Below are 69,534 nucleotides of genomic sequence, written 5' to 3'. Positions count from 1 at the left end.
GAACATGGAAAGTCTGCTCGCGGAAACTGATTCGAAATGCTGGTACACAGCTAACCCTGGCAAGCGGTTAAGGGACATTTAACTGTAGACAAAGCCAAGTTGGCTAACCTAGGTTACGTAGTTTACGCCAGAGGGCCATTCTCTGTGTGTAGACAGGGTCACAAAATACCAACAAACCAAATACAACGCTCAGGTTGACTCTGTTGTCTTGAAGTATACGTGCAGCCGGTAAGCCAGGAGTATGTATGTGTGTGTGTCATCATTCCCCTGAACTTCTGGCCTGTGTTTTCATTTATTATTATTGTGGCTGGACTGTTTAGGCCGTTGGTGAGCTGTTACAACAGTCTTATTCCGAGCAAAGATTCAGTAAATACTACTTTGTCATAGCTGAAGCCATTTAAAAAGACTTTAGAAATACATTGAATACATTTTTTGTCTATTTTAGGTTTTGCAACTCGTTGAGCTGACGAGCGGAAAAGCGAGGCATCCATCAATGCTGATGACAGGAACTTGCCCGACGCATCACTCAGGCTACACTGCCGCTTATCCCTGTGGTTAAGGAGACTTGATTTTTTTTAGTTTATTTATTTGTTATTTTATCTCTCTTTAATAATTAATTAAAACATTGTCAAAAATGTCGGGTGGAAACTTAGTGGCACGGGTGAGGTCCATGTTCAGAAAGGAGCAGGCGGACTGGGACCTGAGTGATACAGCCCAGTTTGATTTCTCAAACGACCTTGCGGAAGATGAAACGCCCAAATTCAACAAACTCAAAGTTGTCGTTTCTGGAGAAATGGAGGACTATTCTTCAGCCGCCCCAAACGGAGCACTGGTCAATACGCTCGTCGTGGATGATGATGACTCACTTTTGGGATCCTCCACAAGTTTGGGAAGTCCAGGCCTTAATGTGGACTCCTGTGAGAACTGTACAAAGAGAAAAGAGCGTTTCAAGCAGAGGAAGGTCATGAAGAGACTGGGGTGCGCTGCTGCGTTATATTTCTTCTTCATGATCGGTGAATTAATAGGTAAGGTGCAGTGAAATATTTGTGAAGTCTTCTTAATCAGTTTGTCCTCTTGGCCTCTGTCATGGCCAAAAATGGAACATTTCTGTCATACAGTTGGTTTACAGTCACACAGATCTTCCCAATGTTTTGTTTCACACACAAACAACTTTAACCAATCTTGTCTCCCGATTGGAAGGCGGTTATTTGGCTAACAGTCTGGCGATCATGACGGACGCTCTCCACATGCTAACGGACCTCGTTGGTATCTTTGTGTCCCTCCTCGCTCTGTGGTTGTCTGCCAAGCCTCCAACGAAAACATTTACCTTCGGATTGCATCGCCTTGGTACGTTCCCTACACATCTGGTCTGACCGCATGTTTCACGTCTTCACATGTGTATAATCTGTAGATTTAAAGATTGCCTCGCTTCTCTACTACCAAATGTCGTAGTTAACACGTAAAACGGTTGTTGAATTCGGGTTGGGTAACCTTTTTAAAGCAGTAACACAAAATGTTTTACCAGTTTACGTAAGACCTTCTGTACTGTTAATTTAACCCATTTATTTATTAAGTGCATGACTGTGTTTCTATGACATTTTTTCTCACGTATCAAAGAGTATATTTTTCTCCATATTTGTCCCAATGTATTAGAAACACTTTGAAAACTGAGACGTAAAAAAGTTGTTTGAATATTTAATTAATAAGTAAATATTCAATATTCAATAATCTGAATAATTTCATATTAAATTAAAAATTAAAATGAAAAACCCGAGTTCCTGGTGCTAATGTTGAGAGAGTAACACTGCTTCTCAAGAGGTGCTAGAGTAGGAAAAAAATACTACAATATTTATGATGAATTATTTTATGTGAGTAAAGTACAAGAACTGTAAAGCTGCTGTTCGTTTTTTTTTATGTTCAGTAGCTTTCCGCCCCTGTTTAAATCCAGTGTGTTTGTTTTGGGTACAAAGTCAAACTCTCTGTTCCTTTGAAATGTGTGGACACAGTCTGCATTCATACACAAATCAGACACTCATCCAAATCACTACATGGCATTGTATCTATTCTGACATCCACAACTCAGCATGGACAGGACTTTGCCTGAACCACTTATGATATTTTAAATAGTTGATCTTAAGTTATGGCGTTTGTCTGCACGCCACATCTTGCGTGGTAAAATTGTTGTGACAGAAGTTGGAAGTTATTTCTGTAAAAATGTTGAGGTCTGTTTTTAGGGCTGTATTTAGAATGGACAGGGTGACAGCAGAAACCTCAGAGAACAATCTGAGTTTATTCTCAATATGACGGTTGAGCTGTAAGTTTTTGTGAGGCCTCTGGACTCTTTCAGTTGCGTTACTTGTATCTCATGGTTTGTGACCTGTTGTCTGTTGTTGGCGCGCAGAGGTGGTGTCAGCAGGAATCAGCGTGTTGCTGATTTATGTGCTGACAGGAGTGCTACTCAACGAAGCCATCCAGAGAACCATCCACCCAGATTTCGACATCGATGGAGATGTTATGCTCATTACCGCGGCGGTCGGTGTCGCCGTTAACCTGATGTGAGTGGCATGCCCAGACTCGTGTTGTTAGTTTGTTAATCCACAGATTACTGCACACAGCAGTTAGACCTGTCGTAAACTCACTGCTATGATGATGCTCGCTGTCATAAACTCACCGCTGTACGATCCAAAGTCCTTCACGTTTCTCTCCAAGTCAATCAACAACATCCTCAGTTCTCATTTAAACCCAGTGACCAGATATAAACCTTAGGAATCCTCCACAGGACTGTCAAATATTATGAAAAACCAGTGAAGTAGTAACAAGATCTAGGGAAACTGGTGAACTACAGTGAACACAATACTGTAGCACTGGAGATGTCACAGTGCTGTCTGACCAGGACAGAACGGTGCAGTTTCACATGTTAACGATGTGTTTCCTTCCCCCTGAGCAGAATGGGCTTCCTGCTAAACCAGTCAGGTCATGTTCACTCCCACTCTCACTCTCACGGCCCAGCACAGCAGCTCCACGGCCCCCAGCGGGGCCACGGCAGCCTGGCTGTGAGGGCCGCGTTTATCCACGCGCTGGGAGACCTGGTGCAGAGCGTGGGGGTCCTCATCGCGGCCTACGTCGTCCGATTCAAGGTGCGTGTTCTGCCCCCAGAGTGCCACTGAGCGCGGGGCCTACGGCGAGAGCCTGTGTTCAGAACAGTAACTGAGCACAGAGCTGATACCAGCCTGTGTCGGGCTTTTTCACTCTCACACACACCATGTACATTTCACCAAACAGGATTTGGTAGAAGAAGAGTTTCCCTCGTGATTTACACGTGACATTTTGATTCCTCCGCAGCCCGAGTACAAGCTGGCGGATCCCATCTGTACATATGTGTTCTCCCTGCTGGTCCTTTTCACCACCCTCAGAATCATCAGAGACACTGGAGTCATCCTCCTGGAGGGTGAGACCTGTTTGCCTGTCCACACTCTCCGTGTTCAGGGTTTTTTGCCACACTCTGTGTTCAGGGTATTTTAGGACTGAGAGACAGCTGCTGAGAACTGAAAGTTCCTGTTTTTAAACTCAGGGGTTCCGAGACATTTGGACGTGACGCGGATCAGGGAGGACCTGCTGAAACTTGAAGATGTCCAATCAGTGGAGGATCTGAACGTGTGGGCGCTGACGTCGGATAAGACGGCTGCCCTGGCACACCTGCAGCTCTGTGAGTCTGTCCTCTTCTCCTTCTCTTTACTCTGATGGATCTGCTCACGTCTCCCTCTCACGTCGTGGGTCTGGCTGATGGATGAGGTGTCATCACTGGGTGCCTGTCACTCTGTCAGTATCAGCCAGTCTCCAACGCAAGTGCAACAAAACGCAACAGAGCACCTGTGGCCTTGTGTGGACACTTCATCACAAAAGTGCTTCTGCTGACGTTCGGGGGGGGGGGGGGGGGCGTGAGTGTTTGTGACGAAACTGATGTGGCTGCAGTGTGAAGAGTATGAAACATCTGAAAATGACCGAAACAATTACCAAAGACAATTATAAACCCACATGCGCCAATCAGAAAAGGTGCAGATGAACTGGTATTGTTGAACTGGTACAGTGAGGATTGTTTTCGTATTATTGGCAAAGTGAGGTCATCTTTTCACTTAGGAGTTTTGAAATCTGTCTATGTAAAAGCCAAAAAAACAGTGCTATGCAAACAGAAAGAGTTCATTTTCTCACTTGGACTTTGTGGTTGGTATGGTTGGCATAGTGGCTAGCGCTGTCGCCTCACAGCGAGATGGTCCCGGGTTCAAATCCCAGTCGGGCGGCTTTCCTTTCTGTGTGGAGTTTGCAAGTTTTCCCCATTTGCATGGGTTTCCTCTCACAGCCCAAAGACAGGTTAGGCGAATTGGAGACACTAAATTGTCCCTGGGTATGAATGTGTGTGTGAGTGTGTTTGTCTGCGTGTCTGCCCTGTGATGGACTGGCGACCTGTCCAGGGTGTTTCCCTGCCTTTCGCCCTATGAGCGCTGGGATAGGCTCCAGCACCCCCCCGTGACCCTAATTAGGATAAGTGGCTTTGATAGTCAGTGTGTGTGATTGGTGTTCTAAAACACAATACCAATAAATCTTTTCTGACTGCCGTATTTCGATCCGACGGGTTTATAATTTGTATTTCGTATCGTATTTCGATCCAATGGATTTTTAATTTTCTTTGGTAATTGTTTCAGTCACTCTCTGACCATTATTTCCGCAATTTTAATTACTCTGTAGAATGAATATGTTCCTGTTCTCTGCATTTGGATCATGCCTGTGGTTGACTCCTGCTGTGTGTGATTTCACGCAGTGCCAACCAGTGCCCAGAACTGGGAGGAAGTCCAGGCCAAGGCGAGGCACCTCCTCCAGCACACGTACGGGATCTCCAGATGCACCGTGCAGCTGCAGTGTGTCCGCCAGACAGTGCCAAACTCATGTACAAACTGCCTGAACCCCAGTGCCTGAGTGCAGCCCCACCCACACACACACACACACACACACACACACAGACACGCACGCACCCCGGTGCAGCTCACAGTCTCCACAGGGGACCTGTCTCAACGCCGCTGCTTACACAGGAGGAGCATGTGACGCTCAGATTTTCTTAACAGCAGTGCCAAAGGACAGTGGTCGCTTTTCCTTTAAAAAGAAGAAAAAGAGAGAGAGAGAGAGACAGAAACAGAGAGGGGATATATATTCTTCCATTGTTTTGACTTGTAACATGCTGAGCATTTGTAAAATAACATGTTAAACTTTCTTTTGGGATAAACATTTAGTACAAGCCTGTAGTGAATGAAAATGCACTTTTTACTTTACCTTTAGAGGAGGTATTGTGTAGAGTGATTGGTACAGTTAATTTTCACATATCTTTGTTATTTGATTGGTTCCTTTTATTGATGAGGGTGTATTTAAGGAAAAGGAGAGCAAATCTTCCAGTTCTTCACCTGTTCCTCTGACCCCACTCTTAACGCGCCGGACTCAGCCTGTGAAGTCGCGCCCGAGTCGTGTTAGGCCGCGCGGATGGTGTTCATACTATTAACTCTACTCTTTTCTCCTGACGCCTGCTTTCAGCTGTCTCTCTCTCTCTCTGTCTCTCTCTCTCTGAGACGTGCTGTACCTGTCTTCTCCTCAGGCGTCACGCTTTGAAAAAACCCTCTTCACTCAGCAGGTTTGGCCTGTTTCGCCAGAATCAGTGTTTTGTGGACGACGTCATTTCCCTTTTTATTTTATGATGAGGACTGGTGCATTGGTCCACTAAAGTGAATTGTTAGATACATGCAACTGACAATCAGATCTCTTCAGTATTGAGTCTATTTGAGCAGTATTCACGGTGAGAAGCATTCAGCCCGGCCTTCGCCTCCACACGTCTGTGGCTTTTCATATTTGCCTTGTGTTGGCCCACTGGTCTCTCTGTACCTGGACTTTACCCAGTGATCCAGCCCCTGTGCTTTTTAGGGCTCTGATGATGCCAAGGTCTCCAGAGATTTTCTCACTGACGTCAGGTGACTGTGAATGGAATGGGTGTGGTGTTGTAGAGCAGGTGGAGGTTAATGGGGTGGGTTTGGTGTAGAGCAGTGTGGCAGGGCTCTGTAAGGGCAGCGGTTGTAGGCTCAGCTGAACACCCACCTCGCTGTCAGTGCACCTGATGATCATCTGAGTAAACTACCTGACGGAGCTGTAGACGTCTGAGTACACTACCTCTCCACCTGACGGAGCTGTAGACGTCTGAGTACACTACCTCTCCACCTGATGGAGCTGTAGACATCTGAGTACACTACCTCTCCACCCGACGGAGCTGTAGACGTCTGAGTACACTACCTCTCCACCTGATGGAGCTGTAGATGTCTGAGTACACTACCTCTCCACCTGACGGAGCTGTAGACATCTGAGTACACTACCTCTCCACCTGATGGAGTCCTAGGCCCATGTTGTGTTCTAGGTGAAATTCATTGAGAAGTGGGTGGCCACGCAGGTATAAGGTCTTTACTCAAAGAAGCGTGGCCTTTCACAAGCTCATTTCTAAATGCCTTGATTTTCTCATCTGTTTTTATTTTAATTAGAGTTTATTTTGTGGCTTAGCGCTTCAGCTGTCGTAAGATATCTCATTTCAGATAAATTGCACATTCCAGTAACTTGAACAGTCAAGCTGTTTTTGTTTTTTTGTTTTTGTTTTTTCCAGTATTATTTTTGCCTGAGTGACATCTGAAGCTTCTGTGTAACTGGTTTAAAATGGAGGCACTGGCAATAGACACTGACACTGTATGTTTTGGCCGTTGTTGAACAGCAAAATAAACCTATTTTTAATACCTGTATATTATGTTTGTCTACTAAATACAAAAATAAACAATAAAATAAATTATTCAAAGATCAAGTACATCTTGAACCACTGGGAGGCGCCAAAGTATCGCCTTCCTGTTCATAGCCATTAAACCAATCAGAAAACAGGACACGAAAAATCCTAGGGTTTGTTTGTTTGTTTGTTTGTTTGTTTAGTTTTGTTTTAGTATGTCTTCAAGTGGAATAGTATTATTAACTTTTACCTCTCTGTAAAATCAGAGTGGATTTACAGTGGCCATCTCCTTCAGTGCTTCTGTCTGGGCTTCATCTTAACTTTCACTTTCTGTTTGCTTCTAGATCTTTCTAAATGTAGATGAGGGTCTGAGTCAAGTTAGATCTGTGTATAAGCACAAGGCATCCATGTGATCTAGCCAATGAGTAACAGATAAGAGACACAGATTCATGATGATGGCGTGTTTGTTTTATGGGCTTGTCTCAGTCCAGCCCTACACATTGTTTTCACTGCGCTAATCAAACTCTGTACTAAGCGAACAGAGAAGCAGACACCCATTCACTTTATATTTGGAGCACAGTCTGGTTCACATGTTAGGGGGTACACTGTTTTACTGTACCAGAACACTAAGGTACACTGCACTCATGTGTCTCTATGTGATGGTTACTATGGAGTTTAATGCACCGTGACATCAGCCTCTGTTTACATTTCTTTTATGCCAGACATTTACAACATGAAGCCTGTCGTAACTCCAGTATGTACGACAGACACTGTTTACTGCACTTTCCAGCCATTTATCAATCTTATGCTCGATAACAGTGAACGTACCAAAGCATTAAGATATTTACTATTTTTAGTTAGAATCCAACGTTGACTGAAATAGATTCATTTCCAAAGGAAGTATAAAGCACAGTAGCTTCCAAAGCTTTCAAATCAATGATCTTGATTCGATTACAATACAGTCTCCATAAAGTGGACAGTAAATCTTGTGCTCTTGATTGATTCCTCTACATTTCAGTGATCAAAAATACACTGTCACCTTAATGCTGTTGGGCCTATAGTAACACCGTTGACATTCACGGTTTTGGATGTTAGTTAGAAGCCTATTGGCTGTTACAGTAAGTCCTGTGTGAAATTCTGTATCCTATAATTCTAGACAAACACTTGCAGAGTTTTGAAGTGGGTTTCAAAGTGTGTTGAAATGAACAGCTTTGATTCAGAAGGTTTGAGGCACTGGAATGAACAGCTTTGATTCAGAAGATTCGAGGCACTGGAATGAACAGCTTTGATTCAGAAGGTTTGAGGCACTGGAATGAACAGCTTTGATTCAGAAGATTCGAGGCACTGGAATGAACAGCTTTGATTCAGAAGATTTGAGGCACTGGAATGAACAGCTTTGATTCAGAAGGTTTGAGGCACTGGAATGAACAGCTTTGATTCAGAAGATTCGAGGCACTGGAATGAACAGCTTTGATTCAGAAGATTCGAGGCACTGGGGTTGTGGCAGTGGATGCTGGGAAGAGGATGAAAGCTCAAAAGAGAAGAGAAACACAGAGGTGAGGAGGCACATTTATTGATGATACTGCAGGCATATCATCACAGACCGTCACAATAATGACAAAATTAAATCAAATTAAACCATGTTAACAATGTCACAGAGCAATGGACAGAGGAGGGAAGTAACACAGTACAAATACTTCGTCACTGTACTTAAGTCGAGTTTTCAGGTACCTGTACTTTACTTGAGTACAACTTTTTACTTTTACCCCCCAACACTTCAACACAAATATCTGTACTTTCTACTCCTTACATTTACAAAACAGGCTCATTACTTTAGTGTTAATGCGTTTGAGGGCAATTGTCGACTTTTTATTTCGCATCATTGCATGCCCTCCCAACATCAAGACCGATTTCAACCTAAACAGAAGAGACAATAACACATAGGAAAGATGACCCCTTGGTCTATTCATCGGCACGTAAAAAACGTAACACGATGAAAGAGAGATTCGACCGCGGAGAAAAGGCATCTGCTGAAGGGGATTCGTGACAGGGACTAACGGTGACATGGGTGAAAGTGAACCAGACAAACTGCAGACGGAGCAGATTCAGAGAGAAAAGAGTTTAAGGCTTAATCAGACCTGAAGTGTGTTCTCGTGTTGACCATAACGTTTTTCAAGTTCTGGTGCTGACATTGAAAACTGATTTGCACATTGGAGCGAAGTTCATGTTCCTTATTTTCAGTATATTGTTTATTATTTTATTTGAAGTTAGAATGGTTTAATAGTCTTTGAATTATATTAATATGACTTAAGATTCAGTTAGCTTTGGCCATAGACAGCCAGCAGCAATGTCCTTCAAAGGGCTACTTTTTACTTTTATACTTTAAGTACATTTCAGAAGCTTTTTCACTTTTACTTGAGTAAAGCAGTTGAATCAGTTCTTCTACCAGGGTCTTTTTTTACACAAGTATCAGTACTTCCACTTGAGTAAAAAACATGAACTTTTACCACCTCTGGCAATGGATCACCACCTCATCTTCACACTGAGTCTCTCCCCCGTCTGAATCTGATTGCACACACACACTGTGAACAGTGAGTGTCTCTGCATTTAACCCATCCAACACACCAGGAGTGAACACATAACAGATGCAGGAGCAGTGGGCAGCATTCTGCGCCTGGGGAGCATTGCTCAAGGGCACACAGCCAATGATGGGCCTGGGAATCGAACCAGCAACCCTCCAGTCACGAGCTCAGTTCTCTAACTCAGTTCTCAGTTCTTTAGACCACTTAAAGGGATTTGAACCTGTGCGGGGAAACCCCATTGGATTTCAAGTCCAACACCTTAACCTCTCGGCCACCGTGACTACAATCAGGGGAGAGCACGAATGCAGTCCCCCACTACCACAAATTACACGGTCAAGATTCCTGCATTTGAGAATTGGCAGAGGTCAGCATAGCCCAAGTGCAATGGCTAAGTCTCACCCTGGGTGAACCACCTTCGTGATCATGCTGTCTCCCCTGCCTGGTAAATATCCAAATTTCTCCCACTGTCCAACCCTGTCCCACTGTCTGAATCTCTCCCACTGTCCCACTGTCCAAACCTCTCCCACTGTCCAACCCTGTCCCACTGTCTGAATCTGTCCCACTTTCCAAACCTGTCCCACTGTCCAAACCTGTCCCATTGTCCAACCCTGTCCCACTGTCTGAATCTGTCCCACTGTCTGAATCTGTCCCAATGTCTGAATCTGTCCCAATGTCCAAACCTGTCCCAGCAGGATGCTGTGCCGTTCTGCCTCCAGAATTTCCATCACTGCGTGTTTTGATTTGTCACAACAGTGGGTAAGAAAATCAGAGAGGCCAGGCTGTCTCAGGTTAGCCAGCTGCAGGAGACCAGACACAGTGCAAGACAAATCAATAGATGGATGCAGCAACCCAGAAAATAATGGATTTTGTCCGTAATGTTCACCCACTGCAGACACCCCATTCAAAAGGAGATAAGGGACAAACTAGTTAAATAATTGCATTTTCACAACAGCAATAGACCATATTCGACATGCGACTAGTGTAAACATGGTATAAAGTTTAATAAAGATAAACAAGCCTTCGCACTGTTTATTAAGATTGTGTAGACATAAAACTGCTTTCAAGTTGTTTTTTTGTTTTGTTTTTTAAAGAGCAATATATTTCTTTGTCAGACACACCAAATTTCAGTTCTGCTTTTGACCACTTATTATGATCATTTCTGTTGACCATAGCGCTAGTCTGTTTCCCATAGAGACAGACTGTTGGAACTAGACAGTTCTCCGCGTGGAGCATTGGTTAACATGATGATACTGAGCCAGCTTTGTGATACCAGTAAGTCCAATGGGAACCCAAAGTCACTGACTTATGAACGCCATGATCACAGTGCACCCCTCTGGTTACAGGGACATGTGCAGGACATTGTTGTCCAGGACATTGTTGACAGCTCAGGGACCCGTTAAAACTTTTGGATAAAGGCATTACCATCCTGATAGAGACCAGCTTCATCCAAAATTCTGCCATATCTCCTCCTCTGGTCTGCCCATCCTTACTCTTCATTACCTTAAGCATTATGGGATGTTACCTGTCTAACTCAATAACCACGCCTGTGTGTCAACGCCTCCTCGTTTCAGAGCCCTCGTTTACTCAAGTGTTTTTCTTATTGTTCTCTTATTATTCTCTTATGTTGCCAAACATTTAAACAGTTAATAATCAAACTTGTACATCTGCATATTTAAGATAATTATGCAATATGTTTTATGAAGTTGTTTACTTCGTGGTTTCACGGAAAACCTGATGATCCAGCCAGTCAAGTGTAAACCACTTCTTCCTGGTCATGTGACGATATGCGATGTGCGCATTTGAACCACCGCTGCCTTTACCCTGTCACGTACACAAAGCCGATTGGAGGGGAGGGAGACAATACATCATAACCTTGAGATGGGCGCTGCTACTAACGGAACTTCTGTGAATGAACAGGCGAAAAACATCCTGAGCCCAAACAATTCTGTACTCAGCGGCCATTTCAGGTGTACAGGGGACAATATGAGCAGAAAACTTCAATAACATTTTCATATAGATATGTTTAAGATAGATAAAATGCTTTTGTCTTTTCAAAATAATGATACTCTTGCATTTTGTACCGACGCTTTATAAACATACGGTTGTAATTTACTTAATTTCATTTTACCGCATTGATTTAAAAATGTAAGGTTGTTTCTTCTCTGAAAATATCTACTGTTTAAGCCTGATATAATCTCTACCGAGATGTAATGACGAAGTCACTGCTGCTCTTTGGTACAATGGTTTATGATGGTAATCCTCTGTTTAATAAAGAAAGAATTGAGGCGGCATTGCTTTGCTACAAAGCTGACTACAGAGAAAGAGAAATCTTGTCGGAAGCATCACACCTGTTTCAAACCAATATTTGAATGACTGGGAGCTGCTCCAAAACACGTTTAGTGCTTCTGTAACCGCCTTTCCTACTAAAGTTACTAAGATTCTGGCAGAACGGTGTACTGAACCAACACCAAACAAACATCACACGAATGCCTCGTGTAGGCCCATCCCCATTGCCATTTCCCCGTTCGCTAAGAGGGCAAGGTCACGGGAAAAGGACCGTAAAGGGAGTTGGGACAGCGCCCAGTCATTCCAACACTTCACACGCAAATTTTACCCACGGCCAATGGCCATCTCATGGCACTCCAATAAAAATAGCAGACACATAAGATTGTCAAACATTTATGGGAACGGCATTGTACTGCAGCTATTGCTCGGATAAAAACATTTATGGTGCTGTCTTTTCAGCATGAGAATAATGCATTTCAAACCGCGATTCGTTCACAGTACGATGGCATTTATACGGAACAGTTGGATTAGTCTGCAGAATCGTAGAGATCAGATGTATGGATGTTAGTAGCGCGTTAAAAATTCCTCGAAAGCAGACATTCGACAGATTAGAGTAACTGTAATTTCAAGTCCTTCCCGTTGAACGAAGTCCTATGGACAGGTCTCAGTATCCTGGCAACGCACGCTCGTCCTCAAACTGCAAATGACCTCAGATAACCGCAGACGGATCGGAAAACCCGAGGGAACTAAGTGACGAGCCTGTTGCAGTACTTTATAATGTTTTAGCCCTCAGAATCTTTTTTTGAGACTGTTTGCTTATATTACGCAAGGCAAACAAGACATATTTAGACTGAGGAAGAAAAGAACAATAGTGCAGATTTAAAATAATTCACTCTTCTTCATATTTTCATGTTTTATTGAATATCACTACAGAGACTGTATTTCTTGTTTTTGTTGTTTTAACTGCAGTAATTATGTGGTTGCTGGTCTCTGCCCAGTGGAAAATTTCCCTTCTATATCTCAATGGCTTTAATTAAGTTAAGGGCGGCAGCCATGACTCAGCGTTGCTGTAGGCTATTGTTTCGGTAGGCTGTAGTAATGGGCGCGGAGGATGAACTCATAGATGCAGAAATAGTATAGTTCAATTAAAACAATAATAATAATATAAAAGACTCGGGAACGAGAGACCTACGGCACGGATAAAATTCAAAATATAGCACCGAGGAGATTTGTTTTCATGTAAAGGAAACGCGTAGTTCTGAGAACTAAAGTCATAACGTCGTCATTAAGTTCACACAGAAAAAGAAGCCATCGTGGTTTGATATCTTTAAATTTATTATACACAAGGAGGTTACTTACATACTGAAGGTTCTTCACAGTCGTAGAGCTCAGTGCAGTCCATGTATCAAATGAACAACTCTTAGGAACTGCGTAATATATATATTTGTTTACTTCATCAGACAGTTACCGTAGACTCGTGTTTTTACTCCCGTTGTTTCGTACACCAACAGCTTAGTGTAAGGATCAATATGCATGTAAAACCCCCACCAATTTAGCAGAAGCGTTTCCGCACACTGATTGTCTTTGAGCCTAGTCTGTGCAGAAAGGATTCCGCTAGACTGGTGAGGGGTGCCGTGCGCGAGCGCAGTGTCCGTACAGACGTGTCGGAGTTTTACTTGGTCAGCTTTTTCACCATCTCCAACTCCTCCACAGGCTTCCATTGCTGATTAATGGTTATGAACTGGACAAAAGAAGCAACAAATTGTCCAAGTATTACAGTCATATTCCGACGGCACAGACTACGTCGAGTAGCCTAACAGGCAAATTTAGAAATACACAGTGACGCATGACCTGTTGGAAACACTAATTTAGATATTGCTTTAAGTTAGGCGTTATTCTGGCAAGTCTTACTGCCTTTTAAAGCGGGGAGCAAATTTACTGCCAGAAGAGAGCAAATACACCAAAGACCGCAGCTGGTACTGACTATGTACTGCGAAGATTACCTTTTGAGGTTTTGATGGATCCAGCCTTTCCCAGGGCTCCGGGTTGCCGCTCTTGTTTATACTAGGAAACAATCGAGAAATTGATTGGACAAACGAAAGAAAGTGTAAAATTGTCCTGTCTTGTGATCTCCCGCGCTACGTATAATTAAGCTACTGTGGGAGCGCTGTAAAGTGCATATCAGAACTTCCATTAAAATACAATATTCGTTATATCCATCATTAATATCCATCACAAAACTAACTGCACAATTGTATGGAGGGAGTTATATTCTTCAGTAAGAAACTCATCTATTTGAAACAGGGAAAATTCTCACATCACATCAGATTTTGTCAGCAGAAAGTAAATGGAGGCAGAGGTGGCACCAAGCGCCGCGAGGCTCACAAATCCAATCAAAGGAATTAACTGCGAAACAAAACAGAAAACAAAGCAGTTTAGAACAAGGCATAAAATTACTGCGACAAAAACACAGAGAAACGTAGCCCACTTTTGTTTATCCCAGTCAACTCACCTCTTTCTTTTTTCTCAGCATCGATATAAAGCCAGACATCTTGGTTCTCCCTGTATGATGAATGAGAATATTTAAATATCCTCAACTTCCCTCTACAATTGAGAAGCTAAATTTCCCTCAAAATATGATCAGGAGTCTTCTACTCAAAGGAGAAATCATCCGTTACTAACATTTCCTCAGTATAAGATGCGGAGACCTTACCTTAGGACCTCTTCAACTTATCACACGAGCGCAAGGTGGGTCTGAGCCGTGTTGTGACGGTTTGGTTTCACTAGACAGAGTTTGTACGAGTTCCAAGGCACGTACACATATGCCCTGTATCGAAATCTAGAATATAGGACTAATTCCGCATCAACAGTTGTTTTCGGTGTCTCTCTTTGTAGATTCAGGCGTACTCTAGTGGCAGAAATTGCAACTGCAGTCATACAAGTTTTGAAAGATGGACCGTAAGAAATACCAGTAAAACTGTGGACTAACGTTACTACAGTTAGACCAACACATGAAAATGGATTTAAAATGATGAATTTTTCATATGAACAAAACTGACACGTTTGATAATTTCACAATAAATTTGTTCATAAACAAATACACAACACGGTAACACATTTTCCACAAGAAAACATTTTAATAAATATTTTAATAAGAACATTTTCAAGCTTGTAGATAACTTGAAATTTCTTGGTTTTGGCACAGAAATGACACATGAGACGCAGGGACTCAGACGGAGCTCTGGCAGTCGGGCGTCAGATGAAAAGTTGGTGATGTTGCTCCATTTGCTGGGGATCAAGGGAGGGCTTCATAGTTTGCAGAGCTTTCATAAAGTATTTGTGTTGAACTGTTGGAGCATCCATGCCTTCCTCATGAAGGGTCAGCAGAGCCGCCTGCACAGCACAGACAACAGGGTTGACTTCTACACAACAAACACTTACTTTATGCCATACCACAGCACAGACAACAGGGTTGACTTCTACACAACAAACACTTACTTTATGCCATACCACAGCACAGACAACAGGGTTGACTTCTACACAACAGGCACTGACTTTATGCCACACCACAAATTTACCTCTGCTACTAATTTAACAGGTTGTACTGCAGTTGAATAAAATGTTAAAGTTCAGTTTCACCTCTTTGCAGAGGTTTTCCAGGTCAGCCCCCGAGAACCACTGGGTCCGGACGGCCAGCTCCCCGAGGGACACGTCTGGGTCCAGGGCCATCCTCTCGGTGCAGACCTGCAGGATCGCCAGTCGGGCCTGGAAGAGAGGGCACAACATGTCCATCCGGGTTTTTCTAGGCTGGCTGAGTGTACTTTAATTGGATGTTGTGATGTACCTCTGTGTCAGGTGGAGGCACGTCTATGATCTGGTCCAGTCTGCCCGGTCTCAGCAGAGCGCTGTCCAAAGCGTCCGGTCTGTTCGTCGCAGCGACCAGCATCACGCCCGTGTTGCACACCTCCTGGTATTCCATCTGTGATTACAGAGTCAGGCAGGGATGAAAAACGCTCCTCACAGGCATATTAATAAAATGTCACCGATATTCCCTCTTGTTTCTGAATCTCTCCCTTTCCTGTGGCCATCACGAGAGTGTCTGGTTTCTCATGAGGTGTCTTTAATACGGTTTCATATGGAAATCGGCTCCTTTATTGGGATATTTGCCACTTAAGGCTCTTGTCACTGAACTTGATTATGTTGTTGCTGATTATGACTTGAAGGACGTGACAGTGTCAAATGTCTGATAAAGTCTGATCATTTACAGCCAAGCAGAGCCATACAATTCTTAATATTCAACAACCCATTTATGTAGTATGACATTGCAGAAATTCTCCCATGTTGTTGGTGAAATATCTCTTTAAGGGGCGGGGCATGTCAGGATGAAGACCTGTCCCTCCCACTGTCACCTTAAACAGCCCCTCAGTAAAACACAGGCATGCAGGAGCCTCCCCCACCCCCGGGCGCTGCCTGGTTTTGTTCAGAAGGAGTCTTTCAGAAACACCTGCGTTAGACACACTGACGGTAGGTCCTGGTGATTTTTGGCACTGGAGGTCACATGTTAAGGATAACAGCTCCAGTGCTCTTCTCTTCACGTGACCTGACGGCAAAAACTAGACACTTTAACCCTTCAATGTCTGAACATCACCTGTGTGTCTCGGGGGTTCTGTGGGAGTCCGTCTGTCTGGCAGGTTCTCTGCCCCGCCCCCCTCCTCTCCACACTCTTCAGTCCAACACCATCCAGTTCATTCAGCAGAACCGACAGAACCTTGGCCTGGACGCTGTGTGGAACCCTGCTGTCTGCACGGGAACCCACGATACTGTCGATTTCATCCAGGAACAGGATGGAAGGAGAGCAGGCCCGGGCCTGTCTGAAAAGCTGTACAGGAGCCGACACAATCACAGAGGAAACGCTGTGTTCAGCTATAGAGTAAACATACAACTAAAACAGGAACTGTTATTCAAGAATGCACCTCACTGACGCAGGAGGGGCTCAGGTATGAAAACATTAAAGGCGACGGTTGAAAAACACCTGCGATGAATAACAGATTAACTACAGAGACTCTCACCTGTGATTATAGTTATTAAACGATGCGCACCTGTGATTACAGTTATTAAACGATGTGCACCTGTGATTATAGTTATTAAACGATGCGCACCTGTGATTATAGTTATTAAACGATGCGCACCTGTGATTATAGTTATTAAACGATGCGCACCTGTGATATAAGTTATTAAACGATGTGCACCTGTGATTATAGTTATTAAACGACGACAGATGGTCGTAACAGTTGGATGAGAGTCAAACGGTGAACTGCCTCCTCACATCGCTAAACAAACAACAGTCAACCATGCCTGAGAGACCATTCCACTAACTAGTCATTTTACCCATCTCCCTGAACACACTGAACACACTTAACACACAACTAACGGCCACACTCACGCAGCTCGCACTATTATCTACCACAAAAAATGATTCTCAGGAAATGTCACAGATCATTCCATTCACTCCTCCCTGGCGGAGGTGACTGGGTGAGGGAGACAGTTCTGTATGTGTCTCTGCTGGTGTTTCCTTCAGGATGGAGAGACACACCTGAGCCAGGGCCTTCTCTGAGTCGCCCACAAACGGAGAGAAGAGGTCGGCGCCGCTGACAGACAGGAAAGAGCAGCGTGAGGACGTGGCCGCCGCCTTGACCAGGGTGGTCTTGGCGCAGCCCGGAGGTCCGTACAACAGAACTCCCCGCGGCCGGGACAGGCCCATCCGGACGAACGCCTCCGGAAATTTCATGGGCCACTCTATGCTCTGAGAACAACACGACAGAGAGATATTCTGTTCATCAAACCCGATCAGCTGTGACACTGAACATTCAACATGTAGCCTGGCAACAGTCCGACTGACGCACCTGTTTGAGTTTGAGTTTGACGTCCTCCAGCCCACCGATCTGCTCCCAGGAGACTGGTCTGAGATCAGTCACACCCAGGCTGGTTCTCAGACAGGACGGCTGCACCCTCCTCAGGGCCTGGTGAAAGTGACCCTGGTCTACCACCTGACTGACAGAATCCTGACAAGAAACAGAAAACAACAAAAGTGATAAATTATTATCATAAAAATACAGAATGCTTACAATAACATCTAAATGTTCAGAGAATCCTAAACGTAAGTAGAAAGGGATTATTCAGCATATGGTCTGTACATTATTTCTCTGTAAAAATGTAGCCCATGCGTTACACTGGGCTGGTACCTGAGAAGGGTGCAGAATTGCTTGTAACGCAGCCTCCCTACAGAGGGCACTCAAATCCGCTGCTACATATCCCGAGGTCACCTCTGCCAAGGCTGTCAGGTCCACACTGCTGGAGACAGGCATCTGCTCACTCAGAGAGCCTAAAATGGATCTCCTCTGTTTAAGCGTTGGAACACCTATGATAACCTGAATAAAAAAAGCACAGACACGTTTAAATTTGTTTTCAGACTAGTGCTTTAACGATCACAAAGGGAAACAGTGACGAGACTGGACTGTCGCCCACCTCTCGGTCGAACCTGCCCGGGCGTCTTAGGGCTTGGTCCAGCCTGTCTGGTTGGTTGGTTGCACCAATGATGACAAAACAATCTTCACTCCCAATTCCGTCCATCAGAGTCAGCAACTGGGCGACCAGCCTGTTCTCCGGCGCGCTGGAGGAGCCTGCTCGCCGCGGACAGAGGGAGTCTATTTCGTCGATGAAAAGAACACACGGTCCCTCTTCGGCCGCCTCTCTGGCCTGCCGGAACATCCTCCGCAGGTTCTCCTCGCTCTCTCCGGGCCTGGAGCCCAGAATCGCCGGCCCGTTGACGGTGACCAAAAATGCCCCCACCTCTCTGACCACGCTTCTCACCAGCGTGGTTTTCCCCACGCCCGGGGGCCCGATGAGGAGCACGCCCCTGGGACAGGGGACGCCGACTTTTCTCAGTGATCCTGGGTAACGGACAGGTAAGTTTATGATTTCCATAAGTGACGCGTGTATGTCATCCATCCCTCCCAGTGAGATGTGTCCTGTGTCCTGCAGCTGGCCTCTGTACTGCTGTACCGTGTGTATGGTTCCTATTTCCAAACAGGTCTGAGCCGTGACTAAACCGGCTCTGTTAGAGCCTGAGTTCACATTTTCAATAACAATGAATTTCACTTCGGTTCCCGCATCACCAACATTAACCCAATGCTTCTCATACACATACAGTCCTCTTAACATTTCTTTGACAAGTTCACGAACTGTGTCTTTGGATGTGTGTTTCTTGTATTCTGTGCTGTGAACAAGCACAATCACCTTCAAGCATTTCAGCTTAGGACAGTGTACGGGTTTCATCCGCGCTGAGCTCAGAGACGCGTGTTCGGTGCTGAAGTCAGGTGAAGCACATTTGGCGTCGACCTGCAGGTATCCCTCTGCCCGGTCCCTCCGGGGCCAGGCTGTACACAGACAGGACGCCCCTTGGACGGTGATGAGGAGAGGAGACCCAATGTTCAGTCCTCGCCGGCTCATGTGAGCCGGTCCCATTCGACATCTCTGAGTTCCACAGTCTGAGCGATCTGGCGGCAAGCCCCTAAGCATCAAGTCTGCACATGCCATTTCACCATCCTATGGATGTTAGACATATTTTAACATATTAGAGTCAAGGAACACAAACATAAGATCTACCTGATGATTAACTAAAGGGCTACTGACGCAATCCGCAGTTCTACATTAGGTACAATAGTGTAACATCAAGTTTTGCATCGTACGAGTAACATACCCACAGAACAGCTGCACAAAGCATAAAACAACAAGACAACTCACCCTCACGACCTAACTATTGTTATGGTTTGTGAATGTTAGACAGTATCCGTCCCAAAGAAGATCATGACATGTATTGAAAACTTGCTGACATCCTTTACTATTCAAACCAGAGCAAGGCATGTACGCTGTGTAAAAAAAGGAATTCATGGTGACCTACCATACACTTTCCCTTGGTTTGCTAGTCTGTAAATATGAGCGCGAACACACCAGAAATTGTTTCTGTTCATGAGAAGCAGGACACTTATGTCTGAAACATCTTATTTAAAACGCATCTGAAGTAAGTCGGGCTTATTTCTTCGCAAACACAACGTATAAAATATAAACATTGCCGCAGTTCAGGATGTACTGTCAGGAGAGACCACCTCGTGTTCAAAAACTGTACTACAGAGGAGTACTTCTTGTTCTTCTTTTATTGTTAGCCTAGCCTGAGGTTAAATTGTATCATTACCGCCACCTATTGTGCAGGAGTAAGAAACGAACTTTGACGAGCGTCACATTATTTTATGTTTCCACTCACAGGTAAAGTGCTCACTACGCAGCCCCCCCCCCCCCACACACACACACAACCCTTTCCAGCACTTTAGGAGAGCACGAGATGAATGACGTGCCTTAAGAGGAGCCCACTGGTTTATCAGTCCGTTACAAATATCTTGCTTGACAAAACTGAACTAATACACATGATCGTACGATCGGTTTGATACTTCAGCTAAAAAAAAAGATATTAACGCGTGGACAGATTTAATCTTTTTATGACTAATGATGCTGGTGGTTTATAGCCGACAATGGTAAACGGCGAAGTCCTTAAAAAATCTCAGAAATTACGTCAAAATTAAAAACTCTACTAATTGTGATTAATATTCATGCAGTGTCTAGTGAAAGTGGAGGACACTAAACAGTTTTAAGGGGAGTGGGGAACGTGAACAAAGCACTCTCAGAGCGCGTGCTGCCCAAACAGCCTCTCACAGATATAGCCCGTGCTGCGGGTTGAGGAGACGGCGTGACCCAGGTACCACAATTATTAAAAAGTTATTTCAGGTCTCAGATACTCGGAATTCTTGCTTTTCTATTTCACTACAATATACCTAAAGGTTATTAAAACCGTAGGCTATTTCACGTAATCATGAGTGCTGCGTTTTTGTTTGTTGTGAAAACCACAATCTTTAACTGAGAAATTGGTGCAACAAGAAATTGTGTAAAAAAGAAAAAAAGAAACGGAGGTATTCTGATGGTGTCCCCGCAAAAATTACTTTTTGTTTTTTATTTGACATGCTAAACGAATCGCTTCATCCCCACCTATGAGCGAGTTAGGGTTCATTTTGGTTGACCTGTGTGACATCACTGAACAATGTGGCCACGCCCACATATCGTTACCTATAAAGTCACCCTTGTCCGTGAAAATTCTTGAGTTTGGCTCCCAACAAGTCGAACTTATAATCGTACAAGGCACCACTGGTCGATGGAAGTATTTAACTCAAGGAAAGCCCTGTAACAGTCCAAGAAGGCAAAGACTACCACCAGTAACACTTAATAGTTATATAGCCAAAGAGAGTGTTATCATGGCTAAAAACCCAAAAATACATGCACACTCATCAATTAAAATGTAAAAGCAAATATCTCCATCGAAAGTCATTGAAAGTTTTGAGATAGTTATCACAGATGGGAGAAACCAGATGAAAGATGTTACAGAACGTATCAGTGCTGATGAAGACCAGTTTACTGTGAGCAATCATTTCCCATTCACTGGTTCTTGGTGACACAGTTTTGCATTCATGGCCATGAAGATGTATTTATTCAGATCAGAGTCCAAATTTAAAATCCAAAGACAAAACGTTTATTTACAAACAGGAGAAAAGATACTCCATCTTCCTGAGAGATGTGTGTTGATTGGCCATTTACAGTAAGCCAAAGGCTTTATACTATGTGTTTACACCACCAATATGAGCACATTCCTTCAGTAGTTATACATACATTCATTGCTACTTTATATTTATGTGATATAATGAAAAAAACCCATGATGGGGCAGACAGATCGATAATAGCAGATTGATAATGTTTAAAATATGTTCTCCTCACATAGTCACAGTGTATTTACTCCCACAGAACACAAAGGACAACGCATAAAGAGTATAATGTGTTTGTGTATCTTATAAATGATAAAATCTTCCACTTCTCAAAAATTCCATTTACCCTGTTTTGATGTATAATTATCTCTGTGGCAAAACTGATACTGAGTTCATAAGTTTGTGACTGATGAATGTTTTGTAACTTAAAGCGTTAGATTAACTCACAGAAGAGACTGTGGTCCAGCACACCACAGAGACACTGACCTGGTGAACTGTACACTATGGACTACCCAGTGCTGTAAAGACTCATTGACCCTCAGTAGATGCCAAACAAGACCTGCCCTAATTCAGGACTGCAAGTCATGTGTTCTGTACCCTTTCAGATTATATAGATGTACTGGCTGTCTGTCTGTGTGGGACAGGTCTGTCTGTCGGTCTGGGATATGTCTGTCTGTCTGTTTATCTGTCTTTGTGTGGGGATTGGTCAGTCAGTCTGTCTCTGTGTGAGGATTGGTCAGTCTGTCTGTCAGTCTATGGGTCTGTGCCAGGGCTCACTCTCAGTAAACACAGTAACAAATACAGTGGGCAGTGAAAGTTAAAGCAAAAACTCTTTCTCTCTCTCTCTCTCTCTCTCTCTCTCTCTCTCAGTGATCGGTCCAGTGGAGTTATAATGCGTGATGTCTCCAGTCATGTATCAGTCAATACTCACCATGTAAACTCTGTATGCATACACATCATCTGGACGCAAACTGTTGGACAGAACAGAGTTGAGCTGGGACAGTGGGATTCAGGATCTCAGTATCCACTGGTCTTTTTTCTGTTTTCTCTATTTGGACATAAACACAGGATAGCGGGATTTTTTCTTTTTTCTGTTTGTTTTGCTGGAAATGGAAGAATGTTAAAGGAATAGCATGTTGTTAGTGTTGGGAAGAGTGTGGAAATTGTGAATTTTGTCTCTTCTTGTGTGTTGATATGAAGTATATGAACTATAAAAGGATCACACATTCGTTTTGCAAATTTAAATTTAGGATTGAAACAGACTGGATCACTGCTTTGGTCTGAATTCTCAGTTCTGTGCTCCGGAGTCAGAAAGACAAACAGAAATATACCAGCGCGGTCAGAGCTTCTGTTACTGATACAGGCACTTTAACCCTAACCCTAAATTTAACCCTGACCCTGACCCTGACCCTAACACAGAAAACAACAGCACGATGTGAAAATCACTGGACTTCACTGTGCTTGAGTATCCATACTGAAGGTTAGAGTTCAGTGAATTACCTTTTATGACTCAACAGACAATATAGAGTATATTCACAGCAATAAGTTCTGTAATGATGATTTTTGTAACATATGTTCCATTTAATATATATATATATATATACATATATATGTTTTTATTTGCCAGAATGTGACACCATTAGTCTTCACTGTAGCAGCTTCATGAGATTTAGCCGTGCACTTTAGCTATGATTTTATCATCAAGGTCACAGGAAATGTATGCCTGACTGGTCTCATGTTTCCTCTCTTAAACAAAACAAAATGCTCATTATGTGTGAAAAACTATCAAGGTGGGTCTGGTTGTGGCTCATCCCATTTGACTGTTTATTCAGCCATGATTTACTACTTTGCAAAAGCTGCTTCCAGTTTCTATGAAAAATCTACAGAACCTGGAAGGTGTATGTGCGAATCCTGAGAGGTGGAAATGATCCAAATTCAGGAATCTTGTTGATGTGTAGCACTGAGATCTACGATGTTGATGATAATGATGACCGGTATGGAAGGCCTGTGTGTCAAAACTCCTGTAAGGGAAAACCCAACTCTTACAGAGCGTACACCACCAAGAAACGCACAGATTAAAACAAAGCTCATCAGTGTCTCAGTGCGGAGGTTTTGTGTTCAGTGTGGAGGTTTTGTGTTCAGTGCAGAGGTTTTGTGTTCAGTGCGGAGGTTTTGTGTTCAGTGTGGAGGTTTCGTGTTCAGTGTGGAGGTTTTGTGTTCAGTGCGGAGGTTTCGTGTTCAGTGTGGAGGTTTCGTGTTCAGTGTGGAGGTTTTATGTTCAGTGCGGAGGTTTTGTGTTCAGTGTGGAGGTTTCGTGTTCAGTGTGGAGGTTTCGTGTTCAGTGCGGAGGTTTCGTGTTCAGTGCGGAGGTTTTGTGTTCAGTGTGGAGGTTTCGTGTTCAGTGTGGAGGTTTCGTGTTCAGTGCGGAGGTTTTGTGTTCAGTGCGGAGGTTTCGTGTAATTGAAAATGAGAGAATCCATATAGTAGAAGTCATAGAGCATCTGTCTCTCAGCGGCACTGAGCTGACTGACGTAACGTTGTGTGATGTGTGCTGAGGTCCGTGCAGACTCGGGGTTCCTGTCTTTGAAACTGGGGAACGTAAGGTTCTTTGGGGCTCCGATCTCTGTAAGCAGGAAGTTTGCTTCCTCCTCCATGGTCTCAAACTTCCCGATGAAGTTGTAGTCTAGCAGGCAGGGGCTGCAGAGCGTGTTCACTGGTTCCCAGTGAATGTCCATGCCCACGGGCCTGTGTGTGTCCAGCAGGTACCGAACAAACTCCCGAAATGTCACACCGCTGCCCGTCTCCCGCGCCGCCTCAGAGGCATTGACTCGGTACTTTGAGACGATGGGCTTCCCAAAAACCACATGGTAGTATGTGTTGGGGCTTTCAAACTTGTCCCGAAATGCAGACACCAGTCTCTCCAGAGGCTCCCGCACAAAGAGCACCTTGGTGTAGGAGTCCAGGCGACCAGCGACGCCCCGTGGGTCGAAGCCGTCCAGTCGTCTGAGGTGGTTGCCATAGTGCACGGTGTCGTGCTTTATGTGGTGGGTGGAGGAGGCCAGTCCTGCCAACACCATCAGTGTCCTTTTCCAGTTGGAGCAGCCTGCTTTAGGCACCTCGCAGTAGAGGAGCTTATGTCTGTCCTCCACGTAGATGCGAGACATGTGATGGGGCATGATTGTCCTGAGCGTGTTCATTTTGTATTTGGCGCAAAGCTCCTTCACCCACTGCCGACGCGCTCTCTGGATACGCAAAAGTCTGGGCAGGTTTTCCTCTGTGGAGACAGAGGATGAGGATGAGGATGAGGAGGATGAAGAGGAGTTATGGTGCAGTGCGGCTACAGGGTCTGTTTTTAGCAGCTTTCTGTGGCGCTGGGTCAGGTGAGGAGACTCCATGTCTCTTCGTGAGCCAGCGGTGGGGGGCAGACTGCCCCAGTCAAACCAGTCAAACCTGCCTCTGCCCATGTCCACTCGCCCCAGGGCCTCACTGCACTGAGAACAGATTTCAGCAGAGAGACAGACACTGTCACTGGGGGACATTTGCAACACTTATATCCATGTCTATATAAGGTTAGTATGCGGGTCTTAATGTTTCTTGTCATTTTAAGATTGGAATTTTTTGTTTGTAATTTCTATATTTTTAGAAGTTTCCTAAAACAGTCCTTGTTTGAGAAGAGAAGCTAAGCTATGTGCTATTTGATTATAGTTTCAAACGGGCCACAGAAACAGACCTTGTTCACGGGCCAGAAATGTTTGGCTGCCTGTTTATATTTACAAGTTTACATTTACTTAAAACCATTTTAACATTTACACTTATTTACATTCATTTCATGTATGGAGATGGTATCTTTTCTTAGCTTCACTATGTCTTATAGCTTGCTGATAGGGAGGTATTACATTACATTACATACATTCATTTAGCAGACAATTTTATCCAGAACAACTTCCAGAACAGACAGAAAGAAACCAAGCAAATAACCATTAAGGCCAGATACACATATGAGTAAGTTAAAGCAAAATAAGAGTTTGAATGACAAATGCCCCATGAAACCAAACCAAAAGCCCCCATGCTATCAACTACTGAGTGGCAAGTATCACAGATACTGACTCTGTGTGACTAGCGAGATGGTTGTGGTGCTGTAAAGCGGAGTGATATACATGGTAATACGTCCCAGTGCTGTCATACTGAATGCCTCTTGTCCAATCAGCTTCTAGACCAAAACTAACTGTGGTATGATTGACCGTGATCATCTGTAGGCCTGGCTGCTCTTGGGTCAGACTGGGTCTGAGGGCCACTGGTTGAATAGACCTGAATAACCTGACGGAGGCTTTGACTTCACTACCTCCCTTTCTCCTTTTGATTCACACAAAATCGCCACATGATGGCGCCATTTCACTTTTTCTAATTTTACAGTCAAACTTTTTTTGGATGAAACATCACACACAGGTAAAAGCTTCTAATGGCGAGCAGTATTTTATGCCCTCAAATATTCAGTGAACATTTAAAGAGATTTTAAACTCAAGCATAACTTCACCACTAACAGAGTGATCAGACCTTTGTAGAGCATGGCTCATGGGAGTGTGGTGTGCTCCTGCTCCCTACAGGGGGAGCCCTGACTGTTTCCTGTGTATCAGCTCCCTATACTGGACCAATCTGATGTCCTCATGCTGGATTATAATAATGAATAATGTGATTCAGAGATGATGAGATGATGCAGAGATGATGATGATGAAGTCAGTCTCACTGTAAACAGCGTGTGTGTCCTCTTACACACACACTCTCTGCATCTCTGTGCCTCACTGTAGATACAGCCCTGGATACACTGTCCAGCTTAGATTGGGTGACACTCATCTTCATACAAACCTTCCAGACAGTGAGAGGATACTGTGACTGTGTAGTGAAGACTGTGAGGTGTGTGTAGTGTGATTGTTGAAGACTGTGAGGTGTGTGTAGTGTGATTGTAGTGAAGACTGTGAGGTGTGTGTAGTGTGATTGTTGAAGACTGTGAGGTGTGTGTAGTGTGACTGTGTCGTGAAGACTGTGAGGTGTGTGTAGTGTGATTGTTGAAGACTGTGAGGTGTGTGTAGTGTGATTGTTGAAGACTGTGAGGTGTGTGTAGTGTGACTGTGTAGTGAAGACTGTGAGGTGTGTGTAGCGTGATTGTTGAAGACTGTGAGGTGTGTGTAGTGTGATTGTTGAAGACTGTGAGGTGTGTGTAGTGTGATTGTTGAAGACTGTGAGGTGTGTGTAGCGTGATTGTTGAAGACTGTGAGGTGTGTGTAGTGTGATTGTTGAAGACTGTGAGGTGTGTGTAGTGTGATTGTTGAAGACTGTGAGGTGTGTGTAGCGTGATTGTTGAAGACTGTGAGGTGTGTGTAGTGTGATTGTAGTGAAGACTGTGAGGTGTGTGTAGTGTGATTGTTGAAGACTGTGAGGTGTGTGTAGCGTGATTGTTGAAGACTGTGAGGTGTGTGTAGTGTGATTGTTGAAGACTGTGAGGTGTGTGTAGTGTGATTGTAGTGAAGACTGTGAGGTGTGTGTAGTGTGACTGTTGAAGACTGTGAGGTGTGTGTAGTGTGATTGTTGAAGACTGTGAGGTGTGTGTAGTGTGATTGTAGTGAAGACTGTGAGGTGTGTGTAGTGTGACTATTGAAGACTGTGAGGTGTGTGTAGTGTGATTGTTGAAGACTGTGAGGTGTGTGTAGTGTGATTGTTGAAGACTGTGAGGTGTGTGTAGTGTGATTGTAGTGAAGACTGTGAGGTGTGTGTAGTGTGATTGTAGTGAAGACTGTGAGGTGTGTGTAGTGTGATTGTTGAAGACTGTGAGGTGTGTGTAGTGTGATTGTAGTGAAGACTGTGAGGTGTGTGTAGTGTGATTGTTGAAGACTGTGAGGTGTGTGTAGTGTGATTGTTGAAGACTGTGAGGTGTGTGTAGTGTGATTGTAGTGAAGACTGTGAGGTGTGTGTAGTGTGATTGTTGAAGACTGTGAGGTGTGTGTAGTGTGATTGTTGAAGACTGTGAGGTGTGTGTAGTGTGATTGTAGTGAAGACTGTGAGGTGTGTGTAGTGTGATTGTTGAAGACTGTGAGGTGTGTGTAGTGTGATTGTTGAAGACTGTGAGGTGTGTGTAGTGTGATTGTAGTGAAGACTGTGAGGTGTGTGTAGTGTGATTGTAGTGAAGACTGTGAGGTGTGTGTAGTGTGATTGTTGAAGACTGTGAGGTGTGTGTAGTGTGATTGTTGAAGACTGTGAGGTGTGTGTAGTGTGATTGTTGAAGACTGTGAGGTGTGTGTAGTGTGATTGTTGAAGACTGTGAGGTGTGTGTAGTGTGATTGTAGTGAAGACTGTGAGGTGTGTGTAGTGTGATTGTTGAAGACTGTGAGGTGTGTGTAGTGTGATTGTTGAAGACTGTGAGGTGTGTATACTGTGACTGTGTAGTGAAGACTGTGAGGTGTGTGTACATTGCAGACTCACCTCTCTTGTGCGTGTGAACTTCATCCCTAAGAAAAGGAAGATAAAGGACAGTGGATTATGCAGTAAATACTGTACTGTAGTCCACTGCGCAGACAGACAGGCCATGAGCAGAGGGGATTATGCATTAAATACTGTACTGTAGTCCACTGTGCAGACAGACAGGCCATGAGCAGAGGGGATTATGCATTAAATACTGTACTGTAGTCCACTGTGCAGACAGACAGGCCATGAGCAGAGGGGATTATGCATTAAATACTGTCTCTTACACCAACACTGTCACAGCGCTGTCATTACCTCGACCCTGAAAACCAAGGGAAAGTCTCTGTTCTCCTGGGAGAGAAGAAGCCCATAGTTATTTCTTGTTTTCTGTTGTTTCTCTGGCCTCTTGATTGTGGAGGGGATTTTAGTAGACTGGAAAACCATAGCTTGAGATAGCTCTCTGTCACTGACCCTGCACAGAGCTATGTCTCACATTGCTTAGCTGTCAAATCCTGGAAGTTGCTTGTGATGTGTCCCCATCACGTCCCCCAGAGACAATGGGAGGAACTGAGCTTCAGCTGTATTCATAGCAGCTACTGACTGTTGATATTTTTCCTCCATACTGGGGGATCTGGGAGAACTTGTTTCCAAGTACATTACAGAAGTGTGTGTGTGTGTGTGCGTGCGCGTGTGTGTGAAGGTTTGGCTAACTGCATAAATGGAGACAGGAATGAGAATGGACAGTTACGACCATGTTAGGGTCACAGCCACAACAAAATCTGTTCTATGATTCGTGATCCAATTATCAGTTAAACCTTCTTTGTATTTCCACACTGAGATAAAATGTGAATTTTAAGGCAGAGTATATTAGTGACACAGAAAATGAAACATTTAATAACAGGAGATTTAAATGAGATTCATCTCTCCTGACTGACATCTGATTTATGTTTGTAAAACACACTTGAAAAGCCATGAGATTAAAAGCCCCTGCGAAGGTAACAGCCTATCATGACGGGAAAATGTCTTCTCCAGAAATCTCTCTATTAGGTTTGCAGGGAGAGTTCTATTTCAGTAATGTGTGAGTGTGCGGAAGCTCTCAGAGTGAACTGAACACTGTCTTTTATGTAAACTTCACTGAAGACCACACTACAAATCATCCCCACAGAATCAGCAGTGACCACAACAAAGCTGTGTTCTGTTTTCAAACATGCTTTAATCAGTGTTAACCCATTCAATATGTCCCCTCTCCCAGTACCTAAAACCAGTCCAGCCTGTTAGTCTTATAACCATGAAGGTTAAACTTAACAGTTATATCTCCCTCTGAAACAGCCAAGAGTTGTAAAGTGACAGAACATTGACAGCGTTAGGCTTCTTTCACACCAGACACATGACAGGACCCCTAACACAAGCCCCAGTCATGTCCAGAGTGGACTCCTCACCAGCCAATCCACCTGTGCCATTAGACCCTGGCAGCTTGTCCAGCGTGTAGCAGTACATCTGCTCTTTGGTTTCCCAAAATAACTGGGCTATTCCACTCCTCTACATTCTCCACCAAGGTCCAGTGGCTTCCTGTATCCCACTGAGGGTCCTGCTCTGTGCCTGCAGTGGCCTCTGTGGAGCAGTGTTGACCAGCGTCAGGGTAACGGTCTGTCCTCACACGCCGGCTACAGAGCTCTGCTCAGCCTCCTCTGGACAAACATTCCATCTACCTGTGTTCCTGGGTCCCACTCATCTGGAACTCCATAGTTCCTACCTCTCGCTCCAAATGATGGGGGATGTGGGAACTGCTGAATCCCTCCCTACTTTCCCCATGGACCTGAGAAGTCACCTCTTCAGCCGGGACCATCCATAGCCGCTATACTGCTTACATCGCTCCTCAGAGCGCTTCTCATCATTTGCTTTGGAGAACAGCGTTTGCTAAATAAAGATTATAAACTGTGAACTGTAAAAGTGTGTGTGTTGTGCTTTACTGTATCTAAGACAGTGTGGTGGGTGTAGATGCTCTTAAGAAAAATAAGTTTTCAGATTCCTGATGTCTGTTCAGTGTCTGGGTCTGTGAGGGTCAGGAGTGTATGCGTATGTGGACTCCTCTCTCCTGGTTTGCATCATAGGAGCAGAACTGTTGAAAATGCTGCATTTTGTTCTGCCATTCTGGCATGGCATCAGGAGACCAGGTAAGGAATGAGAACCCTGCCTTCTAATGAGTTCAGTCAAACACAAACAAGGCTGACATTTAGTGTGCAGCCTCAGAGACGAATGCGTAATGAACAGAGCAGATGTCATCCAGGCCTCTCCCAGACCTCAGACAGCCGAGCGCCCTCAGGAGGTAATCTCATTTTCACGCAGTATCATCATCCCAAAAATCTCATCTTTTCTTTCCCGCTGCCTCTGTATTCATCTAAATAAGCCACAGCTTAATGTCTAAGCCAGAGGAAGACACAGCATCCAACGAAGGGCTGGTAATAAGATCTGGATGACGTCACAGGTATGTTGCTTGGGTTCATTCTAAGAATAGCAGTCTTGGAATAATATGAAAGTTCATCTGATATTCATACTGCCATAACTTGCTCACTAAAGGCATCAGATCTGAAATGATAGGAACATGTTTGGTTTTGTATATGCAAGCCCCTATTCTGAGCCAGTGGCCCACCTGTGATGCTGACTGTGGAACCAAGATCAACATGTCCTTTATAGCCACATCATAATCTCAGTTTTAACTATAGTAAAGCTAATCATTCTCAACCATTATGCAGTTTGTCTTAAAGACAAACTTATTGATATGAGCACTGCTTAATTAATTTTCATTTGAAGCTCATGTAGATAATATTACCAGGATAGCCTTCTTTCATCTTAGAAATATTAACAAGATAAGAAATGCATTGTCATTTCAAGATGCTGAAAAATTGGTTCATGCTTTCATTACCTCTAGATTAGACTACTGTAATGCCTTACTGTCTGGATGCTCTACTAGGTGTATAAATAAGCTACAGTTAGTTCAGAATGCAGCAGCCAGAGTTCTTACTAGAACCAAAAAATATGATCACATCACCCCTATCTTATCCACACTGCACTGGCTCCCAGTCAAATCTCGTATTGATTATAAAATCTTACTATTAACATATAGAGCATTAAATGGTCTTGCGCCACAGTACCTGCGCGAACTCCTGGTCTTTTATGATCCACCACGCCTACTTAGATCAAAAGGTGCAGGCTATTTGTTGGTACCTCGAGTTATGATGGCTACAGCAGGGGGCAGAGCCTTCTCTTACAGAGCCCCACAGTTATGGAATAGCCTCCCAATTAATGTTCGAGACTCAGACACAGTCTCTATGTTTAAGTCAAGGCTGAAAACTTATCTGTTTAGCCAAGCCTTTTGCTAATAGCTCTTTACTAGGCAAAGGAGCAGATCTGGAGGGTTCTCGGGCATAGATTGTTTGGTGAACTGGGATGTTTGGATGCTGTCGCCCCCCCACTTTAACATGTTCACTCAGGTTTGTTGACTGTGGAGTGGGTGGCCGCCTTGTGTCCCAGAGTGCCATCATGTCCATATTACCTTCTAGCTCTCCCTTTTAGCTATGCTGTACTAGTTAGTCTTGCTGGAGTCCCTCCCTTCACTCGGCACACGATGTATATTTACCTCAACCATTATGTGGAAATGAACATCTAACAATGTGCCTCTCTCTCTCTCTCTCTCTCTCTCTCTCTCTCTCTCTCTCTCTCTCTGTCGAGCCACACATGCTACTCCTGAGACACCAGTGATCCTGACTCCTCCCGCCCTGTGGACTGATCCATCCTGGTGTCATCATCTTCCATCCCCCGTCAGCCTCCTGTCTACATCACCATCCCCTTTGTTCATGCCCCAATTTATTTTCAGCTGTAACTGCCCACGTGGTCGGCACCTATTGCACACCTGTCTGACCAAGGAGGGGTCTCCTCTCTCTGTGGTCCTCCTCAAGATTTCTCCCATTTTCCCATTTCCCTCTTGGGTTTTTGGGGAGTTTTTTCTTGCCCGCCCTGAGGATTAAGTCAGGGGGTGCCGTCATATTTTGATTTGACTGTTGTGGCCTGTAAAGCCCCTTGAGACTGTAAACAGTGATATTGGGCTCTAAATAAACTTGAACTTGAACTTGAACTTGAACTTAATTATTGAATTAACCTATATCTGATATCACCTAGAACACCTAGAACCTTTTATATACATTAAATCTTTGAAACTGTAAACAAATCATATACTGTAAATATTTTTATAGACCATTTAATCTGGTTAACCCTGAACTCATTTTATACTGTGAATGTCTGTTTTATGTGCTGGCCAGAGGAGGATGGGCTCCCACTGTTGAGTCTTGGTCCCTCCCAAGGTTTCTTCCTCCTATCCACTTCATCAGGGAGTTTTTCCCTGTCACTGTCGCCTTGGGCATGCTCACTGAGGGCTCAGGCACTGATCGCTCTAAAGCTGCTTTGAGTAAAAGTGCTATACAAATAACCTGAACCTGAGCTTGAGCTTGTAACATAGTAACTATGATTTCAAAACAATATTAACTCATCTATCACATAAGACTGTGAGTGGTTTCCCTTATGAATCAAGGCAGCATGAGCATGGAGATGTAGCCATTTAATCATATTAAAAGTTGACAGTGCTGCTCAGTGGTGTGCAGAGCGCTGTTATCAGGAGAGGTACATCTGAGGCCTTTTGGTGCTGTCTCTTCCCTTTACTGATCCATTCTCACATTGTGGAATCACACCAACCTTAAACTACAGGAGAGAGGCCGGGGTGAAGCAGGTCTCGCCTCCAGACGCACTGTATGCCGATAAAGGAAACGCTCAGTTAAGCGAGGGATGTGAAGTAAAGGGAGAGAGTGTTCTGAGTTCTGTGGTTCCTGATATTCCGTTAGGCTCTTAACCTTTTAGGTCATGCTTAAAAACGGTGCACACCACCAGCGTTTGATGAACCACGGCCAGAGGGAGAGCCTCGTGAGACTGTGAAGGAGATATTTGGAGCATATTTGGTCGAAGCTTCAGTGAGGACGACCGAATTCTGATATTTCATGAGAAACAGTAGCTAAGACTATGTTGTCATGGAAATCTGAGGGAGAGACGTCTTTTCCAGTTTACTGTTTTGAACTGGTTCAGGATGAAGAGCAAACCAGATAAGCTAATCTGGGTCTGCTAAGTGACTCCAGAACAGAGTGCTCCGTGGCAGCACCTGTAACACTGTTTTCCACGACTATCATAAAACGACCCGATTAAATCTGAGCCCCGATGAGGACCTGTCTTTTCTGCTTTAGCACCTGTCAGTGCAGTAGAGCAACTTGATGATCCTAAAAGGTATATGATGATATATTATATCTGATCCTTCTCTTTGTGGTTACACACCATACTGTTTGTGCTATATAGCGCTGCTCTTTGTCGTTCTATACTACACCATACCAAACCACTCTCTCTCTCATTCGCCATCTAAGCCGCTACTCCTCCTACCAAACCAAAGCCCACACATACAGGACTTCAGTATAACCATGTTCACTGAACTATTCAGAGGTGACTGCAAAGTGAACAAACTCTTGTCTTTTCAAAATTGTTTCAGTTTTGAAACCTTTGATTTTTGTTGTGCTTTGCTGTGGCCAATATTGCATGTCCAGGTGCTGAGCTAATCTCTCTGCAGTCTGTGATTCAGGGCTGAGTCATTCTGCGTGAACAGGGGACCAGATGTGGAGAGGGCTGTGCTGTGTTTGCCTTTCCCATCATTAGGATCGCATGTAAAATTCAGCATTTCCAGACGGAGTGAGGTCAGCATTCAGAGCAGGCTCTGTGCAGGCTGAGAGAGGCTGTTTACTGCCCTCTGCTCACACTGGGAAGGTTCCTTTTGAATGAATAGCTTTTATAATAGTCTTGAGCTGCTGATGGATGATTTGATTTGATTCTGCGCACGACTCTCTCAGTCAAAATACCAGGATATGTGTATATGTCTGACTCTTTTTCACTGTTTGATGTTTACTCTAAATAATCTGGCATGGGAGAACTGCTGGGAGAATAAACATTAGCCAGTAATGATAATGTCTCCGTCATGTGGAAGTTTAAGAGAAGAGGTCTTCATTCTGGGTTCTCTGATGGCAGGCAGGAGGAGGAGACATCTTTCCCATGCCTGTTTTTGGGTCATCTGCAGTGCGAGAGAACCCCTGGTATGATGTGTTCAACACACTGATCAGGCTGGTGTGGAAAAAGCTCACAGTTGTCCCTGTTCTCTGGTGACAGGGACCTATAAGTAGTCATGGAAGGGTTCCTATGTTTGGGTTTTCCATGAGGAAATAAAGTCCAGCTCCACAGGGACAGGCAGACGGCGTGGGGGTCACTGTGCAGTCTGACTGCGCCCTTTCTACCTGAATCATTGCTCCAGTCTGGATTTAGTCACTTAAATATTTAAAACAAATTTTGTCATCACTTGAGAAATGCACTGCGCTGAATTCTAAGGCACTTACAGGTCTGGATTTAACCATGTGATAATACACCAAGAACAACAGATTACAATAACAGATTACAATAACAGATGTCCATTTCTGATCATTTCCCCCGGTGCATTCCAGTGTACTACAGGTGAAATGAAAACTGGTTTCTTGAAATATTCTGAGATTATGTGAACTTTTCATGTTCATCCAGCCATTTGCAAAAAAAAGAAAAAAGAAAAAAAGAATTAAAACAGTGAAAAGTCCCATTAAATATCAGGCCCATTGGAGCTGTAATGTTCCACAGAGATGTTTTAGTCAGTCCAACTGTGAGATACTGTTGAGATTTTGACTCCTATTAGATTTGTAGTATAAAAGGATCATGGGATGAGACAGGTGTTCATTTAAAGACAATACTGAGCCTAACTGGTAAACTACAGCAATGACTGGTCCAGTACTGAGTATGAACTGGTTCTGGTTCTGGTTCTGTCTGGGCTCCAGACTGAAGGAGAATGACACTGATATGTGACTGGGGCCAGATCCTGGTCCCGCCGGACCTCTGTCATGACTGTTCCAGGTCTCCACTGAACCAATAACCCAATAACAAGACTCTTAAGGGCTCTCCTACTGAAGGAAATGTTTTAAACACAACTGCTTTTCTTCAATAAGAGACAGTCTGTCAGTCTCATTAAGAGACAGTCTATTATCAGTCTCATTAAGAGACAGTCTGTCAGTCTCATTAAGAGACAGTCTGTCAGTCTCAATAAGAGACAGTCTGTCAGTCTCATTAAGAGACAGTCTGTCAGTCTCATTAAGAGACAGTCTGTCAGTCTCAATAAGAGACAGTCTGTCAGTCTCATTAAGAGACAGTTTATTATCAATCTCATTAAGAGACAGTCTGTCAGTCTCATTAAGAGACAGTTTATTATCAATCTCATTAAGAGACACTCTGTCAGTCTCATTAAGAGACAGTCTGTCAGTCTCAATAAGAGACGGTCTGTCAGTCTCAATAAAAGACAGTCTGTCATCAGTCTACGAAGTGACAGAGAGGGAAGCAAGGAAGGGAGTTAGCATTTAACAGAATATTTTAAAAATGTCCAAAATATTTTATTTGGTGCACTGACATTATCGTGCTTTAAGAAAAAAGCCTTCGTGCACTGTCCTCTCATACAAAGAGAAAATTCTGAAACTGCAGGGAAGATTCCTCTAACCTTTGTGTCTGGACAGAATTGTCAGTGGTTTTTATGACAGCTTCAAAAACACCTCCATTAGAGGGCAACAGTTGCCTTGAGCATATCATCATTAATCATATTTAATTTGAGGTAATGATAAGTAATTGAAACGCTGTGGGTTGTGTGATGGGCGTAATGCAGCTGATTGAGCCTGTGTCTGGGTCGCTGGGTCCTGGACTGTGGGAGTGAAAGGCAGACTGGAGAGAAATGTGGTCTGTATGAGTGGACTGTTTGTCCTCATACAAAGCCGTTGGTCCCAGTGAGGAGACACAGTCTGGTCCTGCTGCAGGCTTCACACTGATAAGAGACCTTATCAAGACGCCACATGTTTTATCACTTAATGAGCAATTACAAACATTACAGTGTTATAATGCATGTCCACATTATTGTGATATGAGTTTGACACCTGAAAATGGCTCAGTTTTTTTCTTTTACTTTCACCTCTGACTTCTGATGTCTATCTGTGACACGTCCACTGAGCAAACAAACACTGTAGAGCATTAGCCAAGTGTGCTGAGAATACAGGTATGGTGTTACAGAAGGAGCAGTGATGTGTGGAGTTAAAGGAGGAGCAGTGAGGTGTGGAGTTAAAGGAAGAGCAGTGAGGTGTGGAGTTAAAGGAGGAACAGTGAGGTGTGACGTTAAGGAAGGAGCAGTGAGGTGTAGAGTGAAAGGAGGAGCAGTGAGGTGTGGAGTTATAGGAGGAGCAGTGAGGTGTGGAGTTAAAGGAGGAACAGTGAGGTGTGGAGTTAAAGGAAGAGCAGTGAGGTGTGACGTTAAGGAAGGAGCAGTGAGGTGTGGAGTTAAAGGAGGAGCAGTGAGGTGTGGAGTTAAAGGAGGAGCAGTGAGGTGTGGAGTTAAAGGAAGAGCAGTGAGGTGTGACGTTAAGGAAGGAGCAGTGAGGTGTAGAGTGAAAGGAGGAGCAGTGAGGTGTGGAGTTATAGGAGGAGCAGTGAGGTGTGGAGTTAAAGGAGGAACAGTGAGGTGTGGAGTTAAAGGAAGAGCAGTGAGGTGTGACGTTAAGGAAGGAGCAGTGAGGTGTGGAGTTAAAGGAGGAGCAGTGAGGTGTGGAGTTAAAGGAGGAGCAGTGAGGTGTGGAGTTAAAGGAAGAGCAGTGAGGTGTGACGTTAAGGAAGGAGCAGTGAGGTGTGGAGTTACACGTAGAACAGTGAGGTGTGGAGTTAAAGGAGGAGCAGTGAGGTGTGGAGTTAAAGGAGGAGCAGTGGGGTGTGGAGTTAAAGGAGGAGCAGCGAGGTGAGGGCAGATGGTTGAAAATGAAAAAAACAATGCTTTTGATGTATTTCCAAACAGAATTCACCCAGTGAGTTGTCTGTGTGTGATGAAGGAGAATGTGTTTGTTCCTGTCTGATGAAAAATAATAAACTGTTAATTTACAGACAGAGCACAGCTCCACTTATTAGATGTTTTCTTCTGTCACCGCATGCATTACAGTATAAACATGCCCATAATGAGGAGAATTTAAATGGAAATGATGCATCTCAGCAGGATGCCTGTGAGATGCCTGTGTCTCACTGTGTGAGACAGTGTGACTCTGGAGACTGGTCTGTGCTTTTCCCTTTACAGAGAGACAGCTACAGAGTATGACAGGGAGACAGCTACAGAGAGCAACAGGGAGACAGCTACAGAGAGACAGCTACAGAGAGACAGCTACAGAGAGACAGCTACAGAGAGACAGTCATACCGTCACAGCCCGCACCTCATCTTTGGACTCTTGTTTTGATATGTCTTGTGCTCCTGTTCTGTGTCTGTCTCCGCCCCTCACCTGATCCTGTTTGTCCCATTTATTAACCTTGTTTTTCCCCTTGTTAATTTCAACCAATCATGTTTGCCCTGTTTAGTTCCCCTCTTGTATTTTAAGCCCTTGTGTTTGACCTGTCCTTTGTCTATTGTTGTTTGTGTTCGCTGTTAGGCTGCACCTTTTGTTACTGGTCTTTGTTCCTGTTTGTCAGCCTTCTGTAAGTAAAGTCCTCCTTTTTGTCACCACCATCACCGTGTCTTCCGCTTGGGTCCACCACCACTCCATGCCTGACACATACAGAGACTGTTGTGATGGACCGTTACATAATACTGAAGGTAATCTGGTCAACGCTGTGTTATTAATAAGAATGAAAAAAATCACCCTGAGCAGAAGTGTGAAAGCAAAATGCTATAAATGAAAGTAAGAGCTGGTGAATGTGCTGAGAAAAGCAACCGGTTAACAAAAGTGTGATATATTAATGAATGACACAGAGTGAAAGTGCACTCACAGAACCAGCACACAAACTGGAGTTAGCTGAGCGAGTAATACAATACATGCTGGGATCACTTAATAGGAATTACTGCATGTAACAAAGTATTCACAGATGCTGGTGCACAGACAGGCCCTGGGAAATTGAGCTACATGTTCTGCTTTACTGCTCCTGGCCTGAGGCCCACTGGTACCAGTCTGCCAACAAAGTCCTTCTAAGAGATCAGAGAAAACAGCGGGATGAAAACGAAAGCAAATGAAACAGGAGGAGTGTGAACGAGATAAACACGTTTTGTCCTCTGTAGACGATCCCCCTCTATTATAATGTCGGCTGCTTCTCCAATAACCCCATCAGGTGGTTAGAGAGATATTTTAGTATCAGTCTCCATATGTAAGTGTAAATGTCACCTTGTTTTAATCTTGCACTTTTTCGCTCCTAAAAAATTTCTCTCTGATTGTTGTTTGTCCTGGATCCAGCGAAGGGACTCATTCTTCTCTTAGCCCACACTTAAGTTCAGGAAATCGCCTCCCATATCCTTTAGCATTTACACTAATGCCTTCATACGGTAAGAGCTCTCTGTGCTAATGACAGGCTGCGTGTTTTAAAGGCCAAATCAGAGGAAAGTCAGTCTTTCTCTATCCTGCCACAAGTCTCTGGTCACACACACAGTGCACAGTCAATACTTATTTTCAGCACTTATCAACAACTCACTTATGACATGGCTGCAATGCATATTCAAACAGTGTGTGGTCTAAAACAGGGCTCATATGGCTCACATCAGGTTTACGTTACTTCAATACCAAAATATTAACCAATGTAATTAACAGAAAGTTGCACTAGCTGACACACAGAGGCCTGAAAATATATAAGAGAAAGATGCATCCTGTATGAATTTGAATTTGTTTGGCTTTGGACTCTCAGAGATTTGTATCACTGCGTCTCAAACACTATAGCACTGTGTCACTGTTAAAGTGTGTCTGATCTACATTACTGTTTTGAGCAAACCTCTTGTCTGCAGGTGTGTGTAAACCTGCTCAGTCCAAGCTCTGATTTGCTTATCTAACTGTCCATCAGGCTCTAAGCCTCACCGTGAGCATGGAGATTCCCTTAGTTTAGTGGCACAATGACTCTATACAGTGTCTTTACTAATGGTAGTTCTCTTCTTTTATAAATACCTCCCCCACCCTCTCTCTCTCTCTCTGTCTGTTACTCAGGAGAGAAGGATCACTCAACCTACTCCTGGGACACTGACACTTCCTCCCATAGTGAGCAGCATTTCAGGTTGTCAGTTTGTTATCTCTCTTCAAGGCTTAATCCTTTGTTCCTTTAGATAAGGCCTTGCCCACAAACTGCTCTGCTTGTAGGTAGTTTCTTCACCCTCTTGAGATCTGGCGTTAACTGCCGTTTTCACTGTATAACAGGGTAACAGATACACGGTTTACGGTGTAACAAAGTAACAGATCCGCAGTTTACTGTGTAACAGGGTATCAGGTACATGGTTTACGTTGTAACAGGGTATCAGGTACACGGTTTACGGTGTAACAGAGTAACAGATCTGCAGTTTACTGTGTAACAGGGTATCAGGTACACGGTTTACTTTGTAACAGGGTAATAGACACACAATTCACTGCGTGACAGGGTATCAGGTACACGGTTTACTGTGTAACAGGGTAACAGATAAATGGTTTACAGGGCGACTGCTGTTGAGTCCTCTGTGCACAGGTACTCATTCTGAGCCCGGGTGTTAAGCTAAAGGTCACTCAGAGGGACACATTGCAGATTCATACACTGAACCAAAATGTACCAGTGTACCAGTGATATTTGATTTCTCAAGTTCTTCCATAAAACGTGTTTCATAAAACATGTTCTGTAGAGATATTGATTTCTGTCCAGGGACCGAGACCGGGATCTTTTGATGGTGTCACAATGCGTCAGATACGCCGCCTGTCTGACAGCCAGAGCCTGTCTGACATTTCACAACCCCTGTTTACCTGCTGCTCCCGCTGTCAACACTTCAGTCAGACTCTTCTTATTGCTGTGGGCACAAACCTAAACACGAGTTCATACGGTCCATGCCTTGGTCATTTTATCATTGAGTGTTCCTTAATTCTTTCAACATGATGTTTAGAACCTGGGCCAGAGACAGTGCTTTAACCCTGCACTGTCAGAGTAGGCGATTTAAGTAAGAAAAATGATGCTCTTTAACCCTGCACTGTCAGCTGAAATCATGTTCAGTTTGGATTACCATCATGTTACTCGGTGCATTGCTTGTGGAGGTAAATTTGTGTTGTGTTCAGTTTGTGTTGTAGGCATGTGGAGGTAAATTTGTGTTGTGTTCAGTTTGTGTTGTAGGCATGTGGAGGTAAATTTGTGTTGTGTTCAGTTTGTGTTGTAAGCTTGTGGAGGTAAATTTGTGTTGTGTTCAGTTTGTGTTGTAGGCATGTGGAGGTAAATTTGTGTTGTGTTCAGTTTGTGTTGTAAGCTTGTGGAGGTAAATTTGTGTTGTGTTCAGTTTGTGTTGTAGGCATCTGGAGGTAAATTTGTGTTGTGTTCAGTTTGTGTTGTAGGCATGTGGAGGTAAATTTGTGTTGTGTTCAGTTTGTGTTGTAGGCATGTGGAGGTAAATTTGTGTTGTGTTCAGTTTGTGTTGTAGGCTTGTGGAGGTAAATTTGTGTTGTGTTCAGTTTGTGTTGTAGGCATGTGGAGGTAAATTTGTGTTGTGTTCAGTTTGTGTTGTAGGCATGTGGAGGTAAATTTGTGTTGTGTTCAGTTTGTGTTGTAGGCATGTGGAGGTAAATTTGTGTTGTGTTCAGTTTGTGTTGTAGGCATGTGGAGGTAAATTTGTGTTGTGTTCAGTTTGTGTTGTAGGCATGTGGAGGTAAATTTGTGTTGTGTTCAGTTTGTGTTGTAGGCATGTGGAGGTAAATTTGTGTTGTGTTCAGTTTGTGTTGTAGGCATGTGGAGGTAAATTTGTGTTGTGTTCAGTTTGTGTTGTAGGCTTGTGGAGGTAAATTTGTGTTGTGTTCAGTTTGTGTTGTAGGCATGTGGAGGTAAATTTGTGTTGTGTTCAGTTTGTGTTGTAGGCATGTGGAGGTAAATTTGTGTTGTGTTCAGTTTGTGTTGTAGGCATGTGGAGGTAAATTTGTGTTGTGTTCAGTTTGTGTTGTAGGCATGTGGAGGTAAATTTGTGTTGTGTTCAGTTTGTGTTGTAGGCATGTGGAGGTAAATTTGTGTTGTGTTCAGTTTGTGTTGTAGGCATGTGGAGGTAAATTTGTGTTGTGTTCAGTTTGTGTTGTAGGCATGTGGAGGTAAATTTGTGTTGTGTTCAGTTTGTGTTGTAAGCTTGTGGAGGTAAATTTGTGTTGTGTTCAGTTTGTGTTGTAAGCTTGTGGAGGTAAATTTGTGTTGTGTTCAGTTTGTGTTGTAGGCATGTGGAGGTAAATTTGTGTTGTGTTCAGTTTGTGTTGTAGGCTTGTGGAGGTAAATTTGTGTTGTGTTCAGTTTGTGTTGTAGGCATGTGGAGGTAAATTTGTGTTGTGTTCAGTTTGTGTTGTAGGCTTGTGGAGGTAAATTTGTGTTGTGTTCAGTTTGTGTTGTAGGCATGTGGAGGTAAATTTGTGTTGTGTTCAGTTTGTGTTGTAGGCATGTGGAGGTAAATTTGTGTTGTGTTCAGTTTGTGTTGTAGGCATGTGGAGGTAAATTTGTGTTGTGTTCAGTTTGTGTTGTAGGCATGTGGAGGTAAATTTGTGTTGTGTTCAGTTTGTGTTGTAGGCATGTGGAGGTAAATTTGTGTTGTGTTCAGTTTGTGTTGTAGGCATGTGGAGGTAAATTTGTGTTGTGTTCAGTTTGTGTTGTAGGCATGTGGAGGTAAATTTGTGTTGTGTTCAGTTTGTGTTGTAGGCATGTGGAGGTAAATTTGTGTTGTGTTCAGTTTGTGTTGTAGGCATGTGGAGGTAAATTTGTGTTGTGTTCAGTTTGTGTTGTAGGCATGTGGAGGTAAATTTGTGTTGTGTTCAGTTTGTTTTGTAGGCATGTGGAGGTAAATTTGTGTTGTGTTCAGTTTGTGTTGTAGGCATGTGGAGGTAAATTTGTGTTGTAGGCATGTGGAGGTAAATTTGTGTTGTGTTCAGTTTGTGTTGTAGGCATGTGGAGGTAAATTTGTGTTGTGTTCAGTTTGTGTTGTAGGCATGTGGAGGTAAATTTGTGTTGTAGGCATGTGGAGGTAAATTTGTGTTGTGTTCAGTTTGTGTTGTAGGCATGTGGAGGTAAATTTGTGTTGTAGGCATGTGGAGGTAAATTTGTGTTGTGTTCAGTTTGTGTTGTAGGCATGTGGAGGTAAATTTGTGTTGTGTTCAGTTTGTGTTGTAGGCATGTGGAGGTAAATTTGTGTTGTGTTCAGTTTGTGTTGTAGGCATGTGGAGGTAAATTTGTGTTGTGTTCAGTTTGTGTTGTAGGCATGTGGAGGTAAATTTGTGTTGTGTTCAGTTTGTGTTGTAGGCATGTGGAGGTAAATTTGTGTTGTGTTCAGTTTGTGTTGTAGGCATGTGGAGGTAAATTTGTGTTGTGTTCAGTTTGTGTTGTAGGCATGTGGAGGTAAATTTGTGTTGTGTTCAGTTTGTGTTGTAGGCATGTGGAGGTAAATTTGTGTTGTGTTCAGTTTGTGTTGTAAGCTTGTGGAGGTAAATTTGTGTTGTGTTCAGTTTGTGTTGTAAGCTTGTGGAGGTAAATTTGTGTTGTGTTCAGTTTGTGTTGTAGGCATGTGGAGGTAAATTTGTGTTGTGTTCAGTTTGTGTTGTAGGCATGTGGAGGTAAATTTGTGTTGTGTTCAGTTTGTGTTGTAGGCATGTGGAGGTAAATTTGTGTTGTGTTCAGTTTGTGTTGTAAGCTTGTGGAGGTAAATTTGTGTTGTGTTCAGTTTGTGTTGTAGGCTTGTGGAGGTAAATTTGTGTTGTGTTCAGTTTGTGTTGTAGGCATGTGGAGGTAAATTTGTGTTGTGTTCAGTTTGTGTTGTAGGCATGTGGAGGTAAATTTGTGTTGTGTTCAGTTTGTGTTGTAGGCATGTGGAGGTAAATTTGTGTTGTGTTCAGTTTGTGTTGTAGGCATGTGGAGGTAAATTTGTGTTGTGTTCAGTTTGTGTTGTAGGCATGTGGAGGTAAATTTGTGTTGTGTTCAGTTTGTGTTGTAGGCATGTGGAGGTAAATTTGTGTTGTGTTCAGTTTGTGTTGTAGGCATGTGGAGGTAAATTTGTGTTGTGTTCAGTTTGTGTTGTAGGCATGTGGAGGTAAATTTGTGTTGTGTTCAGTTTGTGTTGTAGGCATGTGGAGGTAAATTTGTGTTGTAGGCATGTGGAGGTAAATTTGTGTTGTGTTCAGTTTGTGTTGTAGGCATGTGGAGGTAAATTTGTGTTGTGTTCAGTTTGTGTTGTAGGCATGTGGAGGTAAATTTGTGTTGTAGGCATGTGGAGGTAAATTTGTGTTGTGTTCAGTTTGTGTTGTAGGCATGTGGAGGTAAATTTGTGTTGTAGGCATGTGGAGGTAAATTTGTGTTGTGTTCAGTTTGTGTTGTAGGCATGTGGAGGTAAATTTGTGTTGTGTTCAGTTTGTGTTGTAGGCATGTGGAGGTAAATTTGTGTTGTGTTCAGTTTGTGTTGTAGGCATGTGGAGGTAAATTTGTGTTGTGTTCAGTTTGTGTTGTAGGCATGTGGAGGTAAATTTGTGTTGTGTTCAGTTTGTGTTGTAGGCATGTGGAGGTAAATTTGTGTTGTGTTCAGTTTGTGTTGTAGGCATGTTACAGCGGCTCTCTGCCGACTGGTGGAGGAACTCGAGAGAGAAATATAACACACTCTACCATTCGTTCACATCCTTTCCTTATTGAAATAAAGTCCATTTGTATTGCTTGGTAATGACATATGTCATATGCACACACACCTCTTCACCTGCCCAGTATAGTTACTATACAAGTTCAAGTTCAAGTTTATTTAGAGCCCAATATCACTGTTTACAGTCTCAAAGGGCTTTACAGGCCACAACAGTCAAATCAAAATATGACGGCACCCCCTGACTTAATCCTCATGGCGGGCAAGAAAAAACTCCCCAAAAACCCAAAAGGGAAATGGGAAAATGGGAGAAATCTTTAGGAGGACCACAGAGAGAGGAGACCCCTCCTTGGCCAGACAGGTGTGCAATAGGTGCCGACCACGTGGGCAGTTACAATTGAAAGTAAATTGGGGCATGAACAAAGGGGATGGCGATGTAGACAGGAGGCTGACGGGGGATGATACACACACCTCTTCACCTGCCCAGTATAGTTACTCTACACACACCTCAACACCTGCCCAGTATAGTTACTCTACACACACCTCAACACCTGCCCAGTATAGGATACACACCTCAACACCTGCCCAGTATAGTATACACACCTCAACACCTGCCCAGTATAGTTACTCTACACACACCTCAACACCTGCCCAGTATAGGATACACACCTCAACACCTGCCCAGTATAGTATACACACCTCAACACCTGCCCAGTATAGTTACTCTACACACACCTCAACACCTGCCCAGTATAGTATACACTCCTCAACACCTGCCCAGTGTAGGATACACACCTCAACACCTGCCCAGTATAGTTACTCTACACACACCTCAACACCTGCCCAGTATAGTATACACACCTCAACACCTGCCCAGTATACTTACTCTACACACACCTCTTCACCTGCCCAGTATAGTATACACACCTCTTCACCTGCCCAGTATAGTATACACACCTCAACACCTGCCCAGTATAGTACACACACCTCAACACCTGCCCAGTATAGTTACTCTACACACATCTATATACCTGCCCACTATAGTATACACACCTCAAGACCTGCCCAGTATACTTACTCTACACACGCCTCTTCACCTGCCCACTATAGTATACACACCTCCAGCTGTCTTTATATTTGTTCACATCTCCAGTTTAAATTCCATGGCGTCACTCCTGTTAAATGCAAATTCACAGCTTTTCTGCTACACGTGTTAACCAAGCTGAGTGAACATACAGCCTCATGCATTGTGTGGTGAGGAAACAGGATGAAGACACGCAGTGGTTCTGATCCGTTACAGAGTGTAACATGAGAACCTTGTGTGACTGGGGCATTGCTGTTATGTCAACGGGCCCCTCCCCTCCCCCTCAGTTTCTATGACAACAGGTCTGCTGCTGTACAGAGCAGCAGATATTGTAAAAACTCATTCAAGAAACTGGTCCAGATTACCTGTTCAAACCTTCCCTACTTGCACCATTCTGTGCTGTGTGACAAAACAGTGTTGTAATGACACGCTCTTGTTTTGGGTTGTGTGCACTTGACCCTGTATTAGATAGATTTCAGTGAGAAAACTGACCCGTTCCCTGTTGTTGGACCATCTCATAGAGGTTCTGCAGGTGGATCAGGAGCACGAGACTTCCAGCTCCAAACAGCAGGAAGGACCAGAGAAGACACATCAGCCTCATGTTCACTGCACGAAATCTTCTCCTCCCTCTCAAAGCCTCCCGTGGGTCACAGTCCTTCCAGAACATGGCAATATTGTCAGAGAGAGAAGCCTGCACACACACACACACACACAGAGATCACACACACAGAGATCAGCACTAATTATGGTTCGGTATCAGTGATGCAGGTTGTGGACCTTTGCCTTGTCAGGAGGGCCATGACACTTTGTAAGGCTGCAATGTGAAAGAAGGAAACAAATGTCAAAAATTTAAAGTCAGTAAATATTCAACCTCTATATATCGTCCTTTACTTTCATCACATGTGGTGTGACAGTCTGTCCTTTTGAAATGCATAACTGAGTAGCATGTCCTACTAAATGGTGATGAAATTATTTAGAGGAGGGAAGATGTTAGATTGGGGCAATAATATGCTGTGTTCAGTTGCCCCACATGACTCTAACAGGGCTGGGTTCTGCTGCAGGCATCCCAGCATGCCCTGAGATGTTTTGATGGTGCCGGGTCTGGACAGATAAAATATAGCTAGGCTGATATTCCCTGGATTGAGTGATTCACTGTAAATCCATTCAGCTGTCCCTGCTCCCCACCATCATACACGTCTGCCGTGACCCTCCAAAGGACCTGCTATCAGATCTACAGGAAAGATCTACAGATCTACAGGCAGAAATGCCCAGGACACACACACTCACACACACTGTCACGGACACATGTGACAGTGAGTATTGCAAAGTGGAGGAACCTCCAGTCTCTTATTCAGACATCACATTGAACCAGAATCAGACAGGCTCAAGTTGCACTAATAATAATGTAACACAGGCCCACGTTGTGTTACTAGTACTGCTACCACTACTACTACTACTACTACTAATAATAATAACCAGAGGGGACAACAACACACATCACCATGGAAACGAAAGGTAGAACCTTCTCACCCAGGAGCAGATGAGCAGAAAGGACCTGGTCAGCAAGGGGACAAAAGACCTGCTCACAATGGACAGAAACATAAGTGATGGCAAGTCAGAGAGAACCAACATGGCAATGGTGTGGACTGACTCCCAGAAGGCCTATGACAGTGTGCCGTGCCACACTCCTGGATCACAGAATTACTCAAGTTACACAAGAGCAAGCCAGAGATAACAGGGTTGATTGCGAGACCCGTGAGATCCCGGAGGACCTGGACGATGCAGTGGCAGGGAACGGGTTCATTGTAAATCAAGACTGGCACAGACTGATGTGATGCTCTTTCCCCGGCACTGTTCTGTGTGGCAGTCAACCCCCTGAGGACCACTGGACACATCAGGTCGAGGACACAGGCTGAAGTTTGGAGGGATGATACGATATCTAATGCACACGGATAACATCAAGCTATACAGAAGATCAGCAGATGAAATCAACTCTCTGATCCAGACAGTAAAGACCTTCTCAGATGATTTCAAGATGTTCAGACTAGACTCATCATCATGGTTGACAAGATTACCAGTGCAGATGGGATGAAACTGGACAAGGGATACATCAAGGCTGCAGATGTTAAAAATGGGTACAAGTACCTTGGAATACAGCAACATCAGGAAAACCTGTCAGAAGAGGTCAAGAAGACACTCACAAGCACCTACAAACACAGATTATCAAACCATGATGTGATTAACAGCTATGCCGGCGGGTAATAGGCGACACTGGAGGAATCATCCACTGGGCAGTGGGAAACGGTACAGGGACTGGACTGAGTGACGAGGAAGCTGATGACCATATATGGAGCCCTCCACCCCAATGCACACATCCATCACCTCGACCTGACCGGGGCGTCTGAAACATCGAAACATCCATCAGAGCAGAGGAACTCACTCTGGCTGAGTACATGTGGTCCCCATAGCAAGATTGGGACACAATTGTTCAGGCAATCCTTCTAGCAGGAGTGTACATGAAACCAGGTGAAGGAGCCAAGGCCTGGAAGACAGATCAAGTGGATCCTGCAGACCAATGCGGTGCCCAGTTAAAAAACAAACTGCAGTGGAAGAGGCCTGAAGATGGATGAGGGAAACCAAGTCTCAAGGCATCAAAAGAAGCTCTCGTCACTCTCATCAGAGGATCGCCGACACCCAGGGATGGAAGAGGCGCAACAATCTACCAGCGCTGGTGCATTGGTTGATCTCTGAGCGCTACCAGATCCCAGTGCATTGGAAGCTATGGTTTCATAAACCTGAACCAGTGACAGAGGACGATGAGGTAAAAATTCTGTGGGACACAGAAATCAGAACTGACAGGAAGATCCCTGTCTTGGTGATCACCAAGGAAACGAGAAGAGCAGCGATCACTGACATCGAGATTCCAGATGAAAAGAATATCTCAACAAAGGAGCAGGAGAGAATCGGTTAATACCAGGACCTGTGAGTTAAAGTGCAAAATGTGATCAGAGCCTTGGGCATCCATTCCATTCCCTGGACCTGAACAAACACCATGGATGCTTACCTGGAACACACAAGACAGCAACTTTCAACAAAGCAACACTGCTTGGATGTGGATACATCCTACACGTGATCCTGGATCTCCCAAAGGGCTGTTCGGAACGCCAAGATCCAGTAGAACAACATCTGGCACTAGGAAGAGTCGTGCGGAGTCGTGATGGGGAAAGTGAGTCCTTTGCTCTGGACGGTGCGTGACTCCACTCTCTCATTCTCATTCTGTATCTGAATCTGACGCAGAAGAAACACTCTGGAGCCTTCTACCTCTCCTGAACACTGAAACCGTAAAATTTTATCCCCTGGTTTGCAAAAATTATTACACTATTTCAGTACTGAATTTATTAAATTATGACACTGTTTCAGTATTGACTTCATTATCAAATTTCTGTAAATGAAGTACGAAGACTCATATATTTTTACACGAAGCTCAGTCTCAGAATGGATGTGTTTTATCCCAGGGAGGAGGAATCCAGGTCAGTCCACTCATCAGCCTCATCACAACTCCGGCTGCGTGAAGGAGCACACACATGGATGGAAATTGGGAAGTTATCTAAAGAAATGCTAACTGAGAAACAACTGGCCTAAATTGTTGTCTGCTAAAATAAATAAAATAAAATGGATGTTTATGATGCATTTCCGTGAAACCCTCCAATCATTCCAGCTTACAATATAAGCTACAAGTGGAGGATAAGGGCTTGAAATAGAAGCAAAACAGAAAACGGCTTTGCATATGTAAATAACAGATGGCATGCAGAAAGCTCAGTAATAACACCAGTCTTTTTAGCAACTGCTCTTTACCTGCAAAGCCAGAGTGTCAGGAATGATGACATCTGAGAGACAGACAGACAGACACACGCGCACACACAGACACAAACAGACACACACACACACACACACACACACACCTGTGTGACTGGGATTTTTAAATGGGGGTTGGTAACTCTAGCATGGTGCTGTTTCCTGAATACCTACAAATCACCCAGCTTAACACACACAAAATAACACTGTCTCCAAAACAACACTGTCTCTAATCACACACAAAACAACACTGTCTCCAATCACACACAAAACAACACTGTCTCCAATCACACACAAAACAACACTGTCTCTAATCACACACAAAACAACACTGTCTCCAATCACACACAAAACAACACTGTCTCCAATCACACACAAAACAACACTGTCTCTAATCACACACAAAACAACACCGTCTCTAATCACACACAAAACACTGTCTCTAATCACACACAAAACAACACTGTCTCCAATCACACACAAAAACAACACTGTCTCTAATCACACACAAAACAACACTGTCTCCAATCACACACAAAACAACACTGTCTCCAAAACAACACTGTCTCCAATCACACACAAAACAACACTGTCTCCAATCACACACAAAACAACACTGTCTCTAATCACACACAAAACAACACTGTCTCTAATCACACACAATACAACACTGTCTGTAATCACACACAAAACAACACTGTCTCCAATCACACACAAAACAACACTGTTTCCAATCACACACAAAACAACACTGTCTGTAATCACACACAAAACAACACTGTCTCTAATCACACACAAAACAACACTGTCTCTAATCACGCACAAAACAACACTGTTTCCAATCACACACAAAACAACACTGTCTCCAATCACAATGTTCAGCAGCAGACAGCCCCTCTCCACATTCTTCTCTGCTCACTGTCTACAAACACACACACAGATCAAAAACACAGATCAAAAACACAGATCAAACTCTACTTCTAAGCAACAGAGCAGAACAATTCCGTCAACACTTTATTCCTGTCATGCCAGAATGCTACAAAAAAAATGCCCTGCAAACAGAAATTTCTCTCTCCACCGAGAAAACACAGAAGCTTTTTGTCTCGTTTTCATTCCTGTCTGTCATCTGATTGGCCTAACTGAACACAGGGGGCTTCATAGAAGAAATAAACTGTTTTTTATTTTTCATATGTAGATTATATACTAACAGATGAATCATTAAGTCTTTCACCATAGAAGCATGATGTTCTAATGAAGACGGAACACGATCATATGCACCATGTGACCTCTGGTCCCTTTTTGGGCCCTGCTGTATCAGGAGCATTACAGCATTACACCCCAACCCTGTGTCTCTTATCAGTGGCTTAAACTTGGGTGGATCCATTTAAACTTGGGTTTAATGCACGTGCGCACGCGCACACACACACATATACACACACTGTAAGGCATCCTCTGTACACGGCTGGTCTTTACCATGGTCTCTCTCAGATCTGCAGAACCAATACACACATCACAACCACCTGGACTTCACATCTTTTGTGTAAAAATGTTGTGAAACGTTATGAAAGTGAAACAGTTTTATGAGTAAAAATGTTGCGAAATGTTATGAAAGTAAAACATCGTGTGGTTGACAGTGTGGTTATACTGGCCTGTTTGCAGCATGTGGAGATCATTTTAATGCTACTGAGGAGTGAAGAAACCACGGAAAATTATTGTAGCAGTTTCTCCTCTGTATGTTTAATAATTGTGTTTTTAGCACAAATCACATTTTCTCTTTTTACTACACTGCATAGCCTATAGTTAGAGTAAGTCATTCGCGGCGTCGTTCAGGGTACCGATAAACTTCATCAGACGGGTAATAGGGAGTACTCTTGCAACCACCTGTATGACTTGAAAACTGTAAACTTCGTTCACCCAGTCTAAAAAATCACATTCATATTGCCAAGTATTCGTTGCAACAAACACATTTTTAACATTCTCATTCAAGTTGGGTTGATGGAAACTCCAGGGAAGCAAAGTAAAAACGGTTACCCCTGGAAACGACTGAATGAGCGCGTGCCATTTGATCATTTATTCAAAAGCAATTGATATAATGTGAAATATCAAGCAGTATTAATGTGACCTGCCAAGAGGCGGTAATTACCATAGATCCGAACTGCTGCACTTTGGAAACTACACGAAGTCCCGCCTTGGAGGCAATCGGTGTTTTCAGCACCATGGAAAGAGTGCTCACTGATTCAGCCCTTCTCTGCAGATCAAATAAAGACTCCCCGATCTTGCACGCGCAACATTTCGATGTCACTTTTCGGCTGTCGTATGAATCCAGTAAAACCTGTAGAGTCCTCTTGCAATCGAAACTATTAGAACGAGGCAGTGGAATGACCACCCAGGAGCTCTGCCCGGAAACACTGAAGCGTTTCTTCGTCTTCGTTAATGCAGCTTAGTGTACGGCGATGTGTGCACAGAGCGACATATGCTCAGTTATAGCTGTTGCACCCGTGCAATGACTGCCAAGATAAATTAAAATTTAAATCAAATCAAATAAAAAAAAAGACACTAAAACTGGCATTTGAACGTGTTTAGGCTTAGTGAGAGACCAGCGGGTAGGTATAGAATAAGATACAATCTTTTCTGTGCTCCTCAGCGTAGACTGAATTTAGTGAGAATCGTTACAACAACCCAGAAGTGCCAGGGAATCAGCTCAGAATCTAAGTTTATATAAGAGGCGATGTTATTTTACTTTTACATGTGTTCACTGAACAGACTCTTTTATCCTTTGCTGATCCTACGAGGAAAAGAAATAAAAACGCACAGAGCAGGTCTTGGTCTTTAATCACAGCCTTTCAGACATGTTTATGACACAGGTTTGCTGACAGCGTTACTGCTAAATTTACTGTGACGTCACAATAGAAAAGGAGATATGTATCTGAAATGCAAGCAGTCGGAGAAAAGAACCGACAAAACTTCCCCAACAGTGAATTTTATATTATAACTAACTAACAAACTAAGTAACTAACTAACTAACTAACTAACCTACATGTCCTCTGGATTTGACCGTGATTCAGTAGAATTCTACATGTCCTGCAGGCTGGTCATGTGTAGCCTGCTACGGAGCCTCGGATGCGCAGGAAGACTCTGTGATGATGAAAGGCAAGGTCAGAGTTCACACTGACGCTGTGTGCAGTGATGTTAGAAACACTTCTGAGTCAGGCTAAACAATTAACCACTGCTTTTTTATTTTGAGTGACAGGCACCACAGCCTATCAGCAGACTGAGAATGAGCATGGCACCAGGATAATAATCACTGATCAGATCTGATGTGAGATTATATTGGTCAGGTTTTACTTGATTATATTATCTTTGGACAGAATGAACTGAGTCACCCATTTTTAATGGAACCTTTTTTTTTTATCTGACATTAAAAACACTTGGCAACATTATCTTTAGTTTTCAGAGCAAATGTTTTGACCTTTTCTTTCTTAAAAGTTAGCTCCCACTCCCTTCTTGTCAGCCTTTTTCCTCAAATGTTTCTCAAATGTCATCACCCTCCCCATGAGTTTGTTTTAATTGGACTCAGATTGAACAGCGGCATGTGGCAGTGATAGTGCACAGGTGTCTCACAGAATTTAATACGAAACATTGTGAATACGTCATAACGTCGTAAAATTACATATTAAAATGTCTGCTTTCACTTATCTGCACCAGTGTGATGTTCACTGGTTATCAGTTCATTACTTCAAAACTCATCCACATAAATTAGACAGGCTGGTTACTCTAGCTGTACCAACACCAGTCCCCACTGTTCAACACAACTGGCCTTGTACCAGCTAACCTTCAAGTCCAAAACCTGAACACAACTGGCCTTGCACCGGCTAACCTTCAAGTCCAAAACCTGAACACAACTGGCCTTGCACCGGCTAACCTTCAAGTCCACAACCTCAACACAACTGGCCTTGCACCGGCTAACCTTAAAGTCCACAACCTCAACACAACTGGCCTTGTACCGGCTAACCTTAAAGTCCAAAACCTCAACACAACTGGCCTTGCACCGGCTAACCTTCAAGTCCAAAACCTCAACACAACTGGCCTTGCACCGGCTAACCTTCAAGTCCAAAACCTCAATACAACTGGCCTTGCACCGGCTAACCTTCAAGTCCAAAACCTCAACACAACTGGCCTTGCACCGGCTAACCTTCAAGTCCAAAACCTCAACACAACTGGCCTTGCACCGGCTAACCTTCAAGTCCAAAACCTCAACACAACTGGCCTTGCACCAGCTAACCTTAAAGTCCACAACCTGAACACAACTGGCCTTGCACCGGCTACCCTTCAAGTCCAAAACCTCAACACAACTGGCCTTGCACCAGCTAACCTTCAAGTCCAAAACCTCAACACAACTGGCCTTGTACCAGCTAACCTTAAAGTCCACAACCTGAACACAACTGGCCTTGCACCGGCTAACCTTCAAGTCCACAACCTCAACACAACTGGCCTTGCACCGGCTAACCTTCAAGTCCAAAACCTCAACACAACTGGCCTTGCACCGGCTAACCTTAAAGTCCAACTGCAGCATCTCACACAGCCACCTTCCAGTTTCCATCACTCACCCAAACAACACTTTCATTATAATGATTTATAATCACATAATTGGGAAGATATCTTTTTTTGGGAAGATATCACTCGAACAAAGAACAATGGAAAGAACAACAAAAGGAGTAGACTGTGTTTTTCTCAGAGTGTTGAGTGCTGAGCATTTCTGACTGAGGTTGATCAAATCAATGGTAATTGGAGATTTTACTCATTAGAGTAATGCGAGAGGTTAGACTGATGAAGCAGTGGGTTGTTTTTGAAGACAGGGTGCTGACTTTAACTGAAGTTTAAGTGTGAGAAGAGAAAAGATGAGTCAGAGCTCGTTTGGAAGTTTTTCTGTCACTCCAGCTGTGTTCTGTTACACTCACAGACATACAGCAACAAACAGGAAAGTTCTTTTTCTTTTCTTTTCTTTTCTTTTACTTTTTTGTCCTTTTTTATGATGCAAAGTGAAAGTGCTATAGGTCTAACATATGAGACAGAAACAGAATATTGACATTCTCTAAAAATGATAAGACACCAGGTGGACCAGAATATAAGTCTGTGGAAATGACAAAAATAAACTTTGTCACCCTCATCAGCCTTCAGTGTCCCACCAAATGACTCCTCAAGCTGCTTCTCCCCATACTCGAATACTGCAGGAGTCAACAGACTGAAATACAAGTAAGAGTGTCCCAACTCCTGCTCCTTTACATCCAGACAGTTTATGGCAGAGAAACAGACTAATCATCATTTATGATCTATTGACCTTAAAATGCTGATTATGTCGGTAGCTCATTAGGTATGCAGATACACCTTGTGTGTTGTGTGTATGACTGAGTGGAGCTGTAGAGAGTGTGTGTGACTGAGTGGAGCTGTAGAGAGTGTGTGAGACTGAGTGGAGCTGTAGAGAGTGTGTGTGTGACTAAGTGGAGCTGTAGAGAGTGTGTATGACTGAGTGGAGCTGTAGAGAGTGTGTGTGTGACTGAGTGGAGCTGTAGAGAGTGTGTGTGACTGAGTGGAGCTGTAGAGAGTGTGTGTGTGACTGAGTGGAGCTGTAGAGAGTGTGTGTGTGACTGAGTGGAGCTGTAGAGAGTGTGTGTGACTGAGTGGAGCTGTAGAGAGTGTGTGTGTGACTGAGTGGAGCTGTAGAGTGTGTGTGTGTGACTGAGTGGAGCTGTAGAGTGTGTGTGTGTGACTGAGTGGAGCTGTAGAGAGTGTGTATGACTGAGTGGAGATGTAGAGAGTGTGTGTGTGACTGAGTGGAGCTGTAGAGAGTGTGTGTTGGACTGAGTGGAGCTGTAGAGAGTGTGTGTGTGACTGAGTGGAGCTGTAGAGAGTGTGTGTGACTGAGTGGAGCTGTAGAGAGTGTGTGTGACTGAGTGGAGCTGTAGAGAGTGTGTGTGTGACTGAGTGGAGCTGTAGAGTGTGTGTGTGTGACTGAGTGGAGCTGTAGAGAGTGTGTGTGTGACTGAGTGGAGCTGTAGAGTGTGTGTGTGTGACTGAGTGGAGCTGTAGAGAGTGTGTATGACTGAGTGGAGATGTAGAGAGTGTGTGTGTGACTGAGTGGAGCTGTAGAGAGTGTGTGTGACTGAGTGGAGCTGTAGAGAGTGTGTGTGTGACTAAGTGGAGCTGTAGAGAGTGTGTATGACTGAGTGGAGCTTTAGAGAGTGTGTGTGTGACTGAGTGGAGCTGTAGAGTGTGTGTGTGACTGAGTGGAGCTGTAGAGAGTGTGTGTGTGACTGAGTGGAGCTGTAGAGTGTGTGTGTGACTGAGTGGAGCTGTAGAGAGTGTGTGTGTGACTGAGTGGAGCTGTAGAGAGTGTGTGTGTGACTGAGTGGAGCTTTAGAGAGTGTGTGTGTGTGACTGAGTGGAGCTGTAGAGAGTGTGTGTGACTGAGTGGAGCTGTAGAGAGTGTGTGTGACTGAGTGGAGCTTTAGAGAGTGTGTGTGTGACTGAGTGGAGCTGTAGAGAGTGTGTGTGACTGAGTGGAGCTGTAGAGAGTGTGTGTGTGACTGAGTGGAGCTGTAGAGAGTGTGTGTGTGACTGAGTGGAGCTGTAGAGAGTGTGTGTGACTGAGTGGAGCTGTAGAGAGTGTGTGTGTGACTGAGTGGAGCTGTAGAGAGAATGTGTGTGACTGAGTGGAGCTGTAGAGAGTGTGTGTGTGACTGAGTGGAGCTGTAGAGAGTGTGTGTGACTGAGTGGAGCTGTAGAGAGTGTGTGTGTGACTGAGTGGAGATGTAGAGAGTGTGTGTGACTGAGTGGAGCTGTAGAGAGTGTGTGTGTGACTGAGTGGAGCTGTAGAGAGTGTGTGTGACTGAGTGGAGCTGTAGAGAGTGTGTGTGTGACTGAGTGGAGCTGTAGAGAGTGTGTGTGTGACTGAGTGGAGCTGTAGAGTGTGTGTGTGACTGAGTGGAGCTGTAGAGTGTGTGTGTGACTGAGTGGAGCTGTAGAGAGTGTGTGTGTGACTGAGTGGAGCTGTAGAGAGTGTGTGTGTGACTGAGTGGAGATGTAGAGAGTGTGTGTGACTGAGTGGAGCTGTAGAGTGTGTGTGTGACTGAGTGGAGCTGTAGAGAGTGTGTGTGACTGAGTGGAGCTGTAGAGAGTGTGTGTGTGACTGAGTGGAGCTGTAGAGAGTGTGTGTGACTGAGTGGAGCTGTAGAGTGTGTGTGTGACTGAGTGGAGCTGTAGAGAGTGTGTGTGTGACTGAGTGGAGCTGTAGAGAGTGTGTGTGTGACTGAGTGGAGCTGTAGAGTGTGTGTGTGACTGAGTGGAGCTGTAGAGAGTGTGTGTGTGACTGAGTGGAGCTTTAGAGTGTGTGTGTGACTGAGTGGAGCTGTAGAGTGTGTGTGTGACTGAGTGGAGCTGTAGAGAGTGTGTGTGACTGAGTGGAGCTGTAGAGAGTGTGTGTGACTGAGTGGAGCTGTAGAGAGTGTGTATGTGACTGAGTGGAGCTGTAGAGTGTGTGTGTGTGTGTGACTGAGTGGAGCTGTAGAGTGTGTGTGTGTGTGTGACTGAGTGGAGCTGTAGAGAGTGTGTGTGTGACTGAGTGGAGCTGTAGAGAGTGTGTGTGTGACTGAGTGGAGCTGTAGAGAGTGTGTGTGTGACTGAGTGGAGCTGTAGAGAGTGTGTGTGTGACTGAGTGGAGCTGTAGAGTGTGTGTGTGACTGAGTGGAGCTGTAGAGAGTGTGTGTGACTGAGTGGAGTGGTCAGTGAAAGAAGCTTCTCCTCCCATCCTAGGGTGGTCTGGGTTTGCCCTGAGTATACAGACTGTCTGACTGAATGTCTTCCCACTGTGTTGGATTGAATTGATCTCGTTGGTCTGAATTGCTCTGGACTGGTCTAAATTGGTTTTCTTTAGAAGATCTCAGGCCTCGTTCAGTAACGTGAGTGTTGATTGTGAGGCAGGATGCTAACAAGCAGATTTCAGTTGATTAATGACTCCAATCTTCACAGGATACATCAGAGTTCCCTGAAAGCCTTTGACCGAATCTTTGCCACATATGTGAACAAGTCATTTTTTTTACGATGGGACAATGCCGTATCATGTTTGGTCTGGTTTTTAGATAAACAGTCATAAATATTAGCTGTATACTAACTTACCTTTGCTAGTTTATTGATGTACTTGTCCCAGTGCAGTTGTAACAGCCTGGTTCTCTCTCTCCCCCTCTACTGGTTAGTTTTATGTCAGGTTTTCTGTCACTTCCTGGTTTCCTTTGGTTTACCATGTTAACTGATTCATTACTTCCACCCGTTTTCAGTTAGTTGGGCTTTTTTTTTTTTTTTGTAAATTTTCCATTGAAGTCAAAGATTAAAAAAATCCATTGAAATCAGAAAGTTTGGGCGTCCAGCCACACGGCAACCAACCCACTCCCGCTCTGCTCATAAAAGACAGAAAAACAGTTTCTCTCGCTGCCTGAGGCAACATGACTGAGGGGTTTTATGCAGCTTGGAGTCTTTATCCCGATTAAATCGGCCTTTAAAAATGACTCCCTCCACCAGCATCAAAGTCTCTTTTGTTTTGTCTGGGAATGCTTCAGAAAGGTTGCTGATTGGCATCCCAGATCCCGTTTGACTGAGAGGATCTGATGTTGCAGTGGGTAGAGACTGGATGCACTGCTGATAGTGTGTGGACTGAATATGGGCAGTGGCTGTATCTGTTGCCAAGCTTCCTGTGAAGGAATCAGCCAGCAGGTATCAAAGCCCTCAGACACTCACTGGCAGAACTCTGCATTGACCTTCACGGCTCCTCTTTTCACAGTCAGACCCACTGTGGACTCAGACATGCAGATTCATTTTCATTTATCATTTGGCTTCATTTCTACCTCTTCTGAGTCACTGTGCAGTTCTTTCATCAAGACAGGAACAGTAATCTGATTGTCTAATTGTTCTAGATACGTCCCAAAATGAATTTAGGCCCATTAGACTTTGAGTTTGGGGTTGCTAGTATTACTGAATGTAATATCTTTCATCTGCTGTGGTTTCCAGTTGAGTGGCACTCTGTTGCATCCTGTAGCACTGTGTAATGGTTGAATGGCAAATAAATACACTCCCCTGTGAACCATTTTCATTTCTGTAATCAAAAAGCTAAATAAATAAATAAATAAATAGTGAATGAATGAAAAAAATGTATATGATGTCTTCTCATCAGCCCTGTTAAACAACATCAAAAGCTCAACATAATTATATGATTTATTAGATCTATTTGGAATGCTTTGATAAAAGATAAAGTAGATCATAGAGTTTTTGCAACACCACATCTGTCAGTTACCATGTCTTTTATAAAAACCAGTTTCTTAATCACAGAGACATCTTCTTATGGGATATTTATATAAACATGGAATCATGAAATATTCCAAATGAATGTAAATGTAAATCTTTGTGATCGCACACACACATTGTGAACAGTGAGCAGTGAATTTGTCCTCTGCATTTAACCCATCCTTACACACCAGTAGTGAACACACACATCAGATGCAGGAGCAGTGGGCAGTATTCCCTGCGCCCGGGGAGCATTGGGGTGAAGTGCCTTGTGGATGATGGTTCTGAGAATCGAACCGACAACCCTCCGGTCACGGGCCCAGTTCTCTAACGTTATGCTTTTTGCAGCTTTGATTATTCTTAGTCTTATTCTTATTTTGAATCTATCAAAACGGTCATGTGGAGCATGTTTCCCAGGCTCTGACATCCCCATGATGTTTTGTGCACATGCTCATTAGAACAGGGTACAAACATTCTCATTTGAACACTTGAGTGTGTGAGTTTATGAGTGTGGGTGTTTTCCTGTTGTTGTAACTCTTGGTCTTAGTGTAAGTCTTGGCCTCAATGCTGTGTGGGCCTTTTGAATAACCCAGCTGGGTGTGCAGGACACAGGTCCAGACGGGCAGCAGTGTGAACCCGGCTGATTGGCTGTGACAGTCTTCGTGCTTACCCAGTTGCTCCTGCTGTTTGTCCAGTTTTTTATTTATTTTTTATTTACTTTTTTATTTATTATTATCTTATTTTGTATTAATGTATCCAGCTGAAATCTGGACGAAGAGGCCTACATTTCACTCTGCTCAAAAACATTTGTGTTTCTCCATGCCCCATGCTCATTAACACACAGGGAGATGAGGGAAGTGCCATCCCCATGAAAAGGACATTTTGCCATCTGAACGTCAAACATGTAAATGTAAATCTCCGTGATTGCACACACACTGTGAACAGTGTCTTTGCATTTAACCCATCCTTACACACCAGTAGTGAACACACACACCAGACGCAGGAGCAGTGGGCAGCATTCCTCTGCGCCCGGGGAGCTTTGGGGTTAAGCGCCTTGCTCAAGGGCACACAGCCATGGATGTTGGGCCTGGGAATTGAACTGGCAACCCTCCAGGCCCGGTTCTCTAACCTTTAGACCACGGCTGCCAATTGAATGTCAAACACCTGAACGTCCAACATCTGAAAGTCAAACATCTGAACATCAAACATCTGAACGTCAAACATCTGAACTTCAAACATCTGAAAGTCAAATATCTGAACGTCAAACACCTGAACGTCAAACATCTGAAAGTCAGGTTTAAATGACATATTTAAGAAAGTAAATATTGGTGTTTGTGAGTCCTGTATATTTTCTGTGATGATATGTCCTGACTATATGATTGAGAGTTGAATATAATAACAGTGTAAACTATCGGTCAACAAGTGGTGTTCTGTTCCCCCCTGCTGGCAGAGGCTGGTTACCACAGACTGTGGGTCATTCATAGATAGCTGTTTTTAAAGTCTCTTCAGTTCACAGCCGGAGATGCTGAATCACAGAGCTGTGAGATGCTAATGAGTGACTGTGCGTGTTTAGGCCACGGCCTGTTCACCATCACCTAATTAGCACTGTCAAATTGTCTGACACATATCATTTTTCTGCCTTTTATGTTAGCTATTCATTTTTACCTTGAATGAGTTGGCTGAGTTGCCTCACAAATGGATTATTTCTGCTGAATTTTGTGCCCAGTGAAGAGTGCATGTCTGCCTTCACATTAGACGCATTAGACACATTAGACATTCTTTCAGTGGAGCAGTGAGCACTCTGTGTCCTTTAATCCCTACGGCCACATTTACAACATACTATTACCATATTACTGAGAGACAATTACCATGTGAAACACAATGGAGAGATAAGCACTGTCTGATACACAATGGAGAGATAAGCACTGTCTGAAACACAATGGAGAGATAAGCACTGTCTGATACACAATGGAGAGATAAGCACTGTCTGATACACAATGGAGAGATAAGCACTGTCTGAAACACAATGGAGAGATAAGCACTGTCTGAAACACAATGGAGAGATAAGCACTGTCTGAAACACAATGGAGAGATAAGCACTGTCTGATACACAATGGAAAGATGAGATGGGTAAAATTACCCTTCTATTTTTGTGTCCTTTAGGACGAAAGCATCATGAAACTACAGGAGAGCTGTCCTGAGTGGTACAGTGCGGTTCTGACCCGCTGCTCTGACGCCCTGTGACTCCATTTCAGACAATCAAACACTGGCCTCTTAGAGCTCATTCTGCCCCTGCATGAGCCCCAGAACCTTCCAGATTCCTGCAGATTCTCCAACTGTATCTTTCAATCATCTATGTCCTCCTCCATGCCTGATTTTACTTTTGCTTCTCCCTGGGAACAGTTGGTCTAGAGAGGGGGGGGGGGGCTTTTATGTTGTGGTTTGTAGCTCTGTCCCGTGCCTCTCATGTTGGGCTCGGATGTAGGCGGTTTACTGTTGGCTGTCCAGTTATCAGTAATAAGAGAGCACGCGGCAGGCTGAGTGAGAGCTATGCCCAGTCAGAGAACCAGTGTGTCTGAAACAGGCCACGCAGGATGATGGCACTGTGGGCAATATCACACAGGGTGCTAGAGCTTCATGACCACCTTGAGTACTCTACAGCAACCAACATGCTCCTACAAACCCTCCTGACCCCTAGACTGGATTACTGTAATACTGTCCTCCCCGGTCTGCCCAAAAATACCACTAAAATAATTACTAGCTGGTGTGAGAAGTCTGCTGTCGGGCGCATCACCTGGACCTGTTCACATGAACATACTGTCTCTGTCCTCCACGGCTCCCTAAATCCCACCGCATCAACCTCAACATCCTCCTCCTCACTCCATCACTACAAACCACCTAGATCTCTGTGTTCCTCCTCCTCCTGTCACCGCACCACCTCCCACCCCAACTCCCACGCCACCTCCCACGCCACCTCACACCCCACCTCCCACCCCACCCCACCTCCCATCCCAACTCCCACACCACCTCCCACCCCAACTCCCACGCCACCTCCCACCCCACCTCCCACACCACCTTCCACGCCCGCCTTCCACGCCCACCTCCCACGCCCGTCTCCAACGCCCACCTTCCACACCACCTCCCATCCCAACTCCCACACCACCTCCCACACCACCTCCCACACCACCTCCCATGCCCACCTCCAACGCCCACCTTCCACGCCACCTCCCATCCCAGCTCCCACGCCACCTCCCACACCACCTCCCACACCACCTCCCACACCACCTCCCATCCCAACTCCCACACCTGCCTCTTGCCAATGAGAGAGAGCGCAGAGAGAGTTCTTTAGGATTTATGGTGTGTCACAACTGAGATAGGAGAAACTGAGAGTCAGTCAGCAGTCGCTCAGGTGCTTCACCAGTGTGTGCTGTACATTAGAGCTGGGAAAAAGAAGCCATGTTAGAACAAAGCTCAAATGAAGTTCTGACTTCCTGATGTCCTGAAATTTGTAAAAAAAAAAAAAAAAAAAAAAAAAAAAAAAGAAAAAGTATCTGGAGCCTTTGAAAGAATGTGGAAAAGAGTCCAGTGGTCTGACAAGACCAAAATTGAGTTATGTGAGTGACCGAGTGCCTGCGTGGTTAAAACACATAGCAGAGCTCCCCACTCACAGACAGCATTCTCACAGTGGAGCAGTGTGCTGGCAGGACTCCGCTGTGGGGTCGCTCTTCATCAGCAGGGACCAGTGGGCTTGTCAAAACTGACACAGCAAAACAGAGATACTGGAGCAAAACCCAGCGCAACCTACAAAAGATCTACAACTGGGACAGCAATTCATATTTCAGCCTGACACTCACCCCAAAAACCAAGCCAAATCTACTCTTCATTATCTTAAAAACAGGGAAGAAGTATAAGTCCTTGAGTGGCCCAGTCAAAGCCCTGACACACAGTAAATCCCATGGAAAGTCTGTAGCAGGAATTTAACTACAACAGAACGGCATAGTTACCACAGAAAATAAGATGCAAGTCTGATAACTGTGTGATTAAATAATACAGCAGAGAATGTGCTAAAACTCGGTGTAAGCAGCTAATCCGCTGTAATCATTATGAATCCATGACTCCCACCCGTCTGGACACCCACAGCAGGGTCACCACATCCAGCAGAAACAGGCAGAGTTGCTCTGACTCTGACCGAACTGGGACACTTTTTTACCCTCACTATGACCAGTCCGACCCCCCAAGACCCAGGGGCAACAAAGGCAGCGACGATTAATAAAGAAAGAAAGAAAGAAAGAGAATAAGAAAGAAAGAGAAAGAAATGAGCAGGTTGTGAAGGTAACTCAAATGGGTAACTCAAAAGCATTATACCAGACGGAGTGACTCCACCTCAGTTGGCGTTACGTGAATTCAAATTACAGTTTAAGTGAATTACAAATTACGTCTCATTCAGATGTGATATATTCACATCAGCTGTTGAGAGATACGCTGTTGTTCTGAAACTGAAACCTCCTCTCATTTTATCTCGGAAAAATATGTTAGTGGAGTTAGAAATTCCCTATAAATATGATTTATGAAGGCTGTCGGACTGCTTATGTTCTCCTGTCACTCATTATTATGATTTGGCGAATGTGGTGAAACAGTTTTGGTTGCTACCGCAGTGATATATGATGTGTGTTATTTTCGATTATCCTTTCGACTTCTTTATATTTATTTTTCTGTATTTAGGAGAATGCGAAAGTCTACGCTGTATACGAATCTTAACTAGTTTATATATTACCGGTACATGAAAACATTTTCGTGGAGAATTTTTGTCAGGGGTATGGTGGTCAAGATATTATTTTCGCAACGGACCGAACTATGTTCATTAATAAAAAAAAAAGTCGGTTTTTATCTGTATGGGAGGAAGTGAGCTTTAGTGCACCTGTTCAGATAAATAATGGTTTTGAGATCAGCGCTTCATAAGACATTCCGCATTTAACAAGTGTAAACGCAGATCACATGGTTTACTATTTATAGTAGATAAAACATCGATAACGAAACTGACGTACGTCTAGCAGTGAAGTTGAACGTACAAGGACGAATAATTGGTCGCGAAATGAAGCCTTTAAACTCGTATTTGTAGCCTCGGTAACACGCGACGAAGGTTAGTGCGAATAAGTTTTTGTCTCCCTGTCTCTCTCGGCTTTCTACACAGCTCCTGTGCGCGTCCTTTTAAGGAGTCGCGCGCTGTCCTTGAATGCACTTCGAGCTGAGCGCTCGGGCTTGGAAAGTTTCGTCAATCTGTGACAGAGGCATGCACACAAATATTTGTTATACAAGCTTCCAGCAGAAAATTAGAGAGCACAAATGATTAATGCAGGCTTTTTGCGGTGGGCACTGGCATCTGCTAGACTAGATGTCCCAAGGCTGACTGTGAGACAGTCTTGGTAGCACAGTCTTCATTCAGGTTATCAGGGTTTTGATCTTGGTGACCCAGTTTTTGTCAGAGAGCAGTTTCTTGGCACTATACCCCCTTCATCGTCACTCTCTCAGTTCTCGCGTATCTGAAGCCAGTCCCGTGTTAGCTGGTGTCCTGGAACACTGAAATGTCACAGTGATTGGGGCCTGGAGAATGTGTTTCTTCTGAAGGTGTAGAGGTCTAGCAGGGAAGGAAAATGTTCTGTGACATCTGAGGACAGATATTGTCTTTGATTTCAGACCTGCACATTTAAGACGTCTGGATTGGGGCCACAGGACATCTTAGTAAAAGTCATGTCTTGCCTCCTGCGCTGTGTGTCCTGCAGTGCTGTGCCCTTGTTTCGTCAAGGTGTCGTACAAAAGACCGCTGGAAAAAGACATTTCCAGAGTTTCCCAGTTCTATGGAATCAGCAAACTTCCAAAGGTAAGATGTGATTCACAAACACATTTATAAAGAGCTTTTTTGGTTTGATTTTATCACTGCAGACTCACTGGAAATAGTGCAGACAAAGTTCCTTTCAGTGCAAATTGATCTGTGTTCTGCCCTGTGCTGCAGAATACATTACAAACATTAGATAACGGTAATAATCAGGACCAATGAGTAATATGGAAACATTTAAAGCACAGGCAGGAAAGGATTCGTAGATATTCTTATTATCTATATCCAGTTTTACCAGTGTGCCGGGACAGGAAAAGGTCATATAGAGGTGAAATTAAGTTTATCAGTACCCTGAGACTCTTTATCATGTTTATAGACATTCATTATCTCAACCTCAACGTCCTTTTGTAATAAAGCACCTCGCTTACAACAACAGGATACTTTTGTTTCGTTAAGCGTGGTTTAATATTCAGTTTGGAAGTCGTCAAGCCAGGGCAGGCTAGCACTAGCTGGAGCTCTGCCAATCAGCAGCTGCTAATAATGTCTTGCTGTCGTTGGAGGTCAGCATGCCAATTATGGAGAGACATATGAAACTAGACACTGTGGATCATTTAGAGTGTGTCAGCTTGGCGCCCTCAAAGTCTGACTGCAGCCCTGCATAATATTTGTTTGTAACTTTCATTCACTCCTCTCTCATTCACGCATAGCTGCTGTGTACTTTGCGTGAACATGTTTCTGTTGTGTCACCGGCGTTTGACTGCCGTGGCGTCTCGGTGTGACTCACAGGCGTGCGGTACAGAGACGTCCTGGTTGGTGTCCCTAAAGAGATCGTGAAGAATGAGAGGAGGGTGGCCGTGTCCCCGGCAGGAGTGCAGGCGTTGGTCAAACAGGGCTTCAGCGTGCAGGTGGAGAGCGGTGCTGGGGGGGAGGCCAAGTTTTCTGATGACCAATACAAAGAGGCCGGGGCCAGAATAACAGACGCTAAGGGCGCCTTTGGCTCTGACCTGGTTTTGAAGGTAATTGTCTACCGTCCATGTCGGAAAAGGACAAACAGGAGAATGGTGTTTTCAGCCAATCAGATTTCCTGTTCTCGTTTGCTTTCGTTGGCAGGTACGCGGGCCAGTGTTTAATGAGGTGTTGGGGGTGCACGAGGCAGAGTTGCTCAAACCCAGATCCACTCTGGTCAGCTTCATCTATCCAGCACAAAACCCAGAGCTGATGGGGAAGCTGTCCAAGCAGCAGAGCACGGTCCTGGCCATGGATCAGGTCCCCAGAGTCACCATCGCTCAAGGCTACGACGCCCTCAGCTCCATGGCCAACATTGCAGGGTGAGGAGAAGTTCAGCCCAGACAGGAAACTGACCTGCTTTCTGCTCTTGTCGTTTTATAGCTTAAGACTTAATGCCCTGTCAGAACACTAAGCTGAAATTCATTGCAAAAGAGTACATTTATAGTGAGGCTGACCTCACATTTCAGAGCAGAGGCCACTCTGCCTGTTTTCCATTAGTTATCTGTCATGTCTTTGAGTCAGTGCGTAAATCCAGGGGCCTTGTGCTGAGAGAACGGGCAGAGGCGTGGTTTTGCGTGTGCCGTTTAGATGCACATCACTGAAATCCCATTAAGAAGCAGACAGAAATAATATGATCATTTTCTTTTCATACAGATACAAGGCTGTGGTGCTGGCAGCAAACCACTTTGGACGATTTTTCACAGGTCAGATCACAGCAGCAGGGAAGGTGCCTCCAGCCAAGGTAGCAACATGGAACAGACCAGAATGCAAGAGAACGCAGCAAAACACAGCAAAACACAGCAAAACACAGCAAAACACAGCAAAACACAACAGAACACAGCAAAACACAGCAGAACACAGCAGAACACAGCAAAACACAGCAAAACACAGCAGAACACAGCAAAACACAGCAAAACACAGCAGAACACAGCAAAACACAGCAGAACACAGCAGAACACAGCAAAACACAGCAAAACACAGCAAAACACAGCAGAACACAGCAAAACACAGCAAAACACAGCAGAACACAGCAAAACACAGCAGAACACAGCAGAACACAGCAAAACACAGCAAAACACAGCAGAACACAGCAAAACACAGCAGAACACAGCAAAACACAGCAGAACACAGCAAAACACAGCAAAACACAGCAGAACACAGCAAAACACAGCAAAACACAGCAGAACACAGCAAGCCATAGAATAACTAACAAACTTAATTGAACTCATGTGCCTGCTTGATATTGCTGTCTGATAATATTCTGTGATGTATTCTGTGTGTTTTTAAGGCGGATCAGTTGTTTGGCTGGTTGTAGAGTGTTGATACAATCAAAATGATGTTTGTTTTCCTGCAGATGTAGCGTCATTTCTCTCTAGCCAGTGCTTTCTCTGACGATTTTGTGAAATCTGTGCAGGTCTTGGTCATCGGTGGTGGAGTGGCCGGTTTAGCTGCTGCAGGAGCAGCAAAATCAATGGGAGCCATTGTGAGAGGTTTTGACACAAGGTTTGTGTGAAATGCTTCCTGTTACATGCTGTACCACTATGATTTTTCTCTCTTTCTGACCAATGATGTTTTATCTCCTCTGATAGGCCAGCAGCTCTGGAGCAGTTTAAGTCATTTGGGGCAGAGCCTTTGGAGGTTGACATTGCCGAGTCTGGTGAAGGTGTTGGTGGCTACGCCAAGGAGATGTCTAAGGAATTCATAGAGGCAGAGATGGCTCTGTTTGCAAAGCAATGCAAAGATGTTGACATCGTAATCAGCACTGCACTCATTCCTGGTGATTACACACAATCATCTCTCATCAAACGTCATTAAAATAAAGAGTCTGAGCAGTGTGCCTGCCTCAGGTAGTACCCTCATTTGTTTGGATTACAGGGAAGAGGGCACCAATCCTCATCACCAGACAGATGGTGGAGTCGATGAAAGACGGTTCTGTTGTGGTTGATCTGGCGGCGGAGGCAGGAGGAAACATTGAGACAACCAAACCAGAAGAGCTTTACGTGCACAAGGTGAAAAAGTCAGCACAGATATATGGATATAATAAAGTGAAGCCATGCCACAAATGCCTGCTGACATGTTTACGACTCAGGTCAACATCAGGGTTAGTAGAAAGTTTAAAGTGAAAATGAAGTCTCACCTACATCATCAATGCTGCTGCCTTTTTGTTGGGTGGCTACGAAAGGCAGTTTTCTGATTGGCTAAAATATTCAGTTTGACGATTACAGCAATAATAATAGCTTTGGTGTCACCCTACACGCTCTCTTGTTAGACGGTGACGGTTTGTGCGCGTGGCTTATGCAGGTTTTAGCTGTTGATAAAATATAATCAAATCCATTAATTTCATAGTTGTTGGCTGTTGAGACTGTGCCAGGGGCTTTGGTATATCTGCTTTAACATTGGCATCGCTGTTTTTCTGCAGGGGGTGACACACATTGGATTTACGGATCTGCCCAGCAGAATGCCAACCCAGGCCAGCACACTGTACTCCAACAACATCCTCAAACTGCTGAAAGCCATCAGCCCTGACAAAGAATACTTTCACTTTGAGCCCACAGATGAGTTTGACTATGGAACAATCGACCATGTGATTAGAGGAACCATGGTCATGAAGGTACGTCCACTGCACGACACCCGTGCTGTACAGCCTTCCTATTAAAGCTAGATCTGCTAAGCACTGACTTTATGATACCAGAACAGGGATATGTCTGTTATGTTCTTCACATATGGTCAAAATTAGATGCTGTGGCATTGTGTTTACTTCTGCCTTCATTAGATTATGTGACTTGTTGGAACAGCCAGTCAGGCCCTGAGAAAACCTCAGAGTGTGTGCTGACATCTCACGAAAGAGAAGAAAAAGAATGTGAACTTTCGCTTATTGGACACGTTCACAAATTCTTTCTTTAACTCTGTTTATGATGTGCATGGAAGAACAGAAAACAGACAGCTTCAAGGAGACATATCGGCTTACGTAATGTTACTGTTAACAAGAAATTATTCACGCAAATTTCCTGGGAATTTTCATTTTTGATGAGTTCCAGTGCTCATAAAAAATGCTAGAGTTTTGCCATTGTTTATCAGGACTCTGAGTACAAATTATTGGACAGAAGTGAGGCACACCATTCTCTCTGGACTGTCATCTCAACCTGTTTCTTGGTCTTGGGCAGCGGATTTCAGTTTTGCCAAAGACATTTCGCTTGACATTTTGATGTAATTTTGATATTTGCAAAGGAAAATTAGAGTAATTTTTACAGTTCTTTACCTGTTTCTAGGAAGGCAAAAATCTGTTCCCAGCACCTCTTCCAAAGACTGCCCCGCCGGCCGCTCCGCTGAAGCACAAAACAGTGGCCGAACTGGAGGCGGAGAAGCAGGCGCAGATTTCCCCTTACAAACGAACCATGACCTCCGCAGGCGTTTACACAGCAGGTCAGAGACGGGATGAGTGGAGACACACACACACACACACACACAGAACATATGGAATGAGGCATGGCGATGTGGAAAAGTGTGTTTCTTCTCCGTGTTCCTGTGCAGGTATCTCATCCATCCTGGCTCTGGGCATTGTCTCTCCCAATGCTGCCTTCACCCAGATGGTCACCACCTTTGGCCTGGCTGGGATCGTTGGTTATCACACAGTGTGGGGCGTGACTCCTGCCCTACACTCCCCACTCATGTCTGTCACCAACGCCATCTCAGGTCAGGACCTGAATCTCCGCAAGTGTTTAACAAATGCACCCTCACTATACTGTATAGATATGAATGAAGACAACTGTGACATTCACACACTGTATGTCCCTTTAGTGAGACACCAACACGGACCTGAGATAAACTCTTTAGCGTTTGGTTTATTTTTCATAAGGCCTCTTGTTTGATTGGCAGGTCTGACGGCCGTGGGTGGCCTGGTGCTCATGGGTGGAGGCCTAACTCCATCCACTTTGCCCGAGTCTCTCGCTCTGCTCGCAGCCTTTGTCTCCTCCATCAACATTGCAGGTGTGAATCAGACTCTAAGACTCCGCCCAAAGATACTGCCATGTTTCCCACACAAGCCCATGGTCTCACAGTCACTGTCTACTTACTTAAAGAAGCCTGTCAAACATCCTGTCTGTTTCAAATTTGAGATGCATGGGGTGTACATGATCACATAGACTGACATTTATCACAGCCATAATTATCCACTGCAGTATACTGGATGATACGGAGGCCAATGTTCTGAATGTTCTGTTCCCCATATGAATGAACAGATTATATTTCTCTCTACTCTGTTTCAGTTCTCTGCTCTGTGTTAGCACTCTGTGCTCCGTCTTGGTTTCGCCTGCATTGTCTTATTTCTCTGCTGCTCAGTTTCAGTCGTGTGTGCTCTGTTTTCTGTTCTGTGTTTTGGCTTAGCTCCTGTTGGTTCGTTTGTATGGCTTGTTTTCACTGTATTCCTAATTTGTTGTTTGTACCATGTTCCCCAGGTGGTTTCCTTATTACTCAGAGAATGCTGGACATGTTTAAGCGCCCGACGGATCCTCCAGAGTATAATTACCTCTATGCCATTCCGGGCGTGGTCTTTGTGGGTGGTTATGGGGCATCTGTGGCCAGCGGATACCATATTGAACAGGTAATTAGACCTGTTTTCTTCCTAATTGCTTGGTGCCTGATAGTTAAATTAGGAAATGAGTGATGATTTTGGGCACTACGAGGGTAAGGAATTTGGCTTTTTTTTCAGTCTGTGAGTCTGCGAGATTTGGATATGTGGCTGTCTGAAATGCACTGGCCAAGACTGAACAAAATGATGCTTCTGTCAGCTCTTAAACAGTGAGCTGAATGGCCCATGCTTGTCTGATTGGGGCATACCATTGGGTAAAGGCATGTCTGTGGATACTGCCCCTTACAGACCCCTGTAAAACCTGATTCCTTTTGTTTTTAGATGATGTATCTGGGTTCTGGG

At 44.1% G+C, this 69,534-nt stretch overlaps 5 protein-coding genes and 1 non-coding gene across 6 annotated transcripts in view; 2 read left to right on the top strand and 4 right to left on the bottom strand.

Annotated features, from left to right (window-relative positions):
- The first annotated feature begins 560 nt into the window (after positions 1-560).
- slc30a4 (solute carrier family 30 member 4) lies at positions 561-6,801 on the top strand. Its single transcript, XM_030766279.1, has 7 exons — positions 561-1,025; positions 1,201-1,347; positions 2,402-2,555; positions 2,948-3,137; positions 3,343-3,448; positions 3,572-3,706; positions 4,817-6,801. The coding sequence occupies exons 1-7, from the start codon at positions 635-637 to the stop codon at positions 4,969-4,971; spliced, it is 1,278 nt and encodes a 425-aa protein (XP_030622139.1). The 5' UTR covers positions 561-634; the 3' UTR covers positions 4,972-6,801.
- A 2,864-nt stretch (positions 6,802-9,665) lies between these two features.
- LOC115806279 (U1 spliceosomal RNA) lies at positions 9,666-9,828 on the bottom strand. Its single transcript, XR_004025179.1, has one exon. It is a non-coding gene; the product is annotated as a U1 spliceosomal RNA (small nuclear RNA).
- A 3,177-nt stretch (positions 9,829-13,005) lies between these two features.
- Positions 13,006-14,460, bottom strand: coxfa4l3 (cytochrome c oxidase associated subunit FA4L3). Its single transcript, XM_030766528.1, has 5 exons — positions 14,378-14,460; positions 14,177-14,226; positions 13,982-14,070; positions 13,668-13,728; positions 13,006-13,405 (listed from the first exon to the last, which is right to left on the bottom strand). Exons 2-5 carry the CDS (start codon positions 14,213-14,215, stop codon positions 13,337-13,339), a joined length of 258 nt encoding a protein of 85 aa, XP_030622388.1. The 5' UTR covers positions 14,216-14,226; positions 14,378-14,460; the 3' UTR covers positions 13,006-13,336.
- A 459-nt stretch (positions 14,461-14,919) lies between these two features.
- On the bottom strand, positions 14,920-19,628 carry afg2b (AAA ATPase AFG2B). The gene is made up of 9 exons (XM_030793194.1): positions 19,625-19,628; positions 18,190-19,269; positions 17,907-18,092; positions 17,568-17,726; positions 17,258-17,467; positions 16,313-16,543; positions 15,509-15,643; positions 15,304-15,429; positions 14,920-15,057 (listed from the first exon to the last, which is right to left on the bottom strand). The coding sequence occupies exons 1-9, from the start codon at positions 19,625-19,627 to the stop codon at positions 14,920-14,922; spliced, it is 2,268 nt and encodes a 755-aa protein (XP_030649054.1). The 5' UTR covers position 19,628.
- Positions 19,629-23,746: 4,118 nt separating this feature from the next.
- Positions 23,747-29,258, bottom strand: LOC115829130 (carbohydrate sulfotransferase 8-like). The gene is made up of 2 exons (XM_030793184.1): positions 29,142-29,258; positions 23,747-24,799 (listed from the first exon to the last, which is right to left on the bottom strand). The coding sequence occupies exons 1-2, from the start codon at positions 29,256-29,258 to the stop codon at positions 23,747-23,749; spliced, it is 1,170 nt and encodes a 389-aa protein (XP_030649044.1).
- A 34,253-nt stretch (positions 29,259-63,511) lies between these two features.
- Positions 63,512-69,534, top strand: part of nnt2 (nicotinamide nucleotide transhydrogenase 2) — an 11,754-nt gene continuing 5,731 nt past the window's right edge. Inside the window, exons 1-13 of the mRNA XM_030765882.1 lie at positions 63,512-63,641; positions 64,383-64,612; positions 64,707-64,924; positions 65,259-65,346; positions 66,019-66,107; positions 66,194-66,381; positions 66,480-66,613; positions 67,024-67,215; positions 67,874-68,027; positions 68,136-68,297; positions 68,481-68,591; positions 69,059-69,204; positions 69,514-69,534. The exon at positions 69,514-69,534 is cut by the window's right edge and continues 175 nt beyond it. Coding sequence (XP_030621742.1) covers positions 63,512-63,641; positions 64,383-64,612; positions 64,707-64,924; positions 65,259-65,346; positions 66,019-66,107; positions 66,194-66,381; positions 66,480-66,613; positions 67,024-67,215; positions 67,874-68,027; positions 68,136-68,297; positions 68,481-68,591; positions 69,059-69,204; positions 69,514-69,534 — 1,863 coding nt within the window. The remainder of the gene's footprint in view (positions 63,642-64,382; positions 64,613-64,706; positions 64,925-65,258; positions 65,347-66,018; positions 66,108-66,193; positions 66,382-66,479; positions 66,614-67,023; positions 67,216-67,873; positions 68,028-68,135; positions 68,298-68,480; positions 68,592-69,058; positions 69,205-69,513) is intronic.

Source organism: Chanos chanos, chromosome 2 (genome assembly GCF_902362185.1).
Source record: "Chanos chanos chromosome 2, fChaCha1.1, whole genome shotgun sequence".
Lineage (NCBI taxonomy): Eukaryota > Metazoa > Chordata > Actinopteri > Gonorynchiformes > Chanidae > Chanos > Chanos chanos.
This window is presented reverse-complemented; position numbering and strand designations above follow the sequence as displayed.

Excerpts from the sequence above, each read along its gene's own strand:
- slc30a4 (XM_030766279.1), top strand. The coding sequence starts at position 635 with ATGTCGGGTGGAAACTTAGTGGCACGGGTGAGGTCCATGTTCAGAAAG. Across the intron at positions 1,026-1,200 it reads CATGATCGGTGAATTAATAG|GCGGTTATTTGGCTAACAGT; the intron begins GTAAGGTGCAGT and ends CCCGATTGGAAG. Across the intron at positions 3,449-3,571 it reads TGGAGTCATCCTCCTGGAGG|GGGTTCCGAGACATTTGGAC; the intron begins GTGAGACCTGTT and ends TTTTAAACTCAG.
- coxfa4l3 (XM_030766528.1), bottom strand. The coding sequence starts at position 14,215 with ATGTCTGGCTTTATATCGATGCTGAGAAAAAAGAAAGAG. Across the intron at positions 14,071-14,176 it reads TGCTGAGAAAAAAGAAAGAG|TTAATTCCTTTGATTGGATT; the intron begins GTGAGTTGACTG and ends TTTGTTTCGCAG. Across the intron at positions 13,729-13,981 it reads CTGACAAAATCTGATGTGAT|TATAAACAAGAGCGGCAACC; the intron begins GTGAGAATTTTC and ends ATTGTTTCCTAG.
- afg2b (XM_030793194.1), bottom strand. Across the intron at positions 15,430-15,508 it reads TGCCTCCACCTGACACAGAG|GCCCGACTGGCGATCCTGCA; the intron begins GTACATCACAAC and ends CCTCTCTTCCAG. Across the intron at positions 15,058-15,303 it reads TGGAAAACCTCTGCAAAGAG|GCGGCTCTGCTGACCCTTCA; the intron begins GTGAAACTGAAC and ends TGTGCTGTGCAG.
- LOC115829130 (XM_030793184.1), bottom strand. The coding sequence starts at position 29,258 with ATGTACTGCTACACGCTGGACAAGCTGCCAGGGTCTAATGGCACAGGT. Across the intron at positions 24,800-29,141 it reads GGGGTCCTGTCATGTGTCTG|TGCAGTGAGGCCCTGGGGCG; the intron begins GTGTGAAAGAAG and ends ATCTGTTCTCAG.